The sequence below is a fragment of the Trifolium pratense genome, linkage group LG6 (genome assembly GCF_020283565.1).
Source record: "Trifolium pratense cultivar HEN17-A07 linkage group LG6, ARS_RC_1.1, whole genome shotgun sequence".
NCBI classification, from domain to species: Eukaryota; Viridiplantae; Streptophyta; class Magnoliopsida; order Fabales; family Fabaceae; genus Trifolium; species Trifolium pratense.
In genome coordinates, this window is record NC_060064.1 from 23,372,521 (window position 1) to 23,444,609 (window position 72,089).

The following is a 72,089-nucleotide window of genomic DNA, read 5'->3' on the forward strand; positions in this document are numbered from 1 at the left end:
CACAGAACTCAATAATGAATAAAAGGTTCTCACCTATATACTCCTTTCAAATTACATCACTTACATCCATATGTCACAAAATCATTTTTCCTGATGTTCAATACTAGAATGCAATTAATTTTTCACACCAAGATTTTCTTATGAAAGTATTCTTTTTATAGTAATCACAAGTTAGTGTGTTTTTCTGATATTTTGATTGTGTGATGCAAACTAAAAAATTAAAACCTATTAATACTCTATTGTTTTTTTCTTTTGTAGGAAAAATATCACCAATGCATTCATAAGAAACCACCTTTTTCAATAAAAATTAAATAAATTCGTCAAAAAAAAAATTAAATAATGAAAAATTGATTTATCTCATAATATAGTAGACCACAACATGTTTTTGAGTTAAAGTTTTAATTGTATATATACACTATTTAAACTACTTTTCAATGTGTTTATGACATTGATAATAGTTAAATATTTCACACTTGCCCCATAAGTACTATAGTATTTAGTTTGAAATTTCATATTTCTTCACATTTAAAAATGTGAGTGTAACCAGTAACTACTATACTACTAGAGATTTTACACTTTGTGATGATTTATGAACATATGTCACAATTTTGTTTACATTGTTGTGTCATTGGACATAATGTATCTAGTTGTAATTGGTTGCAAAAACCTCTAGAGATTTTGGTTGTTACTGAGCGCAACAAAAAGATCATCAACATAAAAAAGGAAGCATTCAAGGCTACCCTCCAATATGTAGCCAAGAAGAAAGAGGTGGTTCCTGGAGATGCTATTACTAACCCAGTCAAGATTGACACTATACAAACAGTTCCAGCACCTGCGGTGATTCTGTGACGGTGCTTCGTGCTTTTGAAAATATGAATGTGGTTCTTTGGGATTTACTGAATCGTTGGTCGAATCGTTTGCATCTTGGTCTTACCTTGAAATGGTCTCATATTTATAGAGAAGAAAATGCTTATGCGAATAAGTTTGCTAGTCTTGGACATGCTTACACACAAATGTGGTGGTGGGAGACTCTTAATTGCCATCTATGCTCAGGGACGATTTTCTACGAGATAAACTAGGACTCCCTCAATAATCACTTGAACTTTGTTTTTCATGTTCTTTCTTTGGGGTAAGGCCTAGTTCCCCCTAATAATTAATATTATTTTTTCCTTTTTTAATATAATATGAGACATAGATAGAGGATAATGAACAATGGGATGCCAGCATAGTTGAGATGTCTATTTCTACGTTGATATTTAAATGCTCTTAATTTATAAAAAATTATAAATAAATAAAATATTAAATATATAGATAAAATCAAGTAACTGATATATATACTTATTATCATAAAATTTTAGTGAAAATGTAGTGTTTCTCTTTTGTTATTGTGAAACATTAATATGTTATTCTTCCTGGTCTCTTGAACACAAGTTAAGTGTGTTGTAGCCAGATCCAGATTGTATGCAATAAAAACTGCATGCAGTAAAGAAAGATCTAACCTTCTAATTAAGATTAGACGATTCAGATATAAAATAGCCATACAATCTAATTTAGTCTTCTTTATATTTGGATCATCCGATCTTAATCAGATGATCAAATTTTCCCTGCATGCAATCCAATTCTGTCGAAGTCTCATAGACTTATAATTTTGTGAACTTCAATTTTGGGCCCTAATTATAAACTTCAACTTTATAGCTTTGTTAGTTGTGACATTCACAAAAAAAATGTACACCTGTGAAGCATATATAGATATTATTAATATGGTATCATGTCCAAACACTAACTGCCACACACTTTCCTTAAGTAGCACTCACAGATACAGACTACAATCCACTCAATGTTCATATCATCATAAATGATGGAGATGGACCATACACAGCAATGTTGATAGTTAGGTGATCTTCTCTTCAATTCATTTAGTTCAATTCAATTTCATTCATAAACCTACTTTTAATTAATTAATTAATTAATTAAGAATGGCCTAGATATAAGTCTTTTTCTAATATTATTATTAAATTAATAAACCCATATGGCCAATTTCAGTTTGTCCAGTCTTCATCATAAATGGCGTAAATTCGTGGAAGTTGCATGTGAAAGGCCCGTAACACAAGAAAATTCTTAATTTATTAACTTACAATAATACCATTGGAATTAAAGAGTGTCCCTTAATGTGGCAGGCATACCCCATGTTAGCTGAGGATTAGGTTCGTATGGAGTCAAAAGGATAGAATTTGATGTGTAGTAGTATTATTATTATTTAAATCGTTTGATCGTGATCATCGACATTTTATATTTTTAATTTGAATTTTAAAATAAAAATTCAAATTTAAAATCTAAACCGTCTACACTTAATTTTGGATGATCCAATTACAGTGATCACATATAATCAAACTGCAGTGGATCCAAATCATGTTAATTAGTTATGGAGGGACTATTTTCTAGTGCTACTATATTCTAAGTTTGACTTCCATGTAGCCTTAAATTTAGCAAGTTCTTTGGGAGTATCATGCTGCTAGATCAAGCAACTCATGTGGGATACCGTAAAAGTCTACATATATCAAATTATTTTAAGAAGTCTTGTTTCCTAAAATTTTTAACGTTGTTGATGCATGCATATATAACCAATATTAATACTAATATCTACCAAAAGTTATTAACTAAATATATTTATAGTGAAATCTTTCATCATCAAACACTTTTTTTTTTGTATTCGCAACACAAGATTCGGAAGATTTTGAGTTCAATTCTACCCAACATAGTAATGTTGTTATATGAAATTTAATTGAAATTAATTACATTTTTGAGAATGTACTTTCTTTTAGGATACCTTAATATCGCTATGAAATTTTTACCACTAACTATCTTTGTCGAGGAATCTGTGAGACACATAAAACACGTAAATTCTCCTCACACGATCGAATTTTCTTCATACACATGAATTAGAAATCAAACTTCTGATCACATATTTAAAGCTTCCAAGACTCTTATCGATAGAACCAATTCATTCTTAAATGAGGATGCACTTCAAGATCTTAAATATAAACACCGTAAGCTAAAATACCAATAGTCTCAATAATAGAGTTGCATTGCATGTGTTCCAAATTAATTAATAGTAAGAGATATATGCAAAAATGATGACTTCATTTCAATGTGACACTTAACACTATTATTTAAATTATTTAAATATAAAAAAGACAAACTCTAAATCTCTATATCATATACTTCAAACCCATTTCACATTATTATTCATTGAAACACAAAGTTACCAAAATTCTTATTCAAAGATGTTTAGTTCCAAATCTGAGCAACAACAAAAAACTATCCTCCAAATCAAGCAAGATGACAAGTTCTTTTGCAGACTTCTAACAAAAGAAAGTTCCATTTCCAATCCATCTTTTAGAGTAGCTATTACTGTCCCTTTTGTTTGGGAATCTCAACCTGGCACACCAAAATACACATTCTCTGAAAAAATTCTACCTCCTCTTACTCCTCCACCATCTTATTTTTCATGCAAAAAAATACCAAGTAAGAAAAATTCAAGATCCAATCTTTTTCTTGCACTTTTTCCAAAACTAAATCTTAGAAAAAATATTAAGTCTTCTTCGTCGTCATCTTCATCTTCATCACCTTCGAATTCGCCTTATTATTCTTCTGCTTCATGTTCTTCTTCCTCTGAGTCTTCATCATCAACATCATCGTCAACCAAAATTGTCCCGAGAAGGCGGCGTTTCTTAAGCTATGGTTCATCTTTTGAGTTAAGAGGAGAAGATGAAGATGCTACTTCACCTACTTCAACACTATGTTTTGGTCTTACTCGTTCAACTAGCACTATGGCTAATAGTGGATTCCTAGGATTCTCCAAAAGGTAATCTTAATGGTGGATTATACCATCGACAAAGGTGGTTATGCTAAATTTGTACGTGCGTGTTTGAAATCACAGTGAGTTTGACAAAGTCACAGTGACAGTGTGATTTTCTTGAAGTGTTGAAAAATAGTTTTTGCTAGCACACTGTGATTCTGTAAAATTGTTGTCAATTCAAACATTTGCTTAGTTAGAGTTTATGTGTAATTAATCTTTGATTTGCTTTTCATGTTTAAAGAGCAACCAAATTTTCTAGGATAGTGAGTTTGTTTCTTGTCAAATAATGGGTATGCTTAATTCTAAAGTGTATTTTGATGTCTTAAACATACTATATTATGTTTAAACTATCATATATATAGTTTATGGATCTTTGAATTTTGTGCTAAACTCAAATTGGGTCTATTGAATCCATGGACCTTAATTTCAAGCAAGATCTTGTTCTATCTTCTTTTGGTTTTTTTATTTTATGAGTTTTGTTGTTATGACAATTGAATCATAATAGTTGATATTAAGAACACATTACACATTAATTTAAAAATTAATAAGAAAATGTGTCAAAAAAGATAATAGTCAATATTCATTAGTAATTATAAATGAATTTTTCAGCTATCTTTTTCTATCACTTATTGTGCTTAGTTGGACCAATATTTGCAAAGCTTAGTTTTGAATTATCATACATGATAGATACCAAACATGATACTGAGATTAACCTATGAGCGCAAATTAATGAATAAATATGATCGAATGTAACTATATGTCATTGCCGATATTGACACTAGTCAACCTTTAACTTAAATTGTCAGTGTTACATAGGTTTTAAATTTCCCCAATTTTAGTTGATTTATTTAAAATTAAGTTTAAACTAAACTGATTTACATTTGAGTACTTTAATCCTAAGTTTGCAATAAATTTTACAATCCAAAACAAATCCATCTATCTCAAATGAGTTTAAAGACTAACAATCCAAAACAAATTCTTCTTTCTCTATCTTCTTATATGAGTAGCACCAACACTTCTAATGAAAGACATGTCTAATGTCCGACACTAATACACGTGATTACATTTAATTAATTTATTTTCTCAAATTATTATCTGTATCAACATATTAACGTCCATATTTGTTAGTGTTTGATATGCTTCTCATATATACATTATGTCACATTATAGAACAATTCAACATTTGAAATTTTCCTATGGCTGCATTGCCACTATTCTCTACTAGCCGTCCCTTTAAATAATTGAAGGGACAGAACAAAATTCTCACTTTAACATATTTGACATATTACTGTATTTTTCCTTAATAAGGCCAATTTTAGTGTCCTATTTTTTTTGTCATAATCTCTACACCATCACTCATTGCAAAAGCAAAAAATTGGTAAAACTTTCTCCCATACTATTAATTTAATTAGGTCTTAAAGATGACGAATTGTTGTTCCTGTTTGCAGTGACTTAGTAATATGTTGTTGTGTCGTGTAGTGTAGGTAAAGTAACCTTACACACTTTTAAGGGTTACCATTCATTTCAACATTTCTCGTGTGTCACGGATTCATGTAGGAGTACAAAATGAATATCCCTTAGTCATAAGAGGACATTGCAATAAATAATACTAGGAACATTGTTATTTTTCAACCACTTATAACGTTAATCAAATCAAATATACTCAATAGTATATACCTCAAAAAACATTGGTTGGTTGATGTTTGGATGGATGGATTGTGAGTTATGACAAATTTTACCACTATTTAATGTCACGGAATTAAATTCTTTAGCCTAGGTTAAATTATTGGTGTGCCATGTGATTAAAAAAATGCTCATGTGATTAAAAAAAATTATTTCATAATCGTCATTTTAGCTTATAACATTTTTTTATTAGTTTATACTTTAATTTGATAGGTCAATTAATTTTCATCTCAATTTTACTCCAAAGTTTATACTTTAATTTGATAAGTCAATTAGTTTTCATCTCAATTTTACCCCAAATCCAACTTGTATCTAGACTCCAAATAGTAGTAATTCTCATTTTTGTCCTTTCATCTAATAAAAGTAAATATTAGTTTTTTTTTGTTACAAAAAAATAAATATTAGTTGAACATATTTTTTTATGTCATTGATATTTAACTGATAATTTTATTCAATACTATAAATTTAATTATTTAGATTATTCACTATAAGTTATAAGCTAACTTATAAATTATTCCCTATAAATTATAAGCTATGTAATTTTGTCAAATAGAGCTTAAATATTTATTAGTTTTCACCACCAGTATCTAGCGCACTGGACCGTATAATTTAGTTCGAGAGTTAGTTTTGGCATCAAGTGGTTTCAACCCCTACCGATCACAGTTGAAGGGGATCGAACTACGATCCTTCATACAAAATTCAGTGTCAATTACTACTGAACCAACTAATGTTTTATAGAGCCTAAATGTTTATATAGATGAATGGTAAATATGACAACATTGCAATGAAATCATAAATTTATTAAAGCTAATTCAAAGTGTAGTTTCTGTAAATTCGTGATAGTTATTCATTGAATGTTATTCTTCCAATATTTCGTAGTAAATTCAAACGTACATGTATAGTTTATATAGTTTCTTGAAATTTCCATGATATTTCAAAGAGACACTTAATACCTAATGTAAAGATACTGAAAAGGAAGGATCTAAATGGTAAGGTATAACCACCTTATACAATGTATTATGGATTAAAATAAAAACTTGTTGATATTCAGTGTGCAGTGTCTCTTTGCTTACATTATAATATATATAGTATATGCAAATGCAATTCCAGGAAAAGAGATTGAAGGATACCCCAACAACCAAACACTTGTTTGATCTTAGTTTGATCTTATATAATAAATGTCGGTAGAGAAAAACTTTAGCTTCACCCACCCATGTGCATATGGGCCACTCTATGTGTGTGATACATGTACATATATAGAAACCAAATAATTACTATAATTTGATATTTGATATAGTAAATCAATCTACAAGAATTTACCAAGGATAAATTTTCCATGGTAAGATTTTTGAGTCACTTAAATGGGTGATTAGGACTTCTTTATTTTAGGACTTTTAATTTGTATGTTAAGATTAACTAAAAGTTGATTGGTATGTTTCATTATCCTTGGACTCATTAGATTATGTTTATGTCCCCTAATTTTGTATAATTCTATTTTCCTTTTTTTATTAATAAAATAGAAAGATATAAGAATAGAAGCGGAGTCTGCTTTGTTTATCTGATGTTTAGATGCTCCTCAACTTATTAAAAAAAAAAAAAATCTAAATTGTATACGAAAAAAATTACGTCGGTGAAAATCCATATCCATAGTAGTATAAATTGTGTAAAACTCTTTGATTTTTTCTTGTTAGCATATGAACTTTTAGCTACATTTTGAATTGACTAAAATTCTCCTAGTTTCTTTTAAATTTTCAACTACTGCCCTTTCCATTTTCTTGTCTTTCTCTGTTCTTCATATTTGACGGGGGTATAACCTGAGTTCACATACACCAACATGAATTGAATTCATGAAGACAGAGATGAAATGAGTTCACGTAAAGTAAATGTTAATGAAAGATATAAAATGACATTAAAAGTGGATAAGTGGGATGTCTGGAGTTCGAATCTCAGTTCCTGTATATAAAATGTAATGTCCCTACCAATTGAGTTAAGCTCACGGAAACCCCTAAAATCACATGTTAAAAAACTAAATATAAAAAATTTATCTTAAAAAACTGTGTGTTCAACTTTTTAAAATTCAAAATATTGTTTTTTTCAATGTTAAATCACTTCTGTATTCCTTAACATTGCCCTTAGAGAACATAGCATGAACCTATAAAAAATAAGGGTCATGTTAACATGTGCACTAAGGGCACATGTTAAGTTATCTAAAAATAGAAATATGCATTTAATAACATAAAAGAATTTAATGTTTAAAAAGTATAATGCACAAGTTACAAGAAAATATTACTACACTAGAACATCGACCCGTGCGGTGCACGGGTCTGATTAGCGGTAAGATATATAATGATTAAATAAGATATGATAATTCCAATAATGTAATGTATATGAAAAAAGTTAAGTAACATTAAACGATAGTTCAACAATAATTTTGGAAAAATATTCATACAAAGAAAATTATGTTATATTACGAAAGACTTCCTTATAGACCATATTCGAAGTCTTAGTCGTATCTTCATCGTTGTCATCGATGATCAATATTTTTAATCATTTTCTAGAAGTAACTCTTGAAATTGCAACATACAACTGACCATGTGAAAATACTTGCGACGGAAGATATATTCCAACATGCTTTAAAGATTGTTTCTGACTCTTATTAATAGTCATCGCAAAAGAAATCATTATAGAAAATTGTCTCCGTTGAAATTTAAAAAGAATTCTCACGTCAGATGGTGTCAGAGAAAATCTAGGTATGAAAACCTGATCATCAATATTACTTCTAAAAATAATTTTTTCTTTAAGAGCACGTTTTCCCAATCTCGTAATAATAAGTCTTGTTTCATTGCATAATCCTAATTTTTTATTCAAATTCCTTAATAGCATAACTGGAACTCCAGATTTAAGTCTCAACTTGTGATTTGGAAGTCCCGACGTAGGAATCGTATTCAAAAATTCGGGAGTATGAACATCATCCACTGTTTGACCGTCTACATTTTGTGTGAGTGGAGTATCATAACTCAAATATGTTTTTTCTTCACCAGGAATTAAATCCAACATATAATCATTTATTGTGTCGACTATTGAATTTTTAGGAGGTAGTATATCTCTATTTTGGAAATACGTTATATCGTTCATGTTATATAAAAATTGGGGATAAGTGATTTCAACGATAGAAGCAAGAGGATCACCTGAATTTGGAATCAATAAATCTGATGGAATGTCAAGTTCTAAAACAGGCTTCCTTGAAACTATCATATTTGAAATTATCCACTGTTTTTAATTCATCAAAAGAAGTAGGACATTTGACGTAGTTTAACAACGTCCTCAAATAAAACCTTTCACCCGCACCAGGTGGTGCAAAGTGAACTCTTCCAATTGAAAAACCTCTTTGTCTTGGAGCCCATTGATGCAAATTTTCTTTCCACACAAACTTAGTTGAGAATTGACTATATGTTAAATTTTTTGCCTCTGGAAATTTATTGTTTGCATCTATCCATGCCAAAATTTTTGATGTGCGACTCTTTGGTTTGTTTAGAACGTCTTCAATACGTTTGTTATCTTAAAATAAAACAGTGTGCTCATCTTCAAGATGATAATTAAACTGCTCAATCGTAGGCTCTCTATAGTGTATATCAAAAGAAAATATCCTCCAACCAGCTTCACATGCCGACAAATATCTACAGTCATAATACATCTTTATTTTATCAAAACATTGTGACTTGTCGCTTCCATTACCAGATGTATAGAAATTTGTTGTAACACGATCATTGTGATTTGTCACTAAATGCAAAATTGTGTCGTGTGTGAAAATTCTAATATCAATACTCGATATCATAATTTTAATAGAAATAACATATAAAATTAAATTAAATATAAATAATTGAGAATTTTGGTGTAAAAAAAATCTAATAAAAAATTTGGAACTATACTAACTTCGGTTACGCAAAACTCAACACAGTAGGTCCGATATCTAATTTGCAATTCATTAACCAACTTCTCCCGATCAGATAAAGGATTGAGATTCAAAGGACCTCTTTAAATATATATATATATATATAAAGTTAGCATAAAGTTTTAAAACAATATCGATTTCAGGAATAAAGATAATAAATCATAAAACAGAATGAAAGTTTATACACATCTTTGAGTAAATTAAGTCGAATTGCGGTGAAGTTGTTAACATGAGACATTGAAATGTGAAAGATGCTTTTTTTTTTTCTTTAATAGATTTCAATATTGTTGATGGTGTTATAGTATGAGAATATATATATATATATATATATATATATATATAACTTTCCAAATTACACGTGATAATAACTTTCCAAATCTCACATGATAATTAGTTTGTGACAAAGGATGTAACTATGATGGACGGGTGTAACTAGCAAAAAAATCTAATTATTTTACTCCGTTAGTCTAATTAGTTGCGTTAAGGGATTGTTTCAGTTTAATGGGTCTTACCAGATTCTGGAGTGAGATTCATGCAAAACAATGGAGTCGGATTGTTTCCTTTTTATTTATTTATTTATTTATTTTGTTATTTATTAGGTGCTAAAAGAAGTTGATGTGGCACCTGAGTCACCTAAGTGGCTTGTCACATCAGCATTGACTTAGTTAAAATTAACTTTTTGTGAAAGGGAGCAAACATATGAGGCTAAAAGTGCTATTTTGAAAATTAGAGGGTTAAAATTGCAAGTTTGTGAATCTTATGGACTAAAAGTGCAATTTAGCCAATTATATATTATTGGAATGCGGTAAACATTTTTTTTTTTATATTTTAAAATAACAATTAATTATTGTACCGAAAAAAAAAACGCAATTATTTAGAGATAGAGAAATATTGCAAATAAGGTCCTTGTAATGACACAAATGAAGTACTCCATTTGTTCCAAAATATAAGGAAAAATTGGTCAAAGAAAGTTGATGTATTTAGTCCAAATATTTTAACCAAATACATCAACTTTCTTTGACCAATTTTCTCTTATATTTTAGGACGGAGGGAGTAGTAGACAAATAGTAATTAATTCCAATTAAAATTTGTAAAAACAAAGATTAAAATTATCAATAGGTGCAAATAAAGGAAAATTATAAACTAAGAAGGTGTCAATTATCGTAGTTGTTCTTGAAGTTTTTAGCGTGAATAAACCTTCAATTTAGTCCTTGAACTATCAATATCTCTTCAATTTGGTCCCTATACTATAGAAATATATTAAATCGTTCCTAAACTATTTATAATCCATCAATTTGGTCCCTCGACTATCATTTTCTCTTATTTTTTAAATGAACAAAAGGACTAAATTGATGTATGAATAATAGTTTATGGACTATTTAGTATATTTGTATAGTCCAGAGGTCAAATTGGAGAGAGATTAATAGTTCAGAGACTAAATTGAAGGTTTATTCTTTGGAGAATGTTAACATGTGCCCTTAAGGCACATGTTAAGGAAGCAAAAATAGAAATTATTAAATGCTAATTTGTGCATTTTGACTTTTGAAGCATTAAATTTCTTGTATCATTAAATGTTGAATTTTTATTTTGATAGTATATCTTAACATGTGCCCTAAGGGCACATGTTAACAAGACCCTTATTCTTTTAGTGTCTCGTGCAAAGTATGAAGTTGCAGCCTAATATTTTTTATAACAAACACTCACACACTATATAAATTGATTCCAATAACCAAAATAATTTTAATTCCTCTATTTTACAGGTTATTTTATATACCTTTATGCAATTTCTCAATGAAGAACTAATGTGCCAAGTATCCTCTTGAATGAAATGAATTCTAATAAGAAAATTTCTCTTCCGATCCCACATTTCTTTTATACGTCTCTAGAATTTTATTTTGTCCTTCAAAATTCAAAAAATTGGAACACAAAATATCAGTTTTTATGAACCAAAAAATTCAAACTTCGGTTTTTAGAAACTTCTCGCTAAAAACTTCGGTTAATGTTAACTGAAATGATCTTTTATTTATATCAGGAAAGGTCTGTCACTTTGTTATTCTTCATCAATACACAACCAAAAATCTCATTCGAATCAAATCGGTTTTCACACGCATTTAAGGCTTGAAATCAAGATTGAAAAATATGCTAAGGGTGTCTACACGAGATCTTCTTCCATATCTAAACATAGAAAAATAAATTCACAATCAATACAAACTTATAATCTTTGATAAATTTAAACTTATAATTTAATCAAATATTTAATTCTTACACCAATGGAAACATAATTCATATGGAGAAACATTTCAATTCACTAAAATATTTTGTCAAGCACTTAGAGTACAATATAATAAAACTAACCTCATATTCACATTTAACTTAATATGCAACATGCATTCATCCTAATATCTAATCAATTTAACAACTAACCAATAATCAACAATTCAAACAACATAATCAACAATTTAACACAAATTCAGAGATATAAATTTGCTAAGGGTGGAACAAAAAACGCATAGAATTGAAAATGCTGAGGATGAACACATAAATTGATAAAAAATGTATGGAACTTATTTGATGAAGTATGATTTGAAGTTGGATGTTGAAGTTGGGCTCAAAATCGCGCAAGAGAGGAGTTAGTAAGTGGTGATTTCTTCAAAAAAACGTAATTGATATCAGAACTTGAGCTTCTGTTTCTATATCAATTAACTTCGGTTACAGAAACCGAAAAAAACAAGCGATTTCTATTAACCAAAATATTTAAACGATGAAAAAAAATCGATTCGTAAAAAATGAAAAACCTTGCAATAGCAAAAACGTCAGTTCGAGGTATAAAAGAAACGTGGGTTTAGACTTCTTGGTCCATTAATCTCTTTATCCATGGACCGCTTCCAACAAAGTTGGACTGAGGCCCAGTGGACTTGTACTCTCGATAGCATATTGTCATGCATTTACACAAATAATTACATAAAATAATAAGTTCTACGTCGCATTTGCATAATAATCTTAATATAATAAAGGATAAGTGGTTTTGCAAGCCCCCTCTTCAAACCCTAATTTCTTGCCCAATCAATCTCCTACATTTTTCCATGTTGACCAATCACATATTGCCACCTCTAGGTTTCCATTTCATCTAACCTAATTTGCTTGTCCTTTGGTAACCCTAATATTCTATCCAATAGTTAATTGACACTTATTATATGCTTATAAAACCACATGGTGGCAACTAGAAACTTCTATATGGTTGCAATGATTCAGCCTGCATCAATCCTGTTGGGCCTTTCCTTGCACCAATTGAAAAGCTCCACTAAACACAAGACAACAAGTAAACCAAGTGAATCAGAACACAGATTTGGTTCAGCCCACAGATTTCATCTCTCTGTTAAGAAAGAATCCCACTAATTCCCCAATGCTATACCCTCAAGTTTGTCAAACTCTTTCTCTCACCCTCCATCTCGTCCTTGTCCTTCACAATCGCAACCACCGCCACCACCACCACCACCTATGAGGGAGTGGCCGAGTGAGAGATTTGCCGGCGGGTGACAGAGAGTTCCGACCGATATAGAGAGTTCCGGTGGTGTTTCGCGGTAACACGGCGGTGTTTGACGACGGCGGTGACAGAGCTTCTTTCTCCTTCTTTCCTCTGGTTCGATATTTCTTTCTATACATTTATTTGCTTTTTTTTTCTGTTGCTTTTTTTTTTTGTTGGTTAGGATGATTGAAGATTTGAGGTGGTGGTGAAATGTGGTGGTTATGGTGGATGGTGATGTATCTCGAAATTCATCTTCTAGATTTCATCTTTCTCAATTTGTGAATATTAATCTCTCTAACTGGTTTTCTGTGTTGTTTTTTGCAGGCTCTATGAAAGAGGCAGCTCAGTTTCAATTTTTGGGTTCTCAATTTTAGGTTTGGTTTATGTTTTTCTGTTTCTTTGCTGGGTTTTCTTCTATTTTTCCTGTATCCTTCTTGCTGATTTGTTCATCATCTTCCTGCAAAGAAATAGAAGCCTCATCCCATCAATTTGAGTTATAGTTGTTTAGATTAAATATACATTCTACTTAAGTTATAAACAATAGAAGTTTTATCATTTCATTATCTTCTTGATTATGAATGATGACAAATTTAATAAGTTTGATTGACAGAACAATGACAAATTTAGAAGTATGGTTGATTTTCATGTTTGATAAAGGGTTCTAAAACTAAGTTTTTTTTTCTTTGCAGAGAATACCACAAGCTGTTAGGAATTTGGGTTTGTCAATATGAAGCCAACTTTGGGTCAAGCTCAAAGTAATTGGGAAGCTGATAAAATGTATGTGGACATGCTAAATGCTTGGCATTTTTTACACTCTAGAATTTGTTTTCTTTTTTGTGTTTGTTTCTGGTTTATTTGATTTTGGTCTTGAGGATCATGTTATGTTGATGTTCATCTGTTTGTCTGTTATGCTTCAGGCTTGATGTTTATATTCATGATTATTTTCTGAAAAGAAAGTTGAACGCCAGTAGGTAAGAAACTAAGAAACAAAAGTTTCGACGGATCCAGTAGGTAAGAAACTAAGAATTAAGATTGTTGATCATTCTTTACTATGTTGTGTTAATGTGTTATCAAGAATTAGGTTAACATGTGTTTGTCAAGAATTAGGAGAGTTTTTTTTAGGTAAAGATGCAGAGAATTTATTTAATTTATCTTCTAAGCTTGCACGTATTTCTATTTAACGTTTTTTTATTTGAAATCATAGCTCAAAAGTTTAAATTATATGATATGATGAAAGCAGTGGCGCAACTGAGTATATACTGAGTTTGTAAGTTTTGTTTTTGATAGCAATTGATGCACCTGGAGGATTTCTTTTCGAGTGGTGGTCTGTCTTTTGGGATATATTCATCTCGAGAACAAATGAGAAACATTCTGAGGCTGCTGCCGCTTACATTGAGGTGAGCTTATTATGTAACACATATATTTTATTTTTGTTAGGGTATGGCTACGTGTATCTATCCTCTCGAGGACCCCCCTTGGTGGGAACCTGGTGCACTGAGCTGCTTTTAGTTCTATATATTGGTTGGTAGCAAACTTGATCTTATGCATGTATTTGCATGTTGATAGACCCAGCAAACGAAGGCAAAAGAACAACTTCAAATGCAACTAATGCAGCAACGCAATGTCCAGTTACAGAGAAGAGATCCTAATCATCCTGCACTGAGTGGACTGGGTGGTTCCTTAAATGCCATTAACTCTGAAGGTATGTTGGGGCAGCCACCAGCAAGTGTGTTGGCTATGAAAATGTATGAAGAGCGAATGAAACACCCTCATTCAATGGATTCAGAAGCATCTCCAAATCTTATCGATGCGAATAGGATGGCTCTTCTCAAATCAGCAACAAGTCATCAAGGGTAACTAACTTTGCTTAGTTTTATAGATTGTAGTTACCGTGTGCGAGAAAGTATCACTATTAAGTTGATCTATGGATCGAATTGCTAATAATTAGGGTTATTTTCCGTTTCAGTCAGCTGGTTCATGGTAATTCAGGGAATATGTCCAATGCATTGCAGCAACTGCAAGCACGGTCTACTTTAACCAATGTAACTACTTCAACCATATCCTAACTTAGATATTGCACATGTTTTTCTTAACTATAATTTTGAATTCTTTCTCTATTTTCACCACTACTATGATAAGAAAGTTGATAAATTAATTTTCCAGGACATCAAAGGAGATGTTAACATTGGCGCTGGTCCAAAGAATTTGCCTTTGGATACATCAGTTTATCGACAAGCAATTTTACAATCAAAATCTGGGTTAGGAAGTGCAGGTGTTGTTACTGTGCCCTCCTTCACATTTTTACTTCAAATTTCTGCTTTTTATGATCCGTCTTTGTATTAAAACTTTTTCCTTTCTGTGCGCACGTGTGTGGTGGTTTAGAGGGCCAGAGTGCTGTTTCATGCAGCCTATTATGTTTTTTGTGATGAAAATAAAAGACTATTTCTGTTGATTTTTTTGATAATCCTTTTTCCTAAGTGTAAAATTATAATTTCCAACATCATCTTTAAAAATGAAGGAAACTCCTATCAACATTAGTAGTGTTGGCTTTATTATAAGTTTTGGTGTATATCTCATGCAGAGATATTCTGCATGGCTTTGACATTTAGTGTTTAATATCAGTTATGGTGGATCTATTTTTTTGATTATTTCTTTAATTATCCTTCAGGATTAAATCAAGGAGTTACAAGTCTTCCGTTGAAGGGATGGCCTCTAACTGTGAGTTGAATGTTATTCTCATTAGCGCCGTTTCTCTGAAGTTTGTTGAACTTTTTGAGAGCAGATTATGACCTATCCTTATCCCTTTTTTACAGGGAATTGATCAATTAAGACCTGGTTTGGGTGTACAAGTTCAGAAGCCTAATTTAACACCACAAAACCAATATATGTTAGCATCACAACAACAACAGGTCTTGGCGCAGGCTCAGGCACAAAACAGCCTTGGAAATTCTAATTATGGTGATATGGATCCGCGTAGACTTTCTGGTCTTCCCCGAGGTAGCTTAAATGTGAAGGATGGTCAATCTAACAGGAACTATGGAACCATTTCCTCCCAAATGCAATCAGGTTCACCTAAGGTTAGACTTGCTCTTCAAATATTAATAGGATATCAAATTTAGCAGACTTTTGGCGTGTTGCTTGAGTGAGAGAAATAAGCATCCTTGATGTATGCATAGTAAAAATGTAAGTGCATTTTAATTTACAAGAACAGTGTCAACAATAAAACAAACTATATCTGATGACTCTAATATTTCCAATGATACATTTTATGACATATTCATCAATATTTTCAGCATAATCAATACTTTCTCTAGCCTTTGTCTAAGAGTATGAATATATTTCATAATCTTTCTAAAAAATGATTATATGAAATATCTTTAGGATTTTTCATCCTTTACATGCAATTCGTTAGCTCTTGACTCTCAAAATCATTGATGTCAGTGATATATAAAAATCAATAACTAAAATTTAAAAGAGCATCAAAGTGGTATCACTCCCTTGACATTTCAATAATCCCTAGAACATGAGCAAATAGGAAATTTCTCTTAACTTGCCGATATGAAAAGCAGAAATGTTTCATGCTGAAAGCCCCTTTCAGTGTTAAACATGAGCAAATAGGAAACTTTGTCTGTATGTGATAAGTTAGCCATATACATTAGTTCTAAGATGGTAAATGTTTATGTTTTTCTTTTCTTTTTTGTATAATACAATTGCAATAGATTATGACTTGGATGTCAATTTTGAAATATTGAATTTTTAAATCTTCAATCGGTGTCATACAGATGAGGATGAACCAGTCACAACAATCGTTATCTCAGCAGCAAGAGCAATTGCAGCAGAATCAACTTCAGCAGGTTGTGCTTAATGTGTCTATTTTTTTTCTTTTCCCTTCTTTGCCTTTTTCTTTGGAATGAAATGAGATGAACATGGTAAATGTTGGGAGTCCTACTTTGTGTAAGGTTTTTCAATTGACTTTTCAAATTTGGTTGTTTGAGTTGTGAAGTTAAGTGGCACGTGTATTATATGTTGATGTTAATTTTAGCTAGGGTGTTGTTGATTGGTGCAGCTGATTTTATGAAAATTAGAATTTTTTATGTTGTATATTTCAACTGGATTTTGTGACTTTGATATAGGCAAGAGGCAGGCTGAGGAAGAAGTACAGGCAGTGAGTGCAAAAAAGCAAAAGCTAGAAGAGGTTCATCAAAAGAAGGAAGCTGACACTAGTAGAAAAAAGCTTTTTTACATCTGGCGAAAAACACTTTTTACATCTGAAAAATGTCAGATGTAGGCGCACGAGACTTAGTAAGTATATACATTTTACATCTGGCGTAGTCAGATGTAAAAAAACGCTTTTTACCTCTGACCAAGGCGAAAATCAAATATTATTTTTTTAAAATTAAATTGAACCTTTTACATCTGACCAAGTCCACCAGATGTGAAATCTTACCTTTATTTAATTTTTTTTAAAAAGCTGCTTTTTTTTTATATATATTTTAATTTTTTTTTTATTATTAAAAAAATCTAACCCACAATGCCAACAATATAACATAACTTGCATCAAGAACATAATACTAAAATTCAACATCCATAGCCAAATTCAACATTCAACATATATGTATATATATATATAGTAATAATGTCATTAAAGTACAACCATTGAAATCCAAAATACAAAACATCATAATAATTAATACTAATTCATCCAAAATACAAATCAAAACATCATCATAATTAATACTAATCCATTGTAACTTCACACAAACCTAGCTAGCTAGCTCATAATATTTCTCATCGACATCATCATAATCTACCTCAGGATTATATAGGTCAAGAAAACAAGTTGCCGTCTCGCAAATCATACAGCTCCTTAGAACATAGCAAGCAAGTAATAACATCTGAAAACAGGCACACTCGAAGAACAATTCATGGGAAAGCAGAAATCGAAATTACCTGCATCAATCTATATCCTAGAGTATCCAAAGTCTTCTGCATCAATGTCCTAAAACAAGCTAGCATATAAAACAAAGCATTATAAAAGAAAATAAAAGTGATTCAATATAACCATTAACGGTGTAGGTGTTGTATCGCCGACACATATCGGTACTTCTTCAATCTGAAGTTTAAATACTACGCAGAGCATAAACAATTCTAAAAAACATACCAACCGAATTCAAATTAAACACTTACCCTTACCAACATAGCTTTCTCTTGCTATGAAAAATCCCATAAACTGTGGGAGCCTTTGTAAGCCAATTCATCATGAAATTGTACGCATCCTCAACTGATACAACTAACCACACTGCAAAATTTTAGTTTCATAAGTTGACTATAAAATAAAACTAGTGTAGCTCCTATTACACCACTAATTGTAACTAGTTTGGCCAAACAGAGTTAGTTAACTATAAAGACGATAGATAATATATATCCAACCATCAAATATTTCAATTTTTCTAGAGTAACCAACCAAATCAAAATGCAGCAACATGGGAAGCATAACAACTAGTACTAAACATTAGTCTTGAGCCATTAATATATTAATTATCTAAAGAATGAATTGGGGGTAAAATGAAAATTGAAAACTTACTTGTTTCTTCAGCTTTTCTTGAAGCCATATTAAAATCATGAACACCACTTCTTGAATAATTCTCCACGATGATCATCAACAATCAAAATCAACAACAATAGTCAATAGAAGAAAAACAAGAAATCTAAAAGGCCAATCTTTGTTCTTCAAAATTGATCACAGAGTGAAAAACAATGAAACCCAAAATTGCATTTTTCTTCGAAGCTAAAGAATGAAAAGAGAAAATAGCCTGCATATAGTGTATTGAAGAACAAACCACCCAACACAAGATCGATAATATAAGATTACTCTAGCAAACTGCATAACTACAATTACATGCAAACATGGATAATATTATGCCTTGACACAGATGGAACGAACATCATCTTCACTTACTATAATACTATATGATAAAACAAAACAATAATTCAAACTAAAATTGATCAAAACAACTTATGCATTGAAGAAACAAGCTAAGTATGCAAAGTACTCACAGGCCTGATGGCCAAAAAGTCCTTTTGCATTTGAGACTTTTGGTAAATAGTTTTCTGATAATCTGAACATTGACCAATCATCTCCAACTCACTTTCATTCAAAAATATCTATAAAAAAAAATCACAAATCACATGAAAAAATTTATGAGTAACCATATATTAAATATTTGAAAACATAAAATTGACATTTGAACAAGTAAATTGGTACATTATAAACATGAACCAGAAAAAAACCACAGTTTCTACACTTCCATAAGAATACATTAGCAGCTGGAAATCACAAATAGACACACTATATAGGTGATGTAGTTCTGCATATACTACTTTTTCATGATAAGGATTACTAGTCCAAATGCTTTTTAAGAAACAAATAACATAAATTCCTAAGAAAGCTTTAACAATACATTAATTCTTAAGAACTTTTATTCACACATAAAATTGATTTATATAATGATGGCCAGTGAAGCATTCAATATCTTAATTAAGTATTTGGTTATTGGATAGTGACACATCACATAAAAGTATAGTAATTGAAATTTTCTTTCATTATACTCTCGAGACTAGTAGCATACAAAATGAGTTTAGAACTAAATAAGAAACAAAGTAAGAAGCAAAAGATATATAGGACATACAAAAACAATATGAATCTTGTGAGTCTCCTAAAACAAACATGTATGCTAGAGGAATTCCAAAACGAAGACACCTAAAATCAACTAAGAAACAGTTCCTCATAAAAACATGACTAAGCTCATGTAATGGAAATACAAAACTCCTCTATAAAGAACTATACATCCTGTTATTAGAAAAGACAATTTTAACAATCTTACACTTCTAAAAGAAACTCTTCTATAACTCCCTCACACTTTAGCATGTCACATTCAAACACTCCAAACTGAAGCTTTCATTGTGGTTCCAAGGCTTCACCAACATCACTTCCAAACTAAATAGCAGAGGATAGACTTTCCACACCATAGATAGTAACCATAAAAAATGCAACAACAAACAGGACATTAAAACAAAGTAAATGACAGTGAGGAGGCACAACAACAGAAAAATCAAAACAAAAAAAATAAATAATAACTTTAGAACAACCAAAGTGCATTAGAACAAATGGTTACCTTTGACGAACGAAGAATCGGCGAATCGGCATCGACGAAATCGGTTGAAGTGGAAGAATGAACCTTCGATGGTGGTACCAATTCTTCAAGAGATTTTGCGCGAACTGATGTCTGGAATTTGGGGATGAATCGACACTGGGTTAAGGATTTGGGGACGAATCCATAATAGGGTTTGAGATTTAGGGAGAATCGCCAATTGATATCGGGATCGTCACGGTTGAAGTATGAGTTGACGGTTTGCGATGCTGCGTTTCCCTTACGAGTGAGAGAAGGTTTAATTTAGAGCTAGGGTTGGAGATTACGAGTGAGAGAGAGGACGGATGAGAGTGAGAGAGAAAGAGAGAGAGAGAGAGAGAGGACGGCTGAGAGTGAGAGAGGGAGACGGCGGTGCTTGGAGGAGACGGCGGAGAGTCGATTTAGGGTTGCAGCTGGGTTCAATTGATTTGGAGAAGATGGTGTTTGGTGATATCGCGTAAGATGTGTTTGGTGAGAAGATAAGATTTGCCTTTCTTTTACTTGGTTCCAATTTTTTTTTTTTATTCATACTGACTTTTTACATCTGTGGCTATATATGGCCAGATATATTTATATTTTAGATAATTTTCGCCAAAATTACAGGATTGCCACCGCGTTCAGTTATGTTTCTGGTACATTGAAACCAGATGTAAAATGTTTTGTCTATATATTTTTCACATCTGTGGATATTGAAACCAGAAGAAAAGACTACTCCATATAGCTTTTCACATCTGACATATGTTCCTCAGATGTAAAATGTTTATGTAATATGTCATTTTTCTACTAGTGTGAGTTGAAGAAATTTAAGAATGATGAAAGTAGTTATGAGGAAGAGGTACTATTATATGCTTTAACCGTGTTTCTTGTGATGTATTCAAGAGAATGCAGACTTATTTTAGTATTCTGCTTGTAGGTAGTACTAAGTTGAAAGTTGAAACTAAGCTTTAAGAATATATCATGGCTTCATTTCATAGTACAAATGTATAATTATAGGTATAGGTAAAGTTCTTATCTTTTTTGACTCCCTCACTCATACAGTACAATTATTAGTGAAATTTTTACAACAATCTTATGCAGATTTTGTGCTCTAAACCCTATCCAAAAACAATTGCATTTATTTTCCTTGACCTCTCTATGTAATATGAAAAATATTTTTTTTATTACTATTTTTCTGAACTCATTGTTTAAATATTTGTGTAGTTTCAATTTTTTATTCAAAACATATACACATAAAAATATGATTAGAATGAATTGTATTGTGTATGCTGTCAAGTTTGTTTGGGTTTGTGGATAGTGTTTTTGTGATGCCTCTATCACCATATAAATAGATACTTTTAATTACTTTTAGTTTGATTTAGATATAAAGAATTATTGTGAGCCTTTGAATTCCTTACTTTAGTGACAATTGGTGAGGTACATAGCTTTGATTGTGTTTGAAAACTCTCTTTGATTGTGAAAGTGAGCACTCAAGGTGTTTGAGTAAATGTCTCGATATGAAAAATTGATGGCTTTGTGGTCTTACTATTTGTGCTTTTCTAAACCATCATTTGTATGCAATTAGTGAAAGAATTAGTGATAACTGATAATTTCTTAGCTTATTTATTCAGGTATGACAAAATTACTTCATTTTAGAAAGCAAAAATGTTAGCTTATTAAGTTTGCTTATTTAGAGGTGTTTCTCCATGGTGTATATATTATGCATTGGACTCCAACTTTATATGATCAGCAGACAAGAACATTAGTCCATTGTAAAAAAGCAGTGATGATGATTATTCATAGTTCTAAATTACAGCAGTGATGATTATTCATAGTTCGATGCTGAAGATAAATTTAAGGGACTAAGTTGTCCGAACTATTGAGTATCAATGCTAATTTACTCCTCTAATAAAAGCAATGATGATTATTAATAGTTCTAAATTACAGTCCGCAATTACAATTGCAGCAGCATCACATGCATTTGTCGGTATTTTGCCGCCACAACTGGGAGTGCAACCATAGTTTAGAATCATATTCTTGCACTTACACAGTAGGGTAAGCCATACAACAGTACCGTCACACTTATACTTTGTTTTCTGTCATAATATTAGTTGACTGTGGCAGCCGGGAAGGTTGTGTCCAGTATACCATTCACACATTAGGTCTCTAGACTCTAATCGAATAAAAAGATTCGGGGAAAAACTACGGTTTATCAATGGTCAAGCACAAATAACATCTGATTAATCCATTATGCATGCTACTTTACCAAATTTGCACAAATAACATCTACTTAATCCATTATATGACTTTACTATCTTTTATGTCCATAATGCAGCCCCTCACACTTTAAAGGGTCAAAAATAGGAGAGAATAAAACTTTTCTTTAGACAAGAACAGAATGAAAACTTTAAACCAAGTGCAGAAATATAGCACAGAATTGAAATTTGTATAGATCCATTGAATAACAATATTAGAAGTTCAACAAAAGAAATCAAAATAGAATAAGCTTGCTTAGGAGGAAGATCCAACGGTATGTGCTCTCCCTTTATGTCTTTACTGTTGCTGTCATGCAAGGTCATCACTATAGTAATGAGACCTTGCATTCCATAACAGTAGTGAGGACCTTGCATGACAGCAACAGTAGACACAATGAAGTTCCCTAGGAATAGTATATGGCATATACTGATACAATTTTGTCGAATATCAGTTCCTATGTGGGAATTATGCAGAATATATTGCATTCTAAGGATGCATAATTTGCTGGAATATATTGCATTCAATTATGCTTTTGCACATCTTACATAATTCACCATCCTTGCTAGCCCATAATTCACCAACGTATATCCTATGCCAAAACTATCTTCTTCTAACCCTTCATTTTCTATATGGCATGCTCTCTTATAATTTTGAATGCTTTAATATACAATACTTAATCGGTTCACCTACTCAAAGAATTAAATCTTTGGCTGGTGTAAAAAAAGAATGAAAGAGTTCTCAAGTGTGCTTCATGAAGTTAACTTCGGGTTTGGCTTGCTATTTGGTTACTATGAACATGATCAAATATTAATTTAGAGTGAGTTGTTTTCTCATTCTTCTCATACCGATCATGAAAACATAATTTCTCATTCTTCTCATACCGATCATGAAAACTTAAGATTATTTTTTCTACTTGATTGCTTGCTTTTCAGATGTGTTAGTTATTCTTGATTTGATTATCCATTTGATTTTCTCCATGACTATGGATAAACTATGTTCAATATAGCTATGTTTACATTGTTGCACTTGGTTGTGGAGTTGAAACCAATGATAAATCATGCTGGTAACATTCAATATAGTTATCTTTTTATCTCAGATATGATGAATTTCCAAATTTTATGCAGGGAATTTTAGATTGTAGGATATGATAGAAGATTATCAATTTGGTTTGGGGCCTTAGATCTATATGCGACATGATTGCCTAAAGAGGGACTTGGAGCTTGAAGTTATCAACCAAATTAATGGAAAAAAGGAGTTGTGATTATTTTTGAATTATTGTTTAGAGGAAGAGAGAAATAATGTACTCTTGCATCTTTATTGTGCATTGAAACTTTTTTTTTCCCTTCATGTTGTAATGATAATGATAATTTATGTGGTTGTTTTTGTAAATTGAATTTGGATATAATGAGATTGACCTAGAAAAGTCTCCTATATTGAAGAATACAGGAAGGATGAATTCTATTTTGGGACTTGCTATCATGTCCTTCACAAAATTCTTCTTAATTTAAAACATCCTATATTTGTAATGATATATGCTTCACTCACTTGATTGACAGCATTCATGATTGAAATAAATTTGACGTTCAGCCAAATGAACCAATTTGATTAATTTTTGTATGCTTATGACTAACTTCATTTGGCTCATAGCATCCATGATTGACAACAACCATGATTGTTATATATATGACGTTCTTCCAAACCCGTGCATCGCACGGGTCGGTTACTAGTTTGTATAAAGACAAGGAATCATAGACCAACAAGCTGCGATTATGTGTTTTCCTAGTGTGCCATTTTTTGGGGAGAAGAATCCTATTTGTGAAAGTATATGAGAAAATGACCCTTGAATATTCTCCCCATATTTTTTCAAGATAAATTTGTCCACTATTACATTGCTATTTTTAATGGATAATCCACTCTTCATTTACAAAGTTGGACGCTCTTTATCACATTTTTTGCTGCGGAGTTTACAGTGCAACTCTACATCATTTGAATAAAAAACTAAGTCATAGTTGATTAAGCAATAAGTATTAATCATGATTAAACAATAAACAATCTTGAAATGGAAGAATACCTCAAAAAGGGACCTCCTATTGTCAAAGACGAAATCAACTAGTACGAGAAGTACTATGAGGCTATAAAATAAAAGCATACAAAAGACATAGTCCTGGATAAACAAAAACCTTACAAAACACAATCACTCAATAGAAAAAAACAGGGGACACGCTAGAAATAGCAGCAGGAACAGGCAGAAAATTCCAATAAGCAAAAAACCAAGCAACCAAACACACTTCAAAAGCATGGAGAACACTAGCACACTGTTCGCAAAAACCAGCAAAACAACTACACAACAACTGCACATCATCTCAGCATACAATCACCCGGGTTCCAAACCCATTCATATTATTTGCGGACATTGTTAATTTGACATATTATTTGTCTCCAAAATTAAACAAACATTGGTTTCCTACTGTACCAAATCACATTGATATTCATATCCAAAACGATATGAGGCACATTTTGAGCCGTAAATGAAATTTTCCTATTTTTCAAAAAAATAAAAAATTAAGTATACAATATTCTATAACATCCGCTAAATAATGAAGGACAGGACAGCAAACTTTGTTCGCCGTTTGATCTGAATTCCAATAGTGGAACAACACGAAATATGCTACACGGGACTGGACAATTCCCCCAAGTTACCCACCAAAGTGGAGTACAAGATTTTGTCCACTGGACAATAAAGAAAAAGACGATATTGCCCGTATGATTGTCACTTTTTCAATACCACAGGCTGTACAATTTTTTTTAATAAAATTATAACCATGTTTATTTTTTTAACGAAACCATGCTTTTGATCAGTACTAGTACTTGGTAATTGTTTCTAGTTTGTCCACTTATTTTTAATTAAAATTTTAGTTTGACATTTTGTGTGTTGCACAATAATATATTCAGATTTAGTCAAAAAAATAAATAATACATTCAGATTTAACATATAATTATAATTTTATTTATGCATTAAAAAAATTATATAACATGTTTTTAATTTCATAATATCATAATAAATTTTTGATAAATAGAAAAAAATTTAACAGTTTGGAAATTTTGATATATTTATTTTTAATACTAGTTCCAATAAAACATTACACAATAGAGGACATTATAGTAATTTTGAACATTTTTGTCCTGTGCTATACATCGATTACCAAACAATGTCCAGAACAAAAAGTTGTCCTGTGACTCAGCTACATGTCCAATCCTGTTCTGTCTGTCATGTCCTTTATTGCGAATCAAACGTAAGATTATAAAATTATGATTTACTTAATAAGTAAATATAAAACACGAATTAAGTGGAAAAATTATTAATCTTACCATCTCTTTTACACATATTTTCAAAAAAAGGTTTACTTGTAACGAAAAAACTTTTTTTAATTTAAAAATAAATACAAATTTTAAAATAAAATAATTCAGAAGTACACAAGTTTAATCTTTAATAACTAAAATAGCTATTAGTAAAGTTTTATTTACTTTTTAGTCTATCTAAAAAGTTTTATTTGGACAAAAAGGTCACTAATTAGATTTTTTTAATTAATATTCAAGCTTTTTGAAAATTTAATAATAATATTCAAGCTTGGAGCGTATTAAGCACACTAAATTAAGAACCGGTTCTGTTCACCTTGATCGGTCCAACTTACCCCGAAACCACCGGTTCACTTTTTTGTCTTTCTAATTTTTTTATTTTTTTTTTAATTTTTTTCTTTCTTGTTCTTCTTCTTTCTCTTCTTATCTCGTTTTTCACATATACTTTCTCTCTCGAACACCGACCCACCCACAAATACACCGACCCGAAAATTGAACGAGTCAAGTTCAGCTCCGAACCCGTTTAGCTACCTCAAATGAACGATGAATCTGTAAGTGTTCGATTCCTATTCCATTTCGCTTTCTGTTGATGCTTTTATTGCCATAGTTGAAGCTTATTAGGGTTTCTGATTATTATTATTATTTTTCTTTTTTTGTTTTGATATTTTAGGGTTTTGAAGTTTTGAACTGTGTTGTTTGATTTTGAATTGGAGAAGGAAGTTAAAAATATAGGGTTAGGGTTTTTCTGTAAAGCATTGGTTTAGTTTGAGGGTATATTGGGAATTGATTGTTGTTAGGGTTTGGATTGAGACGGGAAGATTGGCGTGGGTTAGAGGATAATGTGTATACTGTGTGTGATTCAGAAGTGTTCTCGCCGGGTTGCTACAATGCTACCTTGGTTGGTTATTCCTTTGATTGGTTTGTGGGCACTTTCTCAGCTTCTGCCACCTGCTTTTAGGTTCGAGATTACTTCGCCTAGACTGGCTTGTGTTTTTGTGTTGTTGGTTACTCTGTTTTGGTATGAGATTTTGATGCCTCAGTTGTCGGCTTGGAGGGTGAGGAGGAATGCTAGGCTTAGGGAGAGGAAGAGGTTTGAAGCTATAGAAATGCAGAAACTGAGGAAGACAGCTACTAGGAGGTGCCGCAACTGCTTGAATCCTTATAGGGATCAGAACCCTGGTGGGAGTCGGTTTATGTGTTCCTATTGTGGGCATCTTTCTAAGAGACCAGTTTTGGACTTGCCTGGGTTGCAAGAGTTGCAGATTTCGAATACTGGTATAGTTAAGGATTTTGTTGGAAAAAGTGGTAAGATATTGAATGGCAAGGTTTGGTCTGAAAATGGGTGGATGTGCAGTCAGGACTGGTTGGAGAATGGAAATTGGGCTGGTGGTTCTGTTTTAGGTAATCCTATCAACTGGAAGCTGTATGGGAATTGCAGTGTTTTTGGGGGAGATGAGCATTGTTTGACATCCAGGTCATATTCTGGAATTCTGGTTTTTGTTTGCAGGCTTTTGGCATCTTTTTTCTTGACCATTAGGTGGCTTTGGAGAAAGATATTTAGAATTCGTTCAAGGGAAGAGAATGGGGAAAACCTCATGGCAAAAAGGGATGAGAATGGGGAAAACCCGAATGAAAGTAGAGTGGAAAGAGCACGCAGGAAAGCCGAGGAGAAAAGACAGGCTAGGCTAGAGAGAGAACTTTTGGAGGAGGAAGAGAGAAAACAGAGGGAAGAGGTTGCAAAGTTAGTGGAGGAGCGTAGGAGGCTGAGAGATGAGACAATGGAAGCTGAAAAAGATAAGAGCAAATTATCACATACCAGTAAGGAGAAAGACCGAAGGAAGGAAGCTGAAAAGAAGCGCCAGGAAAGAAGAAAAGAGAAAGATAAAGGGTCTAGTAAGAGCAATTCTGATGTAGAAGAGATTGAAAAAAGTGCTACCAAAGAAAGTGAGCGAAAGCGGGAGTTTGACAAAAAGAGTGAAACTGATCGTAGAGAGCATCAGAAATCTGGATTAGAGAGTGGCAAAGGACATAGTACAGATACTGCACATAGTAAAAATTTTGTTGCAAACAGTTATAACCGAGGAAGTACTGGGACAAGGTACCTTGATCGCATGCGTGGTACAATTTTGTCTTCTTCAAAAGCACTTGGTTTTGGAAAGGGTGCTAATATTCCTGCTACTGTGGTGAAAGAAAGCAAGTCTAACAATTCCGTAGATCATGTTCATACTGCTTCCAGCAGGAGAGATATATTTCCTCCTGAACGTCCAGCTGCTAAATCCAATTTGAATGGAGATGCTAAGAATATCAATCATTCTGTAAGTTATCATCCTTACCGTCTCCTTTTCTTTGCCTTTTTACAATACTGTTTTCTGGCTATTCTGAAGGTTGATTGATATTGAATCACTAACTTTCTATTCAAAGAAATTTCTTAAACTTAAATGCATTTTACAGACTAGTATTGCTACTTTTAGATTTATTAATTTCATGTAGCATTTTGACATACAATCTTTGAGATTTGTGAAAAGTGAAAACTAAATGGTGCTCTATTTAGTTTGAATTTTTTGTTACCTAGGATAAGCAATTTCTTAGAAAGAGAATTACATGACATTATGATTGTTCTCTGCAGGTTCTCCCTGAACCACAGCCACGGGCTGTACCTAAAATGTCATGGCAGCAATTATTTACTCGTTCCTCATCTGTTCCTAAATCCTCAAATTCAAATGTAATATGTAGACCAAATTCCAAAAGTCAAGTTGAAGCCAAAAGCCCTCAGTTATCTGGCCAGGCACCAATTGCACAATCATTTAACAACCCAATTCAGTTTGGTCTTCCATCACCATTTAATATTTCTACTCATCTTAATGGTTCAACTAGTAGTAGTAGTAGTCTAGGTTTCTCTCCTGCAATTGAACCTGTATTATCCCCTGTTGTAAATACATCACATGAGTTTAGGTATGAAGAGCAAGAGCTTTTTGAAGACCCCTGTTATGATCCAAATCCATTATCCTTGCTTGGACCTGTTTCTGAGTCACTTGATAATTTTCAGTTGGATTTCGGAAGTGGCTTTATGAAAGACACAGAAGTAATTAAACCTCGCTCTTTAAGAAACACATCTGGTACTGACGTCAACAAGCCATCTCCAATTGAGTCCCCATTGACCCGAGAAAAGAATAACAGTTCTAATAGATTTACTAGTACCCCCCAGGCCCAAGACATACATCCATTTCCTTTGGATGATGCAGCTGCAATTGAGAAGGGAACATGGCAGATGTGGAGTAGTTCACCTCTTGGTCCGGAAGCTTTAGGTTTTGTTGCTGGCCCAGAAAGTTGGCTTTTGTCCTCACAAAGGAACCTACCAACCATTGGTACCTTTATTCCCCCAGCATGTCAGAAGACTGCAGCTACTGTTTTTAACAAAGACGATAATATAATTTCCAGTAGCTATTCTGCGCAGAATGTTTTTCTTCCTAATGGTAACAGTGGAAGGACCATCAGCCCCGTTGCAGTTTCAACTGGTTATGATCCTTGGTTACAAAAAGGTCTCTTTCCACCTATACCTTCCGGCCTTAAAACTCATGAGACTGCTCAGAATGAAATGATATATGGGAGTCCAAGTGGATCTTCTAGCAGCAATGTGCTCGAGTGTTCTCCAGCTAACGGTTGGTCCAAGTGAGTAAATCACCGTTTTGCCTAATTTTTCCTATTATTGCATGGCTAATTTAATATGTCTGTTGTTTATGGATCTACCATGCTATTAGAATTTTATACTGTTACTGTACATGTTATTGTTTAAACTTTAACCTTATTATGCTGTTTCTTGAGTTATTGGTTATTATGTTGAACTTAGTCAATCAAACTCAGTCGATCAAAATGTAATTTTAGGAGTGTGAACTCTCACTATCCAGAGCAGTGCATATTGCTCTAGGGCATATATGAACATAATGATTAAATCATTTTAGTATTTCCTTACAGAATGCAGGCTTATAAAGGCAAAGTGAGATACAGTGAGTGTAGGCAAGTGGGAAGTGTATTAAACAAATTTATATTTATTCCATGTTTTGAATATAAATGAACTTCCTTTGATGTACATTAGGAATTGTTTACCATTTGATTACTTGCTTACTCTATAATAATGTAAGGAGGAAGGCTAATTGTCTAAGAGTAAAACAAGATATAGCATTTTATGTGTTAAATTGGCAGCCTGATTCTTTATATGCCATGCCCTATGAAGCACGAACACTCCTCGGATTAGGCGTGTCCCGGTGTCGGACATGCGTCGGTGTTAGACACAATACCGGCACATATTGATTACATTGAATTATGCCATTTTCTCAAATTATGTTCGGTGTCCGTGTCATGTCCGGTGTCTGCATCCATGCTTCATAACTATGTGGGCTTATAGAATCACAGCTTATATTAAGCTGTCCATAATTTTGTGTTGTCCATGAAGGCATGAACATTGTTGATACACATGAAAGGTAATTTAAGTAGTGTAATTGAAAACCATGTTGTCATGTTATGTAGGATATTAGTTAAATGCATAAAATACAGGCAAAAGAATTATAGAATTCAGCTGCTAGTAACCTTTTCAATGCTGTTTTGTTTAGTAAAATTGGATTTCATAGAATTTTTGTCTAGTCTAACTCAACCCTTACAAAACCGGGTTGTAAGAAGAGGACTGCCCCACTTATAAACTTATATTTAAGCCTTATGTCACATCCAAAGTGAGACAATTAACACACCCCCACGGCCCTCCCTCTGTGATTGAACATCTGGAGCATGACCCAAATCACCCGGTAGAAATTACCTAATCTAGATGACCCAATAAATTTTGGATAGGCTCTGATACCATCTTAGGATATTATGGGTTGAGCCTAACCAACCCTTACAAAAATGGTTTGTAAGTTGAGGACTGTCCCCACTTATAAACCTATATTCAAGGCTTATCTCATCCAATGTGGAACTCTTAACAAATTTAACTGCAAATTAAATGAAGTGATTTAATCATGAAATGAAGTGATTGGGGGTATCTAAGGCATCTGGGGTGGGGCTGTGTTTTTGGTCTCTTTTAATTTTTTGCCATTGATTGAGTCATGTGGTATAGAACTATAGAACTACGTAAGTGCTAAATCCTAGTTGTAGGCAGTTTTATTATGCTTCCTATTTCCTAAATATAGCTTTTTAGATAAACACCCATCTAGAAAACTGTCATAAGCTGCTGACTTTTGAACTAGATAAACAAAAGGAACTTTTTAATCATAATGTCTTGCAACTTGCAAGGTCTTCTGGCTTTTTGTGACACTATTGATTTCTTTTTACTTAATGCCCGTAAGGACATTGACCCGGATGTGTTCTTATTTCAAGATATCCATTTTTAGTGTTAATAAAAATGGTTTATACTCATGTTCTCACTGGTTGATTAACAGCTTGTGATATCTGTTTCTTTGCAGAAATGAATGGTTTGTACATGGTTCTGGGCAAAGCATAGGGAATTCATCTGCGTCAATTCTCCATAATGGTAGTCCAAAGTATCCATCATCAGATGTACATTCATTTTGGTCATCTGATTAGAAAGATGGTAGTGACAGGGTAAGAGGGACTTTATAAACTAAACTGTTCTTAAGGCCAATTCCATTTTTTTGGGGGTGGGGGAGTCTAGAATACTGGAAGCATTGTATCTTCCTTTCTTGTTTATGAAGGAAGGTTGATGTTTACTTAATGTTATAGCATCGATAGGATTACATGCACGTTGTGCATGGCTTTTCTAAGGCAGGTAACAGAGGTGTCCCCTTTTTGATATGAAATTGTTCTTTGGAGAATGGAAAGTTCACATTCCCTCCCTTGTCACTATCTTCAATTATGACATCTTAATGAAAAATAAAACTTATACTAACATGATCCGCGTCCATTATAGAAATATTCTCGTGTTTCTGCCTGTTTTATTATGTATTATATTTGTTCACAATATCCACCAAGTAGGTCTGATTTGGCCAAGTCCTGCTTTTAACAATGTTGACAAATTAATGGAAAGGATCCTCCAAAAGGTGTTGAAATAAGTTAATGTTTATTTTATAGACACACCCAAAGTTTCTATTTTAAAAATGGCAGATTTGAAATGTACCTTGAATTGGTCAAGTACTGCATAACTAGATGTCAGTGTCAGGTTCCTTTAATTTTTCTTTTTGAAGTTATACTAATTGTGTTACTTGTTAAAAAATCTAACTATTTTATAATATATAAAAAAAGGTTTATAATTGACTTTTAAGAGCTTTATGACCATGAGAATTATTGTAATTATAAAATGTCCTTTTGTCACGTTTCATACTAATTGGAAGTGTTCTTTGTAGATGGTATATTTTGTCTGGATGTTCATTTTTGAAAGGTACAAAGATTTGGTTTTTTTATGTGTTTCTGAAGTTATGTTGAAGTGCAATGAAAGTTTCTCCTTAATTTATGTTACTTTGTTTTTTCTAAAAGAATTATGATACACGTTAAAGCCTAATAATAGGCATTATTAGTAAAATTAGCATTACAAAAAAAGTTACCTAAAAAAAGTATCGCTGACTGAATTACTTAATTTTATTTTTCTGAAATGGTAATATAATCTTAACCAAATTTTAAAGCTGCAACTCTGCAATTTCCAGATAAATAATTTAAGACTGATTGGGTCAAGCAAGCTAGTTGGATTTTCTAAATATATGCTCGTATAAATAATTAAAATAGAAGAAAAATTTTCAGACTCATTCTGAATTGATTTGGCCGAGAGGGACTATAACTTAATTAACAAATAAATGAATGAAAAAATAAAAAACATTTCCAAAAAACATTTCCGACCTACCGGATTCGAACCAGTGACCTAAGGATGGCTATTTGGCATGTTACCAACTACAGTCCTCCGCTCTACCAACTGAGCTAAGGTCGGGATGATGTTCCTTTTGGAAACGTTTATTATATTATATACAACGTATATTTCTGATCACATTCATATATTTAATTTACTAACATTTTCTCTTCTTTCGGATTCAATGAATAAGAAGTGCATCATTATGTTTATTTATCAAAACTAAAAGCAATATTTTGTTTGGAATTACGATTACAATAGAGAAAAGAATATAAAAACAAAAGAATAGAATTAATTACATTCATCATTATATATTGTAAAATTTTTTTTTTTTTTTTTTTTTTGAAGAAACTAAAATGGTATATATTAACACAAACAGCCTCCCCAGCACAAGGCGTACCGAGGTAGACTACACAAGTTTACAATAGAGTTAAAGAGATGTAATCACAATCAAATCAAACAAAACTCAAACACAATAATGGACTAGATAACCAGCTATGGTAGTTTAAAGCTAACGTAAAACTCGTCATCCTCAACCACCTAAAAGAGAGAAGCTTGATCTTATCCAGTAAAAGATGAGGTGTGTCTATTGAGCCTTTGAACAAACGATGATTTCTCTCTGTCCATATCACCCAAGCACAAACGAGCCAAAGAAGCTGCATAAAGGATCGCCGCGCTCTGGATACGCCTGCAGAAGCTGTAAACTGGGCAAAGTGATCACGCAAAGTAGTAGAAACCACCGGAGAAATGTCAACCCATTCGCGAACTAAGTCCCAAAGAGATCCAGCGAAGCTACATGAGAGGAATAAATGATGGGCAGACTCCGCCACTCCACAACCAAAAACACAAGTATCAGCTGAAGAAGACAAAACACCACGATTGACCAGGTTGGCTCTCGTGGGCAATCTATCCCGCAATATTGTAAAAAAAATTAAATTCATCATTGCATTTTTTAACTGTATTTTACTTAAAGATTCTATCCATTCATTAGTTTTCGACCTTTTGGTGTAACCAAGAATATTTAGATGAGATGGCGTACCCAATGTTAAAATTCTTAGAGAGATTTGTTTTCCATTTGGGTTCTATAAGACTCAGGAGATTGATATATGCAATTGCGCACAGAGGATACACAATTTAAACAAAAAAGAAGAAGACCTTTATGGTGTCATATCTTAGCAAACAAAGAAACACTATAAGCAAATTTTGGTTGATGTGAATTAGAGTACGGTGAAAGTGGAAGGTCGTATTTTATCCTCTTATGTGAAAATTACACATGAAATAACTTTTTCCTTTAAAATAACCCATTTATCGTAAAGATTAATTAAATATTCAAAATTAATTATTGGTCAACTATAATCAAAGTAGATGTTAGGTTTCTAGAAGGAATCCAAATTTCTCAATAAAATTAAAATTTATCTATGATCTTATAAAAAAGCCTATTGCTGGCTTGAAGTAAACTTTTGAATTAAGACCGAAGAAGAGCAAATGACTCAAAATGACCGTCTTTAAAACAAGCAGTTTGATGCTTATAGAGCTCGACTTGAGAAGTAAAACACACTCAAAATGATTTTGAGGTTGCACAAAATTTATCAGGTTTTTTAATATGTGTAAATAATCTTTAAAATAACAAAATGAAAAGGAACAAGGGAGTATATCATATAATTAACGAAATTAAACAACTGCAAACATTGAAATTGATTCATATTATTAAAATTCAAATACATTACAATTGTTAAACATTACTTTGCCACCACACCATAATACCCAATTTTTCAAGAAGTGTCAGCTAAGTCGTAAGAGTTTGACTTTATATCATCAAACATCAAGAGATGATTCAAATTTCACTTGAGATGGTCATTACCACTGTTATTATTAATAATAATAATATTTTTCTTTCATCGTAACACACAATTGCAACAATAAAAGTAAACAATAAGTTGCATTATACCCAAAAGTTCCAAAACCTCAATTGATAGCCCTGCAATTAACCCTAATCTGACCATTGGTCCCAGTAAGTGGACCAAGATTCCCCATTTTGATCATAGCATTAGCAAAATCAGTAGCAAAACTTGAAGGGTCACTACTATATTGATCAACATCATCATCTGTAGATCCTCCATTGAAAAGTTGTTGATCAGAATGAAAGAGACCCTTTTTATTTTGCAAGTTCTGGTAATAAGCATTGTCAAATGTATTTGGAGTTGTTGTGTCAATTGGTGATAAATTGTCATCACCACCTGTGGTAGGACAATTTGCTTGCAATGATGTTGCAAAGGTTGGATCTATGTTGTCTTCATTGTTAATCCTGTTTCTGAAGAATAAACACCTTGCTTGACCAATTGTGTGAGCTCCTATTTTATTTTATTTTTTTACAAATAAGAGTCAATGTAAAGGTTATAATAAATGATGGTGGACATGAAGTTTAGTTTATAAAACATCTTGATCATATATCCTACATAAATTAATGTGATTGGGAATTTGTTATTTCAGAAATCAAATCATTTGGAAGGACTAAATTGATGTTTTTTTTTTTTTTGATAAGCGACTAAATTGATGGTTGACTCGATCTTATATACACTTTGCCTCGCTCATTTTTTATACTTTTACTAAAAACTATAATGCCCGGAAATGAATTCTTTAAAAATGGTTCTTTTTGTTTCAAAAATTGTTTTTTATTGTTAGTTTTAATTATAAAATTTACTATCTGCTTTTATTTTGTTTATTATTTATTTTGCCTATAGTTGCTAATTCAGTAGTAGAGAAATTGACTTTGAAATTTTGATGAACGAAATTCAAATATCATATAAGATTGTTGTAAAATGACTATAAGTTAAATTATTATTAATACTAATTTTCTTTCTTCTAATTTTTAAAAATATTTTATTTAATTATAACTATTTTTATTCTTTTATTTATAATTCTTTGAAAACAAAAACAAAGTAAAAATAATGTTATTTTGGTACTCTTTTAGTTGTTATTTTTTTTCTTTCAAACTAATGTTTTTTTTTATTTAAATATAATTTCAATCCCATTGCTATATAGTTTAATTATATTATCCAAGTATATAAGGAGGTTTGATAATTTGTCCAAAAAAAATGTTTGATAATTAAAATGTATCAAACACTATATTTACCTGATAGAGCAACCATTTCTTTGGCTGTGAAACCTTTGTTATCAAAAGCAGCAATAAGACCACTTAGATCTGTATCAGGACCAGGTAAATCTGTGTTTGCAGAATTTAAATTTGCATCGGTTGAATCTCTTCTGCCCAATTGCACTGCCCAACTAGGTCCACCCAGCTGAAATTTTTATTTTATTTTTGCAACATTATTTAGTAACATTCCAAAAAAAATAAAATATAAAAAATTTATTGTATGATCTATAATTTTTTTTGTCAATTAACCAAGTGGCTAGAGTCTCACACATTTAAATATAGAGAAGTGTGAAATCCGGGATTCGAACCTCGACAACTCCAATAATATCCCTGGTAGCTACCATTTAAGTTACACAATATATGATCTATAACTTTTTTTTTTTTGTTTTCACCCTCTGGTTCGTAGAGAAAGGGGGCCTAGTAGTCCAGAGTTCGGGGCGAGTTCTGACATCAAGTGGTTCAAATCCCCGCCCAAATGCAGTTGTGGGGATCGAACCGTGGTCCTCTCTACTAAGTTCAGCGCCAATCACCACAGAACTAACTAACATTTGATTATATGATCTATAACTTTATATAGTAAGAGAAAACCTTTATATTGCATATGTATGAAAAATGAGCCGTGCTGATCTCTTCATTCTAATAAACACACTCTTTTTTCAATGTGCACTTTTTATTTATCGGATAAAATTCATACATATTTCGTTATTTATGTGGGCCTATTTTTAAAATGTTAAGACCCAAACAAATTTCGTCAAGTAAAAAGTGAGTATTAAATTAAAATATTAGAATGGTTGTTGAGAGGGCCGCTAATAAAAAAAATACTCGACGACATGATCCTCAAATAGTATACTTACTTTGACAACAGAATCTCTTGCAGCTACGACGACAATATCAGCGCATGAGACAACATTGGGACACAAATTTTCGAGCTGAGACTTGATGGTGTCAATTACATCAAAACCCCTTAAGGAACCGGCGTTTGGACCTGCTGTTTTTTCACCTGTAAAACTTGATGTATCGTCTAACAATACTGATGCATCACATCCCTATAATCAAACACAATATTGACACTAAAATGTCAGATAATTTCTAGAAAAAACAATTTCATCAGTTGACTTTTTATTGCTTGTTGTTTAAGAAATGTTCTTTTTTAATATATAGGAAAGAAATGTTCTTCTAAGAAAATATAAAAAAATATACGCAGGATTGCCATTTTTTATTATACCGAGAGACACATTAATATGACTAAGAAATTTATATTGAAATTTTGAATTCAACTCCTTGTGAAAACTCACTTAAAATTTAAATAATAAACCAGCAATCTCATTTATTAATGAACTAGAGTAGCAAGTCATATAGTCTATTAAAAAATAGAGTAACAAGTCATACACAATGTTATCTTCTGTATATTTTTATATAGAAAACAAATGCTGATACTATGGTTTTGTTTGGCAAAAATAGTTTATGATTGATAAACTAGCTGATAGTTTATGGCTGATAGCTAGTTGATAAGCTGATTAAAGTGTTTGGTAAAATTAGCGGTTCAACTGAAGGATAAATGTAAAATGACATAAAAGGATATCTTTAATTCAATAATTTTTTTATCAAATTAATACTATTTAAGATACTTAGAATTTAATATTTTAAGTTTATTTTATTTTTTTGGTACAATATTTTAAGTTTATTAATTCAATAATTATATCTTTCAAATATTATTATTAAGCTAATTTTTATATGCTGAATTTTTTTAAAAACAAATATTTTCATTTCAGTTGATATACTTTATGAAAAAATAACAACAAAATATATTCACAATATAGTACAATGGTTAGTTATAGTAAAGTATGTTGTTTCAAAAAAAATTATAGTAAGGTACGTATCTATGAATTGATAAAAAAAAATGTTTTAGCCTTCATATTTGAAAATAGATAATAAGACAACGTTAAAACATACTATATACATGTGATTTTAAAAGAAGCAACGTTAAAATATATATTTACTTATTTTATTTTAAATTCTAATGATAATAAATTATAAAGAGTAAATGTGGATTTTAGTTAAAATAATAAGGGTAAAAGAGGAAGAAAAAATGAAAAGTTAAAAGCAATAAGCTTAGAAGCTACTTGAAATAGCTTCTGAAAAAGAAGCTATAAATCAGTAAAATAAGCTATAAGTTCTTTCTGAAAAGACTGTTACCAAACAAGTCTTTTAGCTTATAAGCCATAAGATAAAAGCTAAAAGCTAGTTTTTTTGGCTTGCCAAACAGACCATTATATCCATAACAAATTATAGATGTCACTTGAGATACTATCTGTACCTTTTTTTTGAAAGAAGCATGATATTTAGAGACATTTTTTATGCTAAAATAGTTATATTTATGCTAAGAAAGTACTATATATAATTTTACTTTTTTTTTCTCCTGAGGTATACCACTTTTAAATGAGCAATCGTGTGTAGGGCTGTAATATGATTTTCTCCCTACACGACTCACCTTTAATATTATCATAAGAGTCTCATATCGAATGAAAGATGATGACTTGAAAATAATTAAATTGACATTTCTTTATGTAATTTATCGGGAAAATAATTATAATTGATGATATAGATATATATAAAATTAAAACCATGCTTGAGTATTACATATGTCCGTTATGCAATTCATATATAGTACTTAGTAGTACTAGCTACTTATAAAAAAAATAAATAAAGAAATAGATTTTCATGAACAAAAAATTAAAAGATTAGAATAAGAAATTTGACTTGCTTGAACAAAACAATCATGGAATTGAAGACGAAGGAGTGATGCTCCCATACGAGCCTCAGTTTCCACAGCAGAATCTACAACTGCCTTAATGGTTGAAAGTGCATTAGGACATGATATTGAGTAAAAATCAGAGTTTGACAATTGGGCTGAGACTACACCAACAAAGCATAAAATCAAACAAACTTTGGAAATTGAAATAATTTTAGCCATGTTTGTGGTAATGAGAATTCTATATAATTTTATGTGAGCTAGCTTATGATTATGTACTTGTGATTCTATCTATATATTTGTCACATATTTATATAGTAGGTCTACTTTGGAATTTTCTTTGGTCAATATATCACAAACAATTATTTGAATTTTTTTATATCGTCCTATTGGATACGTGATCTCTTCATATAAATTAAATTTTCGTTTACTATTTGACAATTAAATTTGAATTTATTATCTTGTATATATCTAAGTTTTTTACCGACGGGACTTTGTCTTAAGGAGTGGAAATATTTGATTTTAATTTTTAATTATAATCATAAATATAAAAATCAAACATAAATATTAAAATATAATTAGTTTAGTGTAATTGTTATTGTTTTTTTGACTTAGTGTAGTTGTTATTGTTATTACTATGTCAACATTGCTACATCAAATAATAGCGAAATTAAGTACTATTTGACAATATTGCAATTGGGCAAAAGAGCCACAAGTTGGTTATGATGATATCTTCTTATTACATATATTAATCAACAAGTAAAGCATAGGAGGAGGAATTAAAACTTGCAGCAATGAATTGTTTTAAAAGATACGAGTTCCTGTCAGAGGGTTATCCAGAAATCATTCATATTGAGCTCAAAACAACTTTATAAGTGAGTTGAACATCACACTTTAATTCAAAATCTTAAGATATTAGATTTATGGGTCATCTCATTGATCAAGTGTTCAACCTCCACTTTTCTAAGCAATGTGAAACTTAACTCATCTCACACTTGCCACAACATTTCCCATCATCTTTGTCAGGAAAACTTTCGATATAAGGAGTCGGTTGAAATATCTTTCGTCGAACCATCGACTATGATACCACTGTTCACGAGGGGGCAGCTGGAGGATCATCCACATTGGGCTCAAAATAACTATACAAATGATTTAGACACCACACTTTAACCCAAAACCTTAAGACATTAGGTTCACGGATCCTCACACCTATAAAATGTTCAACCTCCACTTTTCTAAACAATGTGAGACTTAACTCACCTCACGCTTGCCACAACAGTGCCACAACAGTTTTGAACGCCTTAAGTAAGTAGTTAAATTTGATCTCTGACTCTTGTAAATGGAGAAAATTCGGTTGAAAAGGAAGAACTCATCTCACGTACCCCATAAATTCCCCGACAGAAATTAATCACTACTAAACGACAGTAGGAACTTTGTAAATAAACTATAGTAATAAACAAAAAAAATACTTGGGCTAAAATATTAATCATCTTGTTGCACTTGCAGGCCCTTAATCAATGATGTAGTTAGCAAATTATAGTTGTACTAAGCTGTCCAAGGAAAAAAATTCACACTTTTATAGTCTCATGTCACATTGATTCTACTCTTAGTAGCTAAAGCAAGATCTTAATGACTACCACTAAGTGGACTTTGTGCAATGTCAAGTGCTGCATTCAACTACCATGTGAAGTGTAACTGTGGAAGCAAGAATCTTGTGATCAATCTTTGAATAACACTCGTGTAATAAATCAAGCATCAAATAATTTTTCAAAATACATTTGAAATACAACAAACAACTAGCAACGATTCACAATTAGCAAGAGTCCTTACTCTGATTGCAGTCTTCAACATTAAAAATAACTTTCCTAGAAGAGTGATACTAAATAATAGGCACCCATTTAACAAAAATATTATCCCTAAATATAAATTCATTTCCAAATTATTTCATATATTTATCGTTCATTATTTTTTAATATAAATAAACTCCTACTTAATTTTGCAGGGACATTACATTTAATAGCATAAATAACATACTCATACTTATAAATAATGTGATAAAATCAAAGTGATTAGAATACTTGTGCCTTTAAATCTACATCGTTGATAAACTTAGTCACAGTGTAAATCAGAGAGAGAATGAAGAAGAAAGAAAAACTGAGTTTGGAGCTTAACATTCCTTCCTTTGCTTGAAGATGAAAACAAAAATTGTACTCTATTCTTGTTGAGCTTGAAACAAATTCCTATGAAAAGAAATGACCAATAAAGAGATTCCACATTGCTAGTATTAGGCTTTTACTTTTAAGGCTATTACTTATTACACTTTGGGCAAGGATTACATGACTTCCTGGCGGGAAAATGAGGCTAACATTGGCCTAACCACATCCGTCTGATGAATCTTAACATAACCAAAGCATCAACGCAAAAACTCAGGCAAGACCCCTGCCGTTGACCCTCGCCGCCATTAACATTCGTGGAAATCAACAAACATCTAAAGTAAATATACTTGGTGTTCAATAAAAGGTGAAATGAAGAGTCAAAAACTGATTTTGTACTTAGCAGAACCTTGTGGCAGGGATTCATAACGAACTAATGAACTTTTGTGAGGCTTGGCACCGCTGTGGCCAGCCAGGCACAATCGTGACCAGGTGCCAGAGTGATATTTTATGACTTTTCACATCTCCTAACCTTTAGTGACGACTTCCTTGTCTTTAAACCATGAAATTAAGCATGAGTAATTGATTTTCCAATTATCCTTTATCAAGGAATGTGTCCCACTATCATCAATGAAGCCAATAAGTCATAATAACTTGCATCAATTATACACTTTTCATCGTATTCATGCATTAAGACCTACAAATGATAAAATAAAGGGAAAGTAGAAAGTCCTATAAACTTGACCAATATAATCAAGATTTATTTAAATAAAGTACTACTAAATAATATGTATATTTTAGTGCTTTCAAACCCCTTCAACTAAGATAGAAAGAATTAAGAGAAGTTCAAAGAGTATCATCAAGAGGATTAGGCAATAGTCAAAATCATGAAATCATCAAGAAGGTCCCTTAAGATTTATTTTACTTCTTATTTCTCACAACCTTCTTAAAGAGGTTTAGCACGTCTCAAGTTTCCTTCATAGCTGATCAGTGTCCCATAAGCTTAATCTTCTATGATACTATGACCAACTTTAAGGGCACACTTTATATAGATTTGGCCCTTTCATGTCTATGAGCTAGATTCATACATTTCACGCATAAGGTTCAACCATTTTTGAGATTTTCTCATTTGATACTAGCGGTTGCCTTTTCATTCTTCTTCTTTTCTATTCGTTTGGGGATCAACCATCTTTTGGGATAAATAGCCTACGAGTCGGGTTGTTCTTCTTAGTTCGAGTGGTTGCCTTTTACCGACTTTCATTCACATGTTTTTGTTTTCACATTCACCACACAAGATCAATTAGGACTTAGATGAAAGGGTACTGATAAACTCAACCATGCTTCATAGGACAAAAAATTTCATTTATGGTCTCTCAAAGTTTAAGTTTTAGATTTCCAAGCATAAGAATGAAACAATGAGCAAAGCATAGAATATGAATTCTATTTGCATGCTCTTATGATCAACAACTCAATTATAGATTGCAAAAAGTAAGAAATGAAAAAAAAATTGGTAAATTATCAAACCTTTAACTTAAAAAAATTGGTAAATTTGTTATAATAACCTTCGAGTCGGGTTATATTTCTTAGTTCGAGTGGTTGTCTTTTAACGACTTTCATTCACATATTTTTTTTCACTTACAATATATAATATTTTGCTCAAGGATCATCACAACACCAGATCAATTATGACTTATTGATGAAAGGGTGCCGATAAACTCAATCATGTTTTATAGGACAAAATGTTTCATTTAAGGTTTCAAAGTTTAAGTTCTAGATTGCCAAGCATAAGAAGCAAACGAGGAAAGAGCATAGACTATGAAGTCTATTAGAAAGCTCTTATGGTAAAAAACTCAATTATAGAATATTGCAAGAAATGAAAGAAAATTGTTAACTTATGAAACCTTTAACTTCAATTCTCCACAAATTTTTTTTTAAAAAAACTTAAATTCTCCACAAAAAATTCCATGTCATTCCCCTCACAACAATAAATCCTATTATTCTAGTGTCAATTATGGACGAATCATCTAGTAAACAGGTGATTGAATTCAAATGGTTCATGAGCTTTCATTTAAGAACGAATCGTTTTGATTCAGAACAATCTAAATTCACATTATAATCAGAATAATTCTTAATCAATTTATTTTTTACTTCCATATGAAACTCTGAAGTATTAAACCTCTTTTCATGATAACTTATTATTAGTTTTTAGTTTAGCTCTCCTTTACTAAAAATGTTTAAGCCCAACACTTGGGCCTGACTTTTATATTACTTGGGCCTGAGTTTATGATTATGCCCTGTTTAATGATGTTTTCTCTCTCCACCTTCCTGAATCTTTTATATTCCCAATATTCCAATTTTGCCCTTGCAGAAAAATTCGGTTCGCAGAAACCAAATTTTTACTAGTGCAAATTCATAGTAAATTTCGGTTTTTAGAAACCAATTTTTTTTTTCAAGGCAAAAAAAACTTCGATTTCTACGAACCGAAGTTTTTTCAAGGGCAAAATTTGAAATTCAGGGATAAAAGATTCGCGGGGGGTGGGAAGAGAAAACATCCTGTTTAATATTCCACACACCAAGAAGGTTTAACAATTAAATAGGTACCAACATTATTATTGATTGATATATTGATAGAGTTCAGATCAGCTCCATTGCCTTATGCTCCATTTTGATATATCAATTTACATTAAGTTTAATGAGAGATTTATGATTACAATATATAGAATAACCCATAACCTTGTATTGTACTTTACTTATACAATACTAAAAGGTCCAAAATCTTAGTTGATTCTCCCACAGATTTTTCTAATCTGACCATTAGACCCAGTAAGTGGACTAAGATTCCCCATTTTAACCATTGCATTAGCAAAATCAGCTCTAAAACTTAAAGGGTTGGTAACATAAGAATTAACTTGTGCCTTTGTGGATCCATCATCAAAAAGCACTTGATCAGAGTGAAAGAGACCCTTTTGATTTTGCAAGTTCTTGTAATAAACATTGTCAAATGTGTTTGGAGTGGTTGTGTCAAGTGGTGACAAATTTAAATCACCACCTGATATTGGACAATTTGATTGTAATGATGTTGCAAAAGATGAATCTATGTTTTTCTCGTTGTAAATCCTGTTTCTGAAGAATCTACAGCTAGCTTGACCAATTGTGTGTGATCCTAAAATATTTTTCAATTGAAAAAATTGAGTACATGTAGGTAATTATAAAATTGAGTATATGAAACAATTGATCATGGACATGTATATTGAGTGGTAGAGATTTTGTTGGTCTTGACTAAATTTTTCAGAAAAAAGACATTGGTAATTTAGAACTCTGCTAGATAGATAAATTAAAATTCGTATTTTCTCAAAAGATCTATATTTAACTAAAAGTCTAAAATGGATATAGACACGGAGTAAATAAACTTTACACACTCAACCATCACAACCATGTTTTTCGCTACGTCACCCTACTTTCTTGATATAACAACGAAGGTTGAAGCATTCTTATCGGTTGAGTGTGTAATTTTTTTTTTACTCTGTTAGCTTATGTCATTAAACTCTTTCACTAATTAGTCAAAAAAAAAAACTAAATTTCAATAATTATATTTGAGTGGGTAGAGTTTGATTTTTATTTTTTTTACCGTTAATTCATTAATACCTTCAATATATTAGTAATTAATAAAAAATTAATTTCAGTACAAAGAAAAAAAAATTTCAATCCAAAAACATGATAGACCAACATTTGCATTGTTCATGATGCAAGTGTAGATGATTTTTTTTTTTTTAAAAAGGAGTGTGTTAGATTTTAAAAATATATAAAGTCCGTTTTGACATTTAAAAATATAATAATAGAAGAAGATAAGAGCAAATCCTTAAATTATCTTGAAATTGTAGGGTGTAGGGTCACTTTTGAAATTGGGAAATTGACAAAACTATTTCATATCTTCAATTTTTTTTAAGAAAAAAATTTCAAATTGGTTTCTAAAGTTGAAGGTTGAATATTGCTTAAAATCAAATTTCTCTTAAATAATTTTTTTCGTTATGATGTCAAATTAGTCCTTAATTATATTTCTTAGTTAAAATGTTAAAATCTAAAATGTTAGTATATCTTTAAATGAAATACCACATGCATTTTCTATTTTAATTATAAAGATCTCAAGTTCAATCCCGAGTTTAAACATGCAACAATGCGGAGGATATCCAATTTACATCAAAAGGAAAAACCTAATATGTTATCCAATTCACTAAAACATATTTAAAATTTTAGATATGTTTTTGTGAATTTCTTAATTTTAGAACTCTCTTGACAAACTTCTTTTCGCTTAAAGTGTCATGTAATGTTTTACTTGTCATGCATAAACCTTTAAGATAATCAGTTCATGATAAAATTAATATATATATATAAAAAATGTTTGATAAATACTATGCATCAATATATTTAGCTAAGTACCTGAAAGAGCAACCACCTCTCTAACTGAAAAACCTTTTTTGGAGAAAGCATTAGCAAGGTCACTTACATCAGAAGAGGGACCTGGCAAATCTGAGTTAGCTGAACTTAAACTTGCTGTTGTTGAATCTCTTCTGCCCAATGGAACACCCCAACTAGGTCCACCAAGCTGAAAATATTAAATATTGCGGCTTATACAACGCGGAATTTGAATTATAGTCCGAAATTCCATAATTGATAGATTATACGTAAATTCAATTATAAATTAATGATGTTGACGATTTTCTATGATCTTATAGAAATAATGTTACTTACAGCAACAACTGAGTCTCTTGCTGCTACAGCAAGAATATCAGCACAAGAGACGGTATTGGGGCATAACCTTTCTACTTTAGACTTTATTTTGTCTATTACATCAAAGCCTCTCAGCGAATTAGCATTTGCACCTGCTGATTTTTCACCTGTGAAACTTGATGTATCGTCCAACAGTACTGATGCATCACATCCCTGGATATATCAAAATTAATATGTATGAGCAAAATAAATTAAAGATAATAATTTTTAGTTGTCATTTTTATCACTTTCGGATTAAGAAAAAATATTTTCATCTAAAGAAATTAAGTAAGCATGATTATTTGTCGAGTTTTTTTTTCTCAATATATAATAGAATAATTTGTGTGTGTATGCAGCACTAATACACACACATATCAAACAATGATTGAGTAACTTATCTAATCTAATAATTTAAAATAAGAATTCACACGTACCCTACACAATATCTTAAATAAAATATTTTAAACAAATTATTCAATATTGGCACTAAATAATAATGGCTAAAAGTGGACTTTTCCACAAACAAACATATATTTGTTTCAAAGTTGATTTATGTGCTATTTTATTGATCATTGAATTTTATAAACCTTACATTAAAGTTATGTTCATTAAATAGATAATTTCAAAACTAAGTTGAAACATTGGTTTATATTCTTTTATTACTAAGTTTCATAACTATTTGTTACTTAATTAAATAATTTCAAACACTAGACCACAATTTTAAAAGTTTAAAAAATAATTTCAAGCAAACACAAACACTCATCAAATTAGCCGTGTTCAGTGTTGGACACATGTCGGTGTCGATCACCGACACGAGGTCGACACTTATAATTACACTTAATTATGCCAGTGTTTGTGCTTCATAGATTAGTATATTACATCATTACACATGCATGCATGTTTTAGGAAAATATAACTCTGGTGCTTATAATGAAGTATATCATATATATCTAAATTTAATGTGTATGCAAACAAATTAATATGCAAATGGGTTAGATCAAGTCTCAAAATTTATTTATGGTGCAAAAAGAGAAAATTAGAAGAACAAATTAAAGTAAATGTTTTTTGAAGAAGAATTAAAGTAAAAGTTGACTTGCTTGAACAAAACAATCATGGAAATGAAGACGAAGCAAAGAAGCCCCCATTCGAGGCTCATTGGCCACAGCAGCAATTATTTCTGTTTTAATGGTTGGAAGCACAAGAGGACATGAGTTGATATAAAAGTTAAGGGATAATTGAGCTGAAATTGTGCCAAGAAAGCAAAAGAGTAAGAAAAAATGAACTTTGGTGATTGGAAGAATCATGGTATAATTGTATTTTATACTTAAAAAAGGAAAAATTATATACTAAGAGAATGCAAAGAAATGAGAGGCTTATAGTTATGCTTGTGATTAAGGTCTTGAGATGTGTCACGTATTTATATATGAGAGTTTGCCTTAGATTAATTTGTTTTATTCTCTTGTCAATATTTAGCCACAAGGGATTAAAAAAAATACTAGTATGTTTGATTATTGAAAAGGAGGAAGTGACATCATAGTTGTATATAAGCATAATCATTAAGTTTAATCATATATATATATATATATATATATATGAATGATGAATTGCTTTAAGCGGTAAGAGATTTAAACTTATAGAGTAGTTAATATTAAATAACGGTAGAAAATTGGTACTCGGTGGCAGACCCTGGATCAAGGGTGCAAATTTTTTAATTTCATTAACAATAATTATTATATTTAATAAAACTATTTAAGATACCAATTTTTAGTGTCTAAATTTTTTTCTTCTTATTTTACTATTTATTTAAACCACTAAATAAATAATTGCATATAAAATTTTGTAAAATTTCCACAAATTTTATAAAACTTCCACAAATTTTGAGACAAATTATAATTTCTAATATTTTTTTTTTGTTGATAACACAAATATATGTGAGTTGAATTTCGAGAATGTTGATTAGGATAATCCTTAAAATTCAAGAAATGCTGATAGAATATTTATAGACCACCACTAAAGACTAAAGAGATCCTCACACCAAAGTTGCAAAATCTTACAAATTAACTAAACTCTAGTCTAGATACTCGAATTATTGTTCACCTAAATTATTAATTAAGTTATGAATTACTATAACATTAATTTGCTTATAAGGACATTAGTATAAAAGTGTTACCATCTTATTAATAGTTAGTTAATTTAGTGGTGACTGACGCTGAATTTGGTAAGGAGATCACATATGGTTCGATCCCCATAACTGCGATTGAGAAAGGGCTGAAACCACTTGATGTCAGAACTGACCTTAAAATCAGATTAAACTCATGGTGAAAACAAAAAAAATGTTACCATCTTCTCTGCACCGGCATCAGTTTTACGTGGATCCGCCCTTGTTCATACTTATATGATATAGAAAAAAAAAAGTTTAGTCATATATTTTTTATGGAATTAATTAACCTTTATTTTTCCCAAATTATTAAAATACAATTTATTTATAAAATGCCAAATAATCTAAATGATATATGGCACTTCAATTCAACAATGGAAGCAGAGATCCACTTGTTATTTAAAAACTAATTGATAAACCATCACCAATGGAAGCATTGATCCACTTGTAACATTATCCAAAACAGTAAGAAAGTGTTGTTGCATGAAAGATCAAATGGAAGGTTAAGTATCAAAACTGTTAAAACATATTTTTGACGGATTTCAAAATTATACGGTAGATCTTTTATCTTATTTTTTTTAATATTTTAGTTATTTTTTTTTTTGTAATATTTTTGTCTTTTATCTTTTATTTGTAACACTTTGATCCTGTATCTTTTTTATTTATAACATTTTTAGTCATTTTTTGTAACACTTTGATCTTATCTTAATTATTTATAAAAAATAAAGGACCTAAATGTTAGAAATAAAATAAAATAAAATAAAATACCAAAGTATTACAAATAAGAAGATATTTTTTGATATATATATATATATATATATATATATATATATATATATATATATATATATATATAGCTAGTTTTGCCGAAATAGGAATAAACGATGCAATTTAATCTGTAGTACGTAAAATAAATGGACAACAAGCTATGCCGCTAATTTTTTTTAATGACAAAACAATCATTTTGAAAACTACATTAAAAAATCTAAAAGAGACAACATTATTATATGCCTGTGATTTTAAACTCTTTTCAAAAAATCAATATCATCTGATGCTAGAAAGTCAAAAGTTTTAAACTCGAATGGGAGCATAACTCACTCACTTAATAGAAACCTTATAAAAAATAGGGTCATGCTAAACAGTGCCCCTGGGGCACTTGTTAAGCATACTAAAAAAGAAAATAAATGACAAAAGTAATGATGAGAGAGAATAACTTTATATATTTTAAAACATTAAATGCACAATTTACGAGATAAAGTTTCCATATTGATATCCTTAACCAGTGCCCCGGGGCACTGTTTAGCATTTTTCTAAAAAATATTACTAAACCATATGAATTAAATAATTATTTTAGTCACCGACGTATAGGTTTAATATTTTCGTTAATCAAAACATTCCGAAATTTTGAAGTGCATGTTCTTACTAAAAACAAGTCAAAGTATATGTGTTTTGGAATATAGTAGCCAGCGAGAGAGGTCAAAGAAACTTTGGCTTATATGGCGTTAATTTAATCAAGTTGCTTAATTGTCTATCTTTTTTGAGTTTGACTAATAATAACGCGTTCATTATTTTAAAAACATTTCAAGAACAGTCCCGTTTCTAAGGTTTTGGTGATTTATGAGCGACTTTAAAATTTGGGTCTAACTATTAAATAGTATAAAAAAATTGAATTGCTAATAAACATTGAATTTTTTATTTAATATCAAAATACCCATACAAAACAATTTCTACGAGCATTTTTAGATGCAAATTCACTAATAATTGTTTTTATATCAATATGTTATATCATATTTTTCTCAATACATTAAATAGCTAGACCATTCAACCTTTCTTGTGACATTGACGATCTCAAGTAATTTTTCAATAATTTTAACTTTGAAAAACTTCTTTCTGCAGATGCAACAGTCACTGACATAGTTAAGAGAATTTGATAACCAATTGCAACATTTGGATAACAAAAATAAGCAAATCTTATATATTTATAAAAGAAGCAAATCATATATATTTATAAAAGAAAGAAATCTTAATAGATTCTAAACAAAAATATTTTTTTTGACACATTCAAAACAAAAATATAAAGAATAACTTTCTAACAATTTATTATTGTAAATATAATTGTAACATATATTTAAATTTAAAATCTTCACAAGATATTTAGACATATTATTTTAAATTTTCACAAGAATTTTGATATTTATTTATTTTATATTATTGACATATATAATATATATATATCCCTAAAAAAAATCGGGGGCCCTAGGGCCATCGCCCTCCTCAAATACGGCACTGTTCAAGAATAAGATCACCCATCACGAGCACCTGTTATGTCCAATTTTTTAACAATTTATATAATTAATCGTTGAGAATTTTATACTAAAGACAAATTAATCTATAACTTTTCATAACAAAGAGACTAATTTATCTCCGATATATGTCAGAGATTTAATTGAGTTTTATTTTTATCAGAGATTTAATTGACCGTTAAGAAATTATAATAGACAAAAATAAATTTTCAGTCTAAAATAATATAAATTTTATGTTTATTAAAGTTGGATCATGTTAAACAATGCACCCGGAGCACTTGTTAAGCATATCAAAAATAGAAATAAAACATAAAGTTAATGTTGATAAAAATAACTTTTTGTACTTTTAATGCATTGATTGCACGAGTTTCAAGCCAAAATTTCATTATTTATGTGTTTAACTAATGCACCAGGTATTAACAATTTTAGAAATATATTTATTTTTATCAATGAAGTGACAATTACGATAAGAAACTCAGACACATAACACAATTATGTCTCTTGAATTCAAGCCTAATAACATCGACATTTATTATTTCAACAGGTTTTATGAAAGCAAATAAAGAAATTTTTTCGCAATTGCGATCGGGAAGAAGCTAGAAACACTTAATGTCAGAACTGACCTCCGAACTAGATTAGACGGTTCAATAGATCAGATACTGATGATGAATTTTTTTTTTTAAAAAAATAGAATACTTTATTATTATAAAAAAAATACATTTTCTTATATTGTTAAAGAACATATGAGTGTGGAAGTGAGTTTGCTAAATGATAAAAATAGAATACATGATAGTGAGTATATTTAAGAATATATTCATGACATAAAAAAGAATATAGTATTAAATAATATAGAGATAATTAAATATATATTCTTATATTGTTTTTTTTTTGGCTTTGTCAATATACTATATATTTAAACTGTTAAATAAAAATAATTTTTGCTTATATTCAAAATAAAAGAATATATTAGTATTATTTACTTAAGGCGAAGTCAATTACGTGTAGCATTTTTGTTGAGTAGCAAGTAGCTACATTCGTAGTAGTAGCCAACTCACTTCTACACTCATATGTTCCTTTTTCGTTGCTGATTCATCCTGATCCTGTTATTTATTTTTATAATGTCTTTTGTTCAAATACATGTTTTAGGATAATGAGAAATATTTGTGTATAGTTGGAAATATTTAAGAACATGATCATGCCCAAACGCCTCTGATCAATTATTGGATTGAGTTGTAAACGCATCACTAAAAAATCAAATATGTTTAATTAGATGAATCCGGCTTCTCTAATATGCATGAATGATTTACTTTAAAGTGAATAATATTAATTATTAATAAAACAAAGTAAATATTATAGGTACATCTTAATTAACAAATCATAAAATTGTTATAATTATATTGTGTTTTGACAAAAAATTGTTATAATTATACCTCTTGATATTTTTATTTTACACCTTATTCATTTTAAAGGATTTAAATCTATTTTGAATATGTAATTTCGATCAGCATAATTTATTTCTTTGGAATGTACACATCCAAAGGAAATTTGGGAGGTACAGAATGGACCTCCTTTATTTTCTTTTTTTGTTTTTTTGTTTTTTCTTTTTTTTTTTTCTCTCTCAGTATTTTTGTTGTAGAAGGGCCAAGGTAAATTGACCTTGTAGCAGCCTGTTTCATCCAAATAAGACTTCTCGCGCCACATGAGTCTTATAGGCGTCACCCGACCTTTCAACCATACCCGTCACGCAATATAGGATGCGAATGTGTAAATAACAAAAATTGGGGAAAAAACAATTCGCATTCTCGCAGTTCGTATTATAGAATAAAAACTTTATAAAATCTAATATTGTTGTATATATCTCTCATTCCTTCGCCCCCCTATTTTATAAGGTTCGCATTCTATGATACGAACTTTTTTTTCCTTCCATATTTTGTGCCTGTTGAGTTTACTACTTAAGTAACGAGAGAATATATTTGAAATTTCTGGGAGCGAACGAGCACTTCTAAGGGCGCGAGAAGAAAATCTCTCCAAATTATTATCAATTTCTATAAGTTAAACTTAACTATAAGAAAAAAGTTTGGTTGGATTGCATTATTTGAAATGATTTACAATCATGACTATTTGTGAAACTTTTTGAAAAACCTATGAAAATAGTTTATAATTTAATAAAAACAGTTTGACTCGAGAAGTTCATTTTTTCTTTCTATTTTTATTTATATTATTATGAGCTATAGGTATACAATAGAAGTGTTTACATGTCCCAATTTAGTTGGATGTCTACTCACTTGTTGATGCCTAGATGCTCTTAGCTTATAAAAAAAATTCCTTTTTTATAGCTTGTTGATAAAATCATATTACACATTAGTATATAAATACACAAACTTTCTAAACCATATGTAACTTTTTTAACTGTTGAAATATAATAAATACTAAAAAAACATAATAACACTTAGACATATTGTTGTCTTGGTTGTCCTTGGTCCCTCAATCTCATGTTATGTTTCGGGGTTTAGGGGGGAGGAAGTTAATGAAGAACTTTGTGGGAGAGTATGGAGGTAACAGGATGAAAGCAGGCCTTCAAAAAAAATTCTATTAATAATGTAGTATAATAAGCCTAATATAAAAACAAGATTCCTTCATAAAAAAAATAAAAACAAGATTCCTTCTTCTCGCGCCCTTTGAATGATCGACCGGCCCAAACCCAAACCCTAACTTTAGGCCTCACAAAAAAATATATTTAAGGTCCATTAGGCCTCCAAATAATTGTAAGTTTGTTATATATAGGTCTCACGTCCAACACTGTCACAGTTGGTGCATAAGCCTATATGTATGAAAAGGTCCCTGTTCAAATTGAATCTCACATGTTTACTCCGGCCTTTCAATACTACACTTCTCGTAACGCATGATGCAATTGTGTTATAAATAGCAAACATTGAAAAGAAAAGAAAAGAAAAAAACAGTTCGCATCTTAGAATGTAAACCTTATAAAATTTAATATTTTTGTATCTCTTCCCCTTTTTCACCTTTTATTTTTTAAGGTTTGCATTCTAGAATGCGAACATAGTTACCAGATTTGATGCCCCCTAAATTCGCTACTTAAGTAGCAAGAAAGATATTTTTGAAATTTTTAAATGCAAACGAGGACTTCCAGAAAGCGCGAGAAGCAATCTGTAATAACAAATTAACAATCATGAAAAAAGACGTGAGATGGAAAACAAGCCAAAAAGGCACAACGCACCAATTTATTCTTCCACTCTAATCCATTATGTGCTGGGCAAACATATAAGGTAAAATGAAATTCTTATACAGATTGGGACTTTCAATTTGATTGGGCTGGCCTTGCATAAAAACACTCACATTGTTTTGAAAGAGCGATCTTTGGGCTGGCCTTGCATAAAATGAAATTCTTATAGCGGATGAGCTTATAACGGTTAGCTTATAAGATAACTTTTAACTTATAGGGAATAAGCTTAGCTGATGATAGCTTTTAACTTATAGGGAATAAGCTTAGCTGATTGAATTTATAGTGTTTGGTAAAATTAGCGGTTGAACTAGCTTATAAGTATGAAATGACATAAAAAAAGATATGTTTAATTAATATTTAATTTTTTTCAAGTAAGATGATAGGAGTAAAATTGTAAGAAAATATGATAAGCTATAAACTCATAAGCTACTTGAAATAACTTTTGAAAAATAAGCTATAAGCTAGTAAAATAAGCTATAAGCTCTTTTTTAAAAATTGTTACCAAACAGAGCTTTTAGCTTATAAGCTAAAAGCTCTAAACTATAAGTTATAAGCTAACTTATTGACCTTCCCAAACAAAGCCTTTGAGTTTTGCAAATTAGAGATTTTAATCCTAAACAAAGCCTTATATATACATGAATGACTCTGGTTGGAAAGTCACATAAGCTAGTTTATGAGATTTCCTTTTTCCACTCTACCCATTTTCTCGCGCGTCCTACGAATTTACTAAAACACCCTCATCCACTATTTAGGTAGCGGACACCCCACAAAACACCATATCTTTATAACGTTGGTTACTTAAGTAGCGGACAACATTTTTCAAAAAATCTCATTTTATAACTTCCGCTACCTAAGTAGCTGAAGGGTAAAATGGGAAACACCTAAGGCGCGCGAGAAATTGGTAGCAAAAGTAAATCTCCTAGTTTATAGCTTTTAGATTATAGCTTATAAGTTCATTTGGCTAAACAAGACCTATTTGGTAACAGTTTTCAAAAAGAGCTTATAGCTTATTTTACTAGCTTATAGCTTATTTTTCAAACGATATTTCAAGTTGCTTATGAGTTATGAGCTTGTAGCTTATCATTTTTTCTTCCAATTTTACCTCTGTCATCTTACTTGAAAAAATTAAATATTAACTAAACATATCATTTTTATGTCATTTCATTCATACTTATAAGTTAGTTCAATCTCTAATTTTACAAAACACTACAAATTCAATCACTAGCTTATTTGCTATGATGGGATAAAGTTCTTCAGCCATCTTCTGTTCTGGTCCATCCATGTTTTGCTTGATGAATTGAGGTCTAGAACTGGCTTTCCACCTTAAACGGAATTTTCTTGCCTTAGTCCATTTTGGGTGAGTCAATTTCACTCGCAACTCATCGAAGCGTGAGCTTTGGGTCTTTCCCTTGTGGTACCTGTACACTTCGACAATTAAATCAGTAAGCACAGTAGAGTAGGGGTATCTAGGGTTATATATTGCATACATGAAGGCCTTTTGGCAGGCTATATAACGAAATAATTAGGGTTATAAAGACCTAGAAAGTTCTTTTGTCCCTTGTGATTGTGACAGGGTGTTGTGTTATGGCAAGGTTGTAAAGACTTAGACGGTTCATAATCAGGGTGTGTCCATCATATGATATGCATTATAATTTTATGTGTCGGGCTACCCAGTCCAACATGCAGATGGGCCTTTGTCCTAGTTTGGAACAATGTTCATCTTGTGGGTTGAGAGAAGGGAGAAAAAAGGGGCAGACATTAAGGTTTTCTCACGTTGAGCTCTTGAAGTTAATTTCTTGTAACTCTTCTATATCTCTTTTAAAGACTCAATATGAATGATTTGGAGAGATATGTTTCTATCCAAATAATTTAGCCCGAACTGAATAAATAATTTTGATGTGCATCGTAGTTTTTTTATTTGATTGTAGATTTGCTATACACTAAGTTGCTAGACTTTATTCTTGGTTGATTATTGCTTGTTGCTTAGACGTACTGTTTAGTTGTTGATTACTATCATTATTTACTCAATTCTTTGTTCTTGTTGGTTTGAACAAGGTTCAAATTTACAACAATAACAACAAAGAAACATAGGCCAATATTTTGTCTTCCCCACCCACTGAAAGCCAAAATATTCTACTATCAATCAAGTTGGAAAATGTGTGTCCATTCATTATTTTTTGAGAAGATGCTGATCATGATAAGCCATATCAATATCTAAGGGCCATTGAAGTATATGGTAGGTAGGTACCTCAAATTTTGGCTGAATATGATGATGGAATCACAGATATTATTTGAGTTGGATATATATATATGTACAAATTTGAAGCTTATAAAACAAGACAAAAAAGTGTTATGGATTTATTATATTACGTATGAATCAATCCATTTGATTATTCGTCGTCCGTGTTCTTGATAGCTTGCAACACTGCTTGCTTCACCACTTGCTCGTTGATACTGTCGTCCTTGTGACTCTGCATAACATAACATAACATAACATATATAAATAAATTCAACAACAATCACATGAGATGAGAGAGAGCTAGAAAATATATTTGGCACCATCATATATTTTATTTACCAATATTTAACATCTTTAGACAACAAGATATATAATAATTAATCCAAGCTCTTTCTTTTGTTGGCAAGATTATTAAACAAGCTACAATTAGATTGAAAATATTCCGTATGAAATTAAAGTAGGCATTTGAACAATTTTGTCTCCTTACAAAAAGACCAAAAGTAGAGACCAAGAAAACAAAGATCTCTCAGATTCTCTAGACATTACGTAACATGGTTTCAAACAATTTTTTTTACTGTCCATTCAAATTCTCTAGACATTACATCTTACATGAGTTCAATCATTTGTTTTTCCCGTCTAGTATGCCCCTGGAGAGCGTACTATTTTGCAGGGTGCCAACAGTAATTGATCTGGGCCATGCGATCTCTGATCGGCGGCTGAGATCGTTTTGTTTTATAAAATTATATTTTAAATTGAACCGCCCGATTTCAAATCATCGGCCATGATTGATTAAAGTGTGAAACTACGTCTATAGTTCCCAACAGTAAATATACGGATCCTATTTTGCAGATTCAATTCTTTTCAACACTTTTTTATTTTTTTAGTTTTATGATAAACAAATATATTTTATTCACGAGAGTATAAATTATGCTGCAACTCATCACATATAAAAAACATGCAGGTTACAAGAACTAGTATGAGAACTCATGTACTATTTTTGGTATAAGTCTCCTATACAAGATAGCTTGTTTGAAAAGAAAGTGTTGGATTGTGTGTCGCTAGTTTTTGTCATTTTGACATTAGCCCTATGATATTTAAGAGAATTACCGAATTAGGTTCAGTAATTTAGAGTCCGGCTATAAAGTTAGGAAAATCTGACTAAAATTATTTTTGCCAGGAATAGAATTCGAGTTCTTTCAAACAACTCGTCTCAACCAGAGCTCATTAATCGCTTGAGTTCAATATCTTGGTTATTTAAAAGACTTTAAACTCAAGGAGAACTGATCACAAAAAGACTAGCGACCCATACATATCGGAATTCCAATATTAACCCAAAATAGTAAGATTTTGTCACCAATATTGAACAATGCCCACACGTGTCTACAAAGTGAGAACGCGTCTTTATATATATAGGTTTCAAAAATCATGTTAATTCAATTATTTAAAAGATAAAAGTGCAAACGAGAAATGGTAGAAAAATATTAATATATTTATTGTCTTACATCTCCTGATCCCACAGCTTGTAGCTGGAAAGTGTCTTCACAAGAAACCCTAGCATCAAGCACATCAAGTCCCAAATCTTCAAAAGCTTCCAGTATTGACACAAGCATACCAGGTCTATTCTTTTCTAAAAGCACATTGATTAGGAAACCCTTTTCTAGGGTTTTCACACTCACCTATCAAAATAAAAAAAATTATAAGTGAATTCATTTTTCTAGACACACAAAGATGTGGCAATAATGAACCATACTTTTTCTTTTCTTTTTTACAGAATAGTGAACTCTAATTAAGAAAGTCTACGTACATCTTCGTAGGGTATATCAAACATACTCCCTCCTGTAGTTTTTAGATTTATTGGAAAACTGATGTATCTAATTTATATTATTGATAAGATACATTTCTAATGAACCTAAAAAGTGGTTGCTTGCTTACAATAGTAAGCGGAGGGAGTATATGTGATAAGGTTTTCCCAGCTTTAAATTAGGACGTTATCCCTCACCTTAAATTTTTAATAGATAAAATAGATAGGTGATAACATCTTCTGTGATTGTTCCATCGAAAGTGATTGTTTGTACATAGAGATTGCTTAAAGGAGACTCACCTCAAACGCAGCTAAAAACCCTATGTTCTCGTGTCTTTTGCTTCCGTTCACTTAAAAATAGCTCATATTTATTTTTTACTTGCTCCATTTCTTACCATGTTTGGCGTAACATTTTAAATTAGTTGTGTTTCCAAAGTTTATCTCATTTGTTAAAACATGGTGACGGTGTTATTAGATGGCAAGAAGTATACGAGAGGGATAAGTTTTTTTTTTTTTTTAACAGCAAAAGCTATGAGAGGGATAAGTTTATTCCGTGGTTGACGCTAGTCTTGGTAATTTGAAGGATGAAGAATTATTTAACAATATTTAAGGAGGATATAGTTTATTGCGTTTACTTATGAAATTAAAATAATTTCTTGAAAATTGTTCATTTGTAGTGCGCAGTGCGCACTAGCTCAAAAACATTTTTGTTGAAGGCTTTTCACATCCCGCAAATAAAAATTGTGGATTGCGTGGAGTAGTATGTATCTTTGATATAGTTGAGTATCCCTTATACTTGTTGAACACATTTTTGTTTATAGAAAAAAAAAAGGTGGGTAATAATACTACAAAAGAATACCTTAGGTTGCTCATCATCCATTTGAGAAGTTGATGATTCAACAATTCCTAACTCAGAGTTCAATCCTTCCACTTTTTGCTTCCAATCCATTTGCTCATCATCCACTTTTTGCTCATCATCCATTTGAGGCTTTGTTCATCTGCCAATTATTATCCATTTTAACTTCATTAATAATAAACACAAAAAAAAAAAAAACAGTACACAAGAAATATATAAACCAATATATTTATTTTACAGCACTAGATCTTGTGACATCTCGAAGTTGTTGATACTTGTGTTGAAGAGACATATGCTAGCTTCTTCTCCTTCTTATAGCTTATGTTTACTTGATTGTGGTTTTCTCTACATTTGGTTCCATATGTGTGGTGGTGGCTTTGGAGGTTTTTAACTTCTTTTTGTTTATATTATAAAATATGGAGAACGTTAACTTGTGCCCTTAAGGCACATGTTAAAGAAGCAAAAATAGAAATTATTAAATGCTAATTTGTGCATTTTGACTTTTGAAGCATTAAATTTATTGTATCATTAAATGTTGAATTTCTATTTTGGTATATCTTAACATGTGCCTTAAGGGCACATGTTAACAAGATCCTTATAATATAATATAAATGTGAAGTGGCTAATAAGCTTACAAAAATTATTACTATGTGATCTCTTGTTTGTTTGCTTGATGACTACCTAAATATTCCCCACAACAAATTATGCTTTTTCACTAGTTATTTACAAATTTGCCCCCTATATATAATTTTCATGACTATAAACATGAAAAATGGGCCTTATTGTTTTTTGGTATTTAATTGTGGGAAGATGTGTTTATTTGGTTAGGCTTGTCGACGGGATTGGAAAGATGGAACCACTTTTTATATTTTGGGAACATGGTTAAATTAAAAATTGGCTTGCCACTTCCTCTTTGTGCTAGTATCTGGCATGGCATAAAGGATGGTTAATCGGAGTACATCAATGATTGTGTCTATATTAACTACAGTATGTTATTCGAAAACATTAGTGTTTGAGGTGACATTGTAAGGGTAGGATTCCTTGCTAAGGAATGTATAAATTTTTTACAATTAGAAATATATCGATATCAATAAAGACTATTTCTCTATTTTATGAAATAAATAGGTTATATTGTATTTTTGGCACTCTAATTTTACAAACTTATAATTTGGCCACATAATTTTTAAAATGGTATTTTTGACTCTTTAACTTTCACATACTTGCTATTTTTACCTCTTAACTTTAGCCCTTTTTGCAAAAGAATGACTCCCCACTAATTTTGATCAAGTCAATACACACGTGGCAAGTGACTCACAATCACATCAGCTTGTTTTGCCACGTGGACAATGACGCACATGCCACGTTAGCATGGAATGCCACATATGTTGACGTGATATGAGTCGTTGTCCACGTCATGTTGACGTTTTATGTGAGTCACTTAACACGTGTGCGCTGACTTGGTCAGGGGACCAGAATCACAAGTTTGTGAAAGTTAGACGCCGAATGTGTTATTTTAAAAGTTTAAGTGATAAAATTGTAATTTGTGAAAGTTAGGGACCAAAAGTGCAATTTCTATGTACATTTTCTCAATAGTAAAACTTGTTTCTACGAGACCAATGAAATATCATTAATATGCACAAGTGTACATGTTACTAGACAATTAAAAAAACTATAAAAAGAAAGAGTACTGATAATATATCTTACGTAATATAGGCACATGAACTACATGAATTTGTTGATAATCACGAGTTATGCTGATGACGAGTTAATCTGTTGTGACATACTCACTATATTGTTGATGATATTACTTCATATATGTTACATTCACATAGTTGGACATGTCGTAGGTTGAAAGTGATATAATAGTTGGACAATCAAGCAATCGTGGAGATTTGTGATATTTTCTATGCTTGTTGAGAAACAATTTTATCATGATTTTACATTAAATAATACTCCTTTTGTTCATTTTAAAATAATAATACCAAATTAAGAAAGTGTGTTTTGCCCCTTATCTTCTTATTATATCTTAATTTTAATCCATCAATAAATTTCTATTTTTTTGCACACACTTTCTCTTTCCTATATTATGTAAAAAAAATACAATAAAAAAATTACATAAAATTTAGTCAATAAAAAAAATTATGAATGAGGGTATAATAGAAAAAATATAACCTTAAATTATCAAAACGACAAATAATTTGAAACAAAATTTTTTTCTTCTAAAACAACAAATAAAAAGGAACAGAGGGAGTAACGTTTTTTAAACACATTTGCAGCAGTACATAAATGGAATAGTTATAGAAAGAATGATGAAATCCAAGTTTGATTCTTAATTAGTGAAAATAATTTTTTATCAAACTTTTACTTCGCGATGAAACTATAAATTATCAAGGCCTCTTAAAAGATTAATACCAAAATATGACACATTCAAAGAATAAGTCATGCGCGCTACTTAGCCAATTTCCACCCGAAACATTCTAAATATGTTATAAGCGCAATTATAAGGAGGGTTCTGCTACCTCCTTGTATTACTCTTTATTGAATAATGAAATGATATGAGTTTTTGATTGTCAAAGTATTACTCTTTATTGAATAATGAAATATATGAGTTTTTGATTGTCAAAAAAAAAAAAAGGAGGGTTCTGCTACCCACTCATAATAGATAAATTAAGATCCAATGATCTTACTCAAAAACCATCATTGTCAAGGAGAATTTTGTCGAATACACCAATTGCTCAATACACTGCACCTTGTTGGAGAATATATCATCATTGCAACACTAGTGGAAAATACACATTTTAAATCAGGGATTTTAAATCAGGTACAGAAAAGCCGATTTAAACACAAAACACGGTGGCAATTTTGTAAATAAGGGACCAATTCTCAATTGATGTAGTCAATTTAAATCGGCCTAAACGATTTAAACTTTAGTTATTAATTTATAATATTTTTTTTAATAAAAGAAAAAAACTGTATTGAAATTTGAAACCCTAGCGTGCCTCTTTTCCTTCACACTCCCTCCTCACGATGCTCTACAGCGCCTCCCTCTTCATCTCCGCCACCATAAGCCTCCATCTTCTCCTCCTTGATTAGGCATCGAGACTCTATTTTCCCCTATAGCCTCTTACCATTCATGACCTTTTTCCCTTTTTGCAACAGCCCCGGCGTTCGTTTTTCACATCACAAGTGAGAACCAGTCACCACACACAATCTCTATATCGTCCCTCACCGTTATCTTCTTACAGCCTTCTCTTCCGTTGTGGCATCTCACTTTTCAGGTTCGCTATTTTATCCTCGAACCCTACGAAATTGTGTTATGCTATTTTCTTTTGTTTTTTCCTAAGATCTAAAGTCGATTTTCATCCTTGAAACCTATAATTGCTTCTGTTGTGTTCGGATCTATGGTTTATTTCCCCTTTCTTTCTTGTTAATTTGACAGTTGAAGTTCATTCAGAGAACCTCTAATTCATGTTAAACTGATGCTAATTTGAAAATATGTCTAATGCTTAGTTCAGATTTATTGTTGATTGCTCTCTAATCAAATGATTCAATCTTAAGATTCTATGTGTGAAGAAAAAATGAAACTTGAGAGGTGATTTTATCCAATTTTTGTTGATTCGGGTGGATTCTTATTTGACAATTCTTATTGTTTTGTTTATGTTGTTTTGTAGCTACTGAACAAATAAAGGGGACAACAAATGAATGAGGTTTTAACCATTAACAATAGTTATATCCTTTAAGTTGTATGATAAGGTAATTTTCTGCTGAATTGGAACTGGATTTTTCGATAATTTACAGTGTTTTAAGGTTTGCTTAGACCTATTTTGGGTTTAGCTGATGTTGTAGTTCAAGTTTGTTGAACTGGTGCAGGTTTGTGTTTTGTTTTGGTTTGTGGGTTGCTGTTCTGTAGTAGAATTTTCTGGTTTTGGGGTACGGCAGCTGCAGATGAGTCGGATTACTAGCCTCGTATCAGGTGTTTCTCTCATTCCTCCCGATTCATTACTTCGGAGTGGTAGTATTTTAGCTCAAAGTACTGGTTTTTAACTTTTATTATAATTCTTTTGCTCACATATTTTGATTGAACTAGCATCAGAAAACTATTTTTTATTTGAGATATGGAATATTGGTTAAGAATGAATCTTTTATGTTCTAATGTTAAGTGGTAATCAGTGCATAATTCTTGTTATTTTATACCTTAGGTTGGTTTCAATTCTTTGCTTTTGATCCATACCTTCAACCTCTTCTATGACATCTTTGTCATTGACACACAATCAGACACTACTCAGTTATAATGCTATTGTTTATTTACGATTTATGAAGAACTTGAAAGTACATGAGTATATAGGACAATTGTTTTAGTCCACGTTTTCTAAGGATTCTGCAAAACCTTTCATCTGTCAATGTCCATTAACTGCTATAAAATTGGCTGGCTAGTACTTCCAATTCCTCTATACCTCCATGGGCTATAGGGTAAGTAAGTTATGTTCTTTTTCTTGTGTTGATTTTAATGTTAGAGGTTTTAGTTAAGCATATGTGATAACTTGAATCATTTTAAATTAACGTTAAGAAGCTACATCTAGAGGGAAGATTAAATCAAATAGTAGATAAAGATCTAATTTGAAAGTGACTTAGTTGAATTGGAAGAAATGGTACACGTTGCATTCTTGTGTACACATTTTAGGTGACTTTGTTGATTATGTGGAATTGCATATCCCTGACTCTTAAGCATCAATTATAAATATTATAGTATGTGACCAAACCTTCTAAATTAGTAATTGTCCTTTTTACCTCTTTTTTTTCCCTACAATGTTGAACTGTGTGTTTGATTTTGATGCAGGGTGGTGGAAAGGTACAGTGGTCCTATGAAAACTTCCTAATTTTTCTTATCGTTTATCTTTTGTTTGGTTTGTGGTGTATTATAGGCATGCTTATGCAACAACTTTTCTTCTTTTGTTTAAATGAGAATAGGTTGCAGGTGACAGCATAAACTTACTAAGGATTCAATTGATGTACTTCATGGGATATTTGGTCGGTAGAGGAGTGGAGTTAAAGCCATTACTTTATTATTTATTATTTTCCTCTGCAGGAGTAACTGGACTGATTACCTTTGGTATTTAATTTAGATTTGAATCCCTTGAATAGAGTTGATGCATGTAGAAGTTTATTGGGTAGATGAAAAAGGGAAAAGGAGTGTTGCGTGAACGTCAAACGTTGAAACTCGCTCTGAAAGATGAAAAAGGGCAAAGGCTGTAAGATTGATTGTAAGTATTCTGATCTATGAAACTAAAATTGACTTGTGGTTCTGCTTTATCAATTTGATTAAAATTATGAAATTGAAACAGATCTATGTGAACAGAACTGCAATGTGAAATTAATGGATTAGTTTTTAATGTGTTCATAATTAAAACCTTTACTAGAAAAAACTAGCATAATTTGTATTGGTTAATACACCAATCTACTAAGGATGCTAATAGATTTAACCAACAAAATCAGTTTGGTTAATACACAATCTACTAAGCATAATTCACCAAAATCTGTTTGTTAGTTCACATGCTAATAGATTAATTTTGTGCATGCCATTCACATGGTATTAGAATAAAAATCACATGCTTTCACTTGTTATTAGAATTATGTGCTTTTAATTTGTATTACTTGCAGTTTGGTAATAGAATAGAAATCATTTGGTTTCACTTGTTCTTTAAATTATGTGTTTTCACTTGGTATAGTCTGTACTTTGACACGTGCAATGTATGGGCTAGTTAATTGTGTTCTTTAATGATGATACAATATTCTAATATTATTTAATATTTATTTAGGTATTTGGAGATTCAACACCATTTCACGAGGACGAAGTTTCGAATGTTCAAGAAAGTTTAGCAAATTCGATTCTTGAATTTATATGAAGTAGCCTAAGATTGTTTAGATTTAATTTGGTTAGGCGTGTTTTGGTAGTAGTCTAAGATTGTGTAGCTTTGCTTAGGCTTGTTTGTGCTTTTGTTTGGAGCATAAGATTGTTTAGTTTTAGTAGGAGATATTTAGATCCGATGGTACTTTCGGAATAGTATTTCATGAATATTTTGTAACTTAATTTAAGTACAATTTGGTGGTATGATATTTGGTTTTATGATATTTTTTATTGAAGGTAGTGATGAAGTTTCGATTTATTTATAATTTGGTGGTGTGTATATATATATATATATATCTGTGTGTGCGGGCGCGCAATATTGTAGGAGAATCTGGGATTAAAAAAGAAAGAAATAGTATATGCTTTTAAATCGGTTGAACTGACTTAAAATAAGTTACTGAGTCGGTTAAACCGATTTAAATTTGATATTTTAAATCGGGTACACCCGATTTAAAAAGGTAACAGATTTTTTGAATTTTTTTAAATTGGTCTAACCGATTTAAATAAAACTAAATAAATCGTGCTACCCGATTTAAAAACTTTTTTTAAATCGGATTGACAACTGATTTAAAACAAAAAAACTTACTAAATCGATCGATTTTAAATCGGTTGTTGAACCGATTTAAAAAGCCTCCAGGAACCGATTTAAAAAGTGTTTTTTCCACTAGTGCAAGACTTCCTAATCAACACCAATCAATGTTGTCAAAATTGCATGTTAACATGTAAAATCATCTGATTTTACGTGCCTAGGCATGAAAAATCGCGTTAAATCATTAGTAAACTCGTGAAAAGGTCAATTTTGAACAAGTTAAATCATGGTGAAATTGTGTAAAATCGTGTTAATTATTTTTTATTTTACCCGATTTTGAAGAGATTAACTCTTTTATTTTTGAGTTTGTTTTAATTTTAAAGAACAATAATGTTTACAAGAGTGTGAGATGATTTTTTTTGCATGACAAAGAGGTTTTATTTACGGCCTAAATGACCTTAATTTTGTGCATCTTAGTGGTTACTAAGGCTTTATTGTATATAACTGACAATTAGAAGTGAAATGAAAAGACAAAAATTGTCGATTTCTAGTTCTGGGTCTCGCACGACCATGGCAGGGACAACATGGGTCGTGGAAGGACTTTCTTGCGAACTTCCTGCTTATAGACTTGCATGCCACGACCATGGCAGGGCACCACGGAGCCCCGGTAGGTATTAGATTTTGGTAAATTCTGGACTATTCAATTGCTCAACTTTTAGTAATAGTTTTTTGGACCTTTTGCTACGACCAAACATGATTTCTATTGATTTTCCATCTTCTATTCATTAAGGAAAGTCTTCCATTTATCATTTTAAAAAAGTCTTGATCAATAAGGCACCATAAAATGCATTAAATGCATTCATTTCTTCATATTCCAAGCATTAAGTCCCAAAAATAGAAAACCAAGTAAGTAGTTCTAATAAACATAAATAAAAGTTGGGTAAATAGCTTTATACCCCATGCAAAATAAGCCACTTATTTGTTATCCCCAACAATTATTTTTTTTTGAGATTTCACCCCTGCAATATGAAGATTCCTTGCCTTTGCCCCCTGGCTGCACATGTAGACATATGACATGGACAAAATCATGGCGTGGCATGACACGTGGAAATAATTTATTTTTAATTTATTTTTAAATGCCATGTCAATTGTACAAGTGGAAATTACCTAATTTTTTTAAAAAAACTGAAAAGAAATATTTTTATTTAATTAAAAAAACTTAAAAGAAATGTTATAATTTAAGAACACGACCTCCAAACTTAAAAGAAATTCTTTTCAGTTTTTTTTTTTCCAACCCATAAATCTTCATCATCAAACCTTCTTTCATCTTCATCTTCTTCAAACCTAACATTCCTCACCCCATCATCACTGTTCTTTCTCAATATTCAACAAACCATAAAAGAACAAAAATTCAAACCCAGAAAAACCAAAAAATTGAACTTTTAGGTGTTTTTCTCTCTTTAATATACTTAAGCTAACAATTTAACGGCTTGAAAGGGAATAGAGTGCGAGCAATTTAACAGCAGAAGAGAAGGAATAGAGTGCGAGCAATTTAACTGCACAAGTGCTTTGACTCGCAACTAGTCTATGTAGAGATTCTTCTTCAAATATTGCTCATACTTGAAAATGTTGGCTTGAGTTGCTTTATATAATGATGCAACTCCTGAGATTTGTTTGAGTTTGAGTTGCATCGTGATTTTAAAACAAACTTTGTTTTAAAACAAACTTTAATAGATTTAAAGTTTCAAGTAAATTTTTTTCTAAGTTAGTTATAACTTCCAATCATATATAACATCTAGGTTTGATAACAAATTTTGTTATCAAACATTTTCTTGGCAGCTAATCAATCCTCCACGCCTTATAACAAACTCTGGAGAGATACGCGCATATAAGATAATGTCTTCTGCTTGTACAAGATGTCCTACTCAAGTTGGGACATTTTGTCTAACATGTGTTAGTGGCACATCTGTCCTAACATGCATGTTGCTAGTTCTGGTGCAAGATGTCCTGCTTAGGATGAGACATCTTGTCAAACATGTTGCACCGGCACATCTGTCCTTCACATGTTGTTTTAGCATAATGCTATCAACTCAAAAGGAACTACATTCATTTGATTTATCCATGGCTACACAATAAAAATATGCAAGTTCAACAAATATGCTTAAGACGAAGAATAAAATCATAAAATCAACAAAAAATCATCCGAGCAACAATCGGTTTCTGATTGGGTCATCCACTATTTATATATGCGCCCCAAGCCGAATAGTGCTAGGTGCGAGGGAGTATGTTTAAGAAGTCTCACATCGGTTGCAAACTAGCTTTTATAAAGTGAGAGCAATGCTCACCATACAAGCGGATTTTGTGTAGAGTTTAGTTACGTCCAACTTCCAATTCTAAGATTTGTAGTTCATGTGGGGTTGGCAATTGAGAGGCAAAGACTAGGACGGTTAGAGTCCAAAAATAAAGGAAATGCCGCCCGAGCCATAATCTGTTGTATCTTATAGTGACGTGAGAGTTTTAAGTGACATTCAGGTTCACGGGCTACGTTCTAGTAACACAACAGAACATGTCTCTTGTACACTTGTTATAGGTGGAAAATTCCCATGTATTTTCTCTAATCGTGTACATAGCTGGTTTGTCTCTTTTCCTCACATGTTGGATTTAGCCACCAATACCATACCTACACACATAGAAAAAACCAAATTGCATCAAACGGATAAGATCGCTTGTACAAAGACATATAAACTAATTTTATCAATTAGGCCACGAAAGACAGCTAATACTAGTGTCTAGTGGTAAGTCCTTTCAAGTTGAAACCCAAATGTCGTTGCATCATATTGTTGGATATTTGGATTTACTTTAATTATTTATTTAAAATATAATTAAAAGTGTATAATATCAAATACAATTACTTGTCATGTTTAATATAAGGCTTAATGTTGAACGGATCGTGATGGGTTGGGCCGTTCTTTCTAGTCAGCCTATTGAGAGGTCCCTGCCTCCACTGATGAGTATATATTCTAGCCATCCCATTAAGCTAGTAACACTGAAAACATAACACGCATAATGACTCATCAGTGAGAGGTAGAAGCACCGTCTCAACTCTCTTACTCTCTCAGATTCAATTAATGAAGGATTGATCCGCTGCTATTCCAGGTATACCGTTCCCGTATATTCTCTAATATTACAATATGCTATAACTTGTATCTATTGATCTAAGGTTATTAATTTATAACATTCTTTCAATTGGTATCAGAGCCACTATAGATACATATTATAGTTATTGTTCAAATAAAATCATTATCTCACTGTTTCAATTCTTGATATGAATGTGCGACACAATTTGTGAATGATTTTTTATTATGATCATGTTGTAATGCTATTACTGTACCTGTTATATCTCATGTTCTGCAAATCTGCGATCATAGCATGTTTCCTTTTATTTTAATTAATATATTTAATTGTATAAAAGCAAGGACATTAAAACATGATTGCAAAGAACACGTTGATACAATTACTGTGTTTCGATCCTGATTTCAAACTCAATTAAATTCTAAACTGATATGAGTTTTCTCCAAATCGTATCATAACAAACAGAACCCATATTCAATCGTTGTTTATCGTTGCCTATTTCGCAAGAACCCTAATTTTTCAACCCACGATTCGATTAAGGATTCTTAAAATTAATGCCGGATACCCTTCTAAAATTGAATGACGATCAAAATGCGATATAGATCATTGTATGGTTCTGCGTATTGAGTAAGAACGAACCGGGTTAAACCGCGGGTTTTTTGTGACCCGTTTTCCTGTTTTTCGGGTAAAGAAGAAGTTGTTCAGCCAGCCCCAATGGACGCCCACTCGCGGGCTGTAGCGCGTGCGGCGCGTGTCAGAGTTAAAAAATTCCAATTATTTTATTTTTCTGCCAAAATAATTATTTAATAAATACTTTAATATTTTGGTATGAATTTTGGACATTTAAAATATTTTATATTGACTATTTTGAGAATAAATTGTAATTTTCATATGTATTCTCAAAATATTTTGGTCCAAAACTAATATGGTAATTTCTTTACTCTTTTATGGCACTTAAAGAAATTATTCATTCTGCATCAAATTAATGTGTCATTAAATTATTTTAATTTATTCCATATCATCCAAATTGATACTCTGTTATTTTGAAACAAAATGGCAATTTTGATTTATGATCTCCAAAATAAATAAATAATGATAATAATATTGGTGTTATTTAAATGTGAGAATTGCATACTATTGAATAACACATTCTCAAAGATTAATTTGAGCCGTCTTCTAAAATTTTATAAATAGTAGTAACACTAATGTATTTTATTTTCTATGGAAGTGTTATGATCGTAAATTATTTAGGCTCAAATTTTGGAGATCATTGAATTTAAAATTATCATTATTATTAAATTATATGTTGCTTTATTATTTTCCACTTGTAAATTCTTAAGGCAAATTAATTTATAACATCCTTACATTGATTTATTAAAATAGAGTTTTATGACTTGATATAACGGTTTTCTCTTTGACTACTTTTATGAACCGCTTGAGATGACGTCGCGAAAGACTTCATGGAATTTGGCTAAAGTCATGACTCAGAGGTCAGTGCAATTTTGTAATTTGATTACTTTTAAAACCTCGTGACTTATATTATATAATGTAACTATTGTCCATAATATTTTAGGTTTTAGAACTCTCTAATCTTTTATTTCTCATCAATTAACTCCATTTAAAATTGAAAACTATTTTGGGAGTATTTAAAATAAAATTATTTTGAGAATTCTATTATAGACAATTGTGTATTTACTCTATTAGTTAAATTCTTCAATTCATATTATTTTAGCATAACGATCCAAATATTTATAGTTGAACAATTCTTTTGCGACAAATATAAATTTATACACTTGTTCTTAACTTTCTGACAAATATTATAAACTTTCTAATTATGTTAATTAAGTGTCTTGTCGCAATTAAATATTTGGATCAAGTTAGTATTAAACTATATATTTTATTTTATTCAATGATGCAATCTTGCATTTTTTATGCTAAAATTCTAAGTATGAATTAAAATTTATACGCCTCATTGTTGTTTATCACTTAAATATCATCAAAACAAGTTTATTGAAATTGAGGCTATTTTAAAACTATTATCATCCTTGTAACAAAATATTTATATAAATCACATTGATTTATAAATATAGTCTCATATATGTTTTAATGGCTTATTCTTTATGTATGGATATTCTGAGATGATGTTATCAAATTGTATTCTCGCCAAATCATCAAAAGCCAATGACTCTAAAGACAAGGATGAATGTCACACTTTATGAGGTTAGTCACGGTTTTATCAAATTCTTTAACCTCTTGTGACCCATTACTGGTTATTGCATATATGAAGAAATTTATTTCTTCTTCTCTTATTGTGCAATTATATAAATATAAAAGTGGAATCCTTTTCCAGGAAATTCTAAATAGAACTCTATAATGATTGTATATATATTGTTTTCTTACTATAATACTCCATTTTCAATTTATATTTAAGTTATAGTGGGAGTATTTAAAACCTTAGTCTAAGAGTTCTATTCTGGATAAAATACAAAGCTATTTTACACACTTTTATTTTAAATAATAACTCTTGCTATCATATTCTTTCGTATATAAATTCTAAAGTCATATTTATGATGTGCTAATTTAAAATACTTTTAAGCATTTTTTCTATTATTTTAATATGAATAAAATTAAATAGATTGTTTATGCATGATATTATTTTATCATATTCTTTTAAGCATAAACATTAATGATTTGTATAATTGTAATCTCACCTATCGTGGATACAATTATGCAAAGTATACTGACAACAATCATACCCTATCGGTGTGTTGTTGTTAATATAATATTCGTTATTACTCAATTTACTTTAATTTTATATACTTATATTTCAAATACTCTGTCACTATTAAAATGTTGTGACATAAAAACCGTACATTGAAATGCTATAGTTCTTACTTACTATCCTTAATACCCTTGAATGATATTACAATAAGTAAGAAATTTCACTAAATATATTATAGCGCATGTAGCTAATATCTTAATTTTGCAATCCAATATTATCCTACTTTTAATCAATGAATTATTTAAACTTTATTTAAAAATAAAAATTGGATTGCCATCTATCCCTAGATTTTGTCAAGTGGCGGACATAACCCTATCGGTGTGACGTCACTCAACACGATCTTCATGTGATAGAGAAATAGTTGAATATTTATTAAAAATATTTTCAAACTTTTAATCAATGTTTTAAAAACCGGACCGGAGGTCGAACCGGTGTGACCTCCGGTTCACGGTTCAATTGGTCGGATCGGTTGGACCGCTATTAAACCGATCGAACCGGAATAATAAATAAATATAATATTAAACTTCATAAATAATAATTTTTATAAATAAAATTCATCATAGTAGTAGTTTTTTAAAAACAGAATTGGATAGTATGGCCCAATATATTTATTGCCTCAAAGAAAGAAAAGCCCAATACATTTGTTCAACAAAACACAAGGCAAATTAGGCAATATATATAGGAGTACTTTTAACTAAACCTAATTAGCCAAAGACAGTTCACAGCCGCAACATCACTTTCCTCTCCCTATTTTTACTCTATGTTTTTCCACTTTCTGCATCTCAAATTCTATACCTACCTTTTCTTCTTCTTCTTCTTCTCAAACTCTTTTTTTTTTTGCCTTAAAGGTTGATACTTAAATTAATAATTGTTGTTTCAGCAACAATGTTACACAGAAATAGAAACAAGAAACAATTGCAAAGAGATTATGCAGAATCATATGTATTATCCAACCCGAAAAACTTCTCAAACTCTACCTCTTCTTAAATGGTGTAAAGATAAAGAACTGTGCTGGTCTTAAACTGATGGATCTATATCATCATGATAGAGAAGGAGGATTTGGGGATTAAAAGTGAAAGCTTTTTTTTAAAAAAAAAAATAAAAATCGCAATTTTTTAACTATTGTCTGTACTGGAAATCGAAAAAAAAAATTTCTGTTTTTTTATTAAATAAATTGGACCGGCCGGTTAGACAAAACCGGCACTGGTTCACTGGTTCATCCGGTTTTTACCGGTTCGCACCGGTTTTTACGGTTTTTTGAGCGGTTTTGCAGACTGCCGGTTCTGGAAGGCTAGCCGGACCGGTGCTAGGTCCGGTTCTCGGTCGAACCGGTTGGACCGGCCGGTCCGGTCCGGTTTTATAAACATTGCTTTTAATTCAACTATCATTCTCTATCAAGTGGGAGAATCCTCACTATGTATTGTGTGACGTAATGGACATACCCTATCGGTATGACATTGTTTAACATGATCATTCTTTTCTTGGTGTAAGAAAAATATCTAACCATTTTAAAAAAAACCATTCTTTGTCAAGTGAGAAAATTTCTACATGCAAATTAACTATAGCTAAGAAACAAATATATTTATTTGTTTCATAATTCTAGACATAAAACTACTGTAGAGACTTATATTGAGGATATTAATTATAGTCTTTTCTCATAAATTATTATATACT

The 72,089-nt window shown here is 31.2% G+C and overlaps 5 protein-coding genes, 3 long non-coding RNA genes, 1 other non-coding gene and 2 pseudogenes across 11 annotated transcripts; 5 read left to right on the forward strand and 6 right to left on the reverse strand.

Annotated features, from left to right (window-relative positions):
• Positions 1 to 3,204: 3,204 nt before the first annotated feature.
• On the forward strand, positions 3,205 to 4,293 carry LOC123889730 (putative protein TPRXL). Its single transcript, XM_045939198.1, has one exon. It carries the CDS (start codon positions 3,285 to 3,287, stop codon positions 3,867 to 3,869), a length of 585 nt encoding a protein of 194 aa, XP_045795154.1. The 5' UTR covers positions 3,205 to 3,284; the 3' UTR covers positions 3,870 to 4,293.
• A 3,718-nt stretch (positions 4,294 to 8,011) lies between these two features.
• LOC123891940 lies at positions 8,012 to 9,377 on the reverse strand (annotated as a pseudogene).
• Positions 9,378 to 12,047: 2,670 nt separating this feature from the next.
• LOC123891941 (transcriptional corepressor LEUNIG_HOMOLOG-like) lies at positions 12,048 to 17,254 on the forward strand. Its single transcript, XM_045941803.1, has 10 exons — positions 12,048 to 12,127; positions 13,754 to 13,797; positions 14,308 to 14,417; positions 14,587 to 14,873; positions 14,987 to 15,062; positions 15,184 to 15,292; positions 15,689 to 15,738; positions 15,834 to 16,097; positions 16,803 to 16,874; positions 17,154 to 17,254. The coding sequence occupies exons 1-10, from the start codon at positions 12,048 to 12,050 to the stop codon at positions 17,187 to 17,189; spliced, it is 1,128 nt and encodes a 375-aa protein (XP_045797759.1). The 3' UTR covers positions 17,190 to 17,254.
• Positions 17,255 to 17,722: 468 nt separating this feature from the next.
• Positions 17,723 to 20,354, reverse strand: LOC123890018. Of its 2 annotated transcripts, XR_006802685.1 has the most exons (4): positions 20,196 to 20,354; positions 18,605 to 20,036; positions 18,208 to 18,319; positions 17,723 to 18,019 (listed from the first exon to the last, which is right to left on the reverse strand). It is a non-coding gene; the product is annotated as an uncharacterized LOC123890018 (long non-coding RNA). The 2 variants fall into 2 exon arrangements; XR_006802684.1 differs by lacking the exon at positions 17,723 to 18,019 and having other exon boundaries at positions 18,155 to 18,319.
• Positions 20,355 to 22,248: 1,894 nt separating this feature from the next.
• LOC123890017 lies at positions 22,249 to 23,909 on the forward strand. The gene is made up of 2 exons (XR_006802683.1): positions 22,249 to 22,716; positions 23,567 to 23,909. It is a non-coding gene; the product is annotated as an uncharacterized LOC123890017 (long non-coding RNA).
• Positions 23,910 to 26,082: 2,173 nt separating this feature from the next.
• Positions 26,083 to 31,692, forward strand: LOC123889712 (stress response protein NST1-like). The gene is made up of 4 exons (XM_045939174.1): positions 26,083 to 26,350; positions 26,470 to 28,114; positions 28,426 to 29,468; positions 31,250 to 31,692. The coding sequence occupies exons 2-4, from the start codon at positions 26,639 to 26,641 to the stop codon at positions 31,368 to 31,370; spliced, it is 2,640 nt and encodes an 879-aa protein (XP_045795130.1). The 5' UTR covers positions 26,083 to 26,350; positions 26,470 to 26,638; the 3' UTR covers positions 31,371 to 31,692.
• A 935-nt stretch (positions 31,693 to 32,627) lies between these two features.
• TRNAY-GUA lies at positions 32,628 to 32,721 on the reverse strand. Its single transcript has 2 exons — positions 32,685 to 32,721; positions 32,628 to 32,663 (listed from the first exon to the last, which is right to left on the reverse strand). It is a non-coding gene; the product is annotated as a tRNA-Tyr (tRNA).
• A 1,590-nt stretch (positions 32,722 to 34,311) lies between these two features.
• Positions 34,312 to 38,839, reverse strand: LOC123893128 (cationic peroxidase 1-like). The gene is made up of 4 exons (XM_045943051.1): positions 38,559 to 38,839; positions 36,649 to 36,840; positions 35,774 to 35,939; positions 34,312 to 34,991 (listed from the first exon to the last, which is right to left on the reverse strand). The coding sequence occupies exons 1-4, from the start codon at positions 38,766 to 38,768 to the stop codon at positions 34,606 to 34,608; spliced, it is 954 nt and encodes a 317-aa protein (XP_045799007.1). The 5' UTR covers positions 38,769 to 38,839; the 3' UTR covers positions 34,312 to 34,605.
• Positions 38,840 to 43,364: 4,525 nt separating this feature from the next.
• LOC123893277 (cationic peroxidase 1-like) lies at positions 43,365 to 46,859 on the reverse strand. Its single transcript, XM_045943212.1, has 4 exons — positions 46,564 to 46,859; positions 45,449 to 45,640; positions 45,137 to 45,302; positions 43,365 to 43,862 (listed from the first exon to the last, which is right to left on the reverse strand). The coding sequence occupies exons 1-4, from the start codon at positions 46,768 to 46,770 to the stop codon at positions 43,477 to 43,479; spliced, it is 951 nt and encodes a 316-aa protein (XP_045799168.1). The 5' UTR covers positions 46,771 to 46,859; the 3' UTR covers positions 43,365 to 43,476.
• An 8,542-nt stretch (positions 46,860 to 55,401) lies between these two features.
• LOC123893072 lies at positions 55,402 to 58,469 on the reverse strand (annotated as a pseudogene).
• A 2,527-nt stretch (positions 58,470 to 60,996) lies between these two features.
• LOC123888907 lies at positions 60,997 to 64,231 on the forward strand. 2 transcript variants are annotated; one of them, XR_006802354.1, is made up of 6 exons: positions 61,015 to 61,345; positions 61,739 to 61,820; positions 61,938 to 62,040; positions 62,267 to 62,537; positions 62,905 to 63,328; positions 63,884 to 64,231. It is a non-coding gene; the product is annotated as an uncharacterized LOC123888907 (long non-coding RNA). The 2 variants fall into 2 exon arrangements; XR_006802355.1 differs by having other exon boundaries at positions 60,997 to 61,345; positions 61,938 to 63,328.
• Positions 64,232 to 72,089: the final 7,858 nt, after the last annotated feature.

What these genes read in the sequence shown, in the direction of transcription:
- LOC123893128 (XM_045943051.1), bottom strand. Translation starts at nt 38,768, where the DNA reads ATGGCTAAAATTATTTCAATTTCCAAAGTTTGTTTGATTTTATGCTTT. An exon ending in CAAGAGATTCTGTTGTCAAA is followed by an intron (nt 35,940 to 36,648) that starts GTAAGTATACTA and finishes TAAAAATTTCAG; the next exon opens with CTGGGTGGACCTAGTTGGGC. An exon ending in AGAAATGGTTGCTCTATCAG is followed by an intron (nt 34,992 to 35,773) that starts GTAAATATAGTG and finishes AAAATAAAATAG; the next exon opens with GAGCTCACACAATTGGTCAA.
- LOC123891941 (XM_045941803.1), top strand. Translation starts at nt 12,048, where the DNA reads ATGTATGGAACTTATTTGATGAAGTATGATTTGAAGTTGGATGTTGAA. An exon ending in ATCGCGCAAGAGAGGAGTTA is followed by an intron (nt 12,128 to 13,753) that starts GTAAGTGGTGAT and finishes GTCAATATGAAG; the next exon opens with CCAACTTTGGGTCAAGCTCA. An exon ending in TGAAGGGATGGCCTCTAACT is followed by an intron (nt 15,739 to 15,833) that starts GTGAGTTGAATG and finishes CCTTTTTTACAG; the next exon opens with GGAATTGATCAATTAAGACC.
- LOC123893277 (XM_045943212.1), bottom strand. Translation starts at nt 46,770, where the DNA reads ATGATTCTTCCAATCACCAAAGTTCATTTTTTCTTACTCTTTTGCTTT. An exon ending in CAAGAGACTCAGTTGTTGCT is followed by an intron (nt 45,303 to 45,448) that starts GTAAGTAACATT and finishes TAATATTTTCAG; the next exon opens with CTTGGTGGACCTAGTTGGGG. An exon ending in AGAGGTGGTTGCTCTTTCAG is followed by an intron (nt 43,863 to 45,136) that starts GTACTTAGCTAA and finishes AAAATATTTTAG; the next exon opens with GATCACACACAATTGGTCAA.
- LOC123889730 (XM_045939198.1), top strand. Translation starts at nt 3,285, where the DNA reads ATGTTTAGTTCCAAATCTGAGCAACAACAAAAAACTATCCTCCAAATC.
- LOC123889712 (XM_045939174.1), top strand. Translation starts at nt 26,639, where the DNA reads ATGTGTATACTGTGTGTGATTCAGAAGTGTTCTCGCCGGGTTGCTACA. An exon ending in CTAAGAATATCAATCATTCT is followed by an intron (nt 28,115 to 28,425) that starts GTAAGTTATCAT and finishes TGTTCTCTGCAG; the next exon opens with GTTCTCCCTGAACCACAGCC. An exon ending in CCAGCTAACGGTTGGTCCAA is followed by an intron (nt 29,469 to 31,249) that starts GTGAGTAAATCA and finishes GTTTCTTTGCAG; the next exon opens with AAATGAATGGTTTGTACATG.